Source organism: Macaca nemestrina, chromosome 7 (genome assembly GCF_043159975.1).
Source record: "Macaca nemestrina isolate mMacNem1 chromosome 7, mMacNem.hap1, whole genome shotgun sequence".
Lineage (NCBI taxonomy): Eukaryota > Metazoa > Chordata > Mammalia > Primates > Cercopithecidae > Macaca > Macaca nemestrina.
This window is the reverse complement of record NC_092131.1, coordinates 21,853,867-21,925,955: the sequence shown is the minus strand read 5'-3', so window position 1 is coordinate 21,925,955 and position 72,089 is coordinate 21,853,867. Positions and strand designations below refer to the sequence as shown.

At 36.5% G+C, this 72,089-nt stretch overlaps 1 long non-coding RNA gene across 1 annotated transcript; it reads left to right on the top strand.

Annotated features, from left to right (window-relative positions):
* The first annotated feature begins 30,114 nt into the window (after positions 1-30,114).
* Positions 30,115-59,396, top strand: LOC139364086 (uncharacterized). Its single transcript, XR_011625341.1, has 3 exons — positions 30,115-30,522; positions 34,837-34,888; positions 59,209-59,396. It is a non-coding gene; the product is annotated as an uncharacterized lncRNA (long non-coding RNA).
* Positions 59,397-72,089: the final 12,693 nt, after the last annotated feature.

Here is a 72,089-nt window from a genome sequence, read left to right as displayed (position 1 = left end):
TTACTCTAAAAGAAGATAAAAATTTTAATGACAGAGCTCATAATTTTCTCTTGGTGCTGGATTCATCCTTTATTCCTCAAAATGGAGTAACAGAACTTTAATTTTCATGCCTTTTCCAATCTAAAGACATGAGTGCTTTTTGTGTTTGATGTAATGAATTCATGACCTTGAGATGGAATATAAGATCTTGAAATTCTGTCTCTAGATCCTTAGTCTACTTTGTTAGAAGATGGTTACCCTGACTTTGCCTTTAAGTCTTAAAGAAGCATTTTGGCCATAGAAAACGGAGAGGTGTGGCTTGAGGCTCCCCAAAAGCAGAACACTAACCACGTTCTTGGGGACCTATCAGTTACTTTCCTTGTTTCTCTTGTCTAGCTTTACCATCAGACTCTCACATGATTGCTTAAAAGTCAGTTCTTGGCCAGGCGCGGTGGCTCACGCCTGTAATCCCAGCACTTTGGGAGGTCGAGGCGGGTGGATCACGAGGTCAGGAGATCGAAATCATCCTGGCTAACACGATGAACCCCGTCTCTTCTAAAAAAGAATATACAAAAAATTAGCCTGGCGTGGTGGCAGGTGCCTGTAGTCCCATCTGCTAAGGAGGTTGAGGCAGGAGAATGGTGTGAATCTGGGAGGCGCAGCTTGCATTGAGCCGAGATCCCGTCACTGTACTCCAGCCTGGGCAACAGAGCAAGACTCCTTCTCAAAAAAAAAAAAAAAAAAAAAAAAAAAGGTAGTTCTTAATTTCACCTTTTGCAGATTTGCCATCTCCTTGCTGTTCCTGAAGCGCGTTATTTTGACCAGGGACTTTTATCCACATATTGTACCTTAATGAATGTATTAGTTTCAGAGCTTTTGGGTAAAAATGGTAGAAAACACAATGATAGTGGTTTAAAATCACACAGGCTTGTTTATTTCATAGACCAAGATATCCAAAGGGAGCCACTCAATAGGCAGAATGGCTGCTTCAAGATGTTCTCATGGACTCTGCTTCTTTCTATTTTTCTGTCTCAATCTGGTAGCTTTTCCCCACATGGTTTCAAGATGGTGGTTGTGGTTCAGATAGGAAAAAAGGGAAATAATTCTCTCACAGGGAAGCATTACCTTTTTACTAAGAGAGATATATGGTCCCCAAAGGCAACATCAATTTGGTTGGATATGTGTGAAATGTCCAACACTAATTGGCTAGTGAAAAAAAGTTGGTGGTATCAGTCAAATTAGAAAACCAAAAGTGTCTGTCTTAATGACTTTCTTTCACTTCACCTCAAAACTCTGGATTGACTCTTCTCTTCTCATTGCTACTATCACAAATTCCTAATGAGTAGGAGACACGATATGAAACTATACTCATTTTCTATAGTCAAATTTTAAGTGGGTCCCAGAACCCCAGAATTTCAGGCTTAACAAGCACTTCGAAGGTCACCTGGAACAATCCTGTATTCAAGGCTGATTTTCATGAAAATGAATTTGCTCAGCCTGCTTTGGAAAATCTTCAGCAATTTTCATGAGCCGGAGGCTGGTTGAAGCTACCATCAGTAGAGGGTAATTTTGATTTGCTTTAGATGTCCCTAACGAAGCCACCCACCAAGCAAAGTGGCTCTCGGGTCAGCGTTCCCTCGATGGACTCCGATGGGAAGAGAAAGCGCACAGCAGAATACACAATAGCTTGCTTATCTGGAGTTCTTTTTCCCATGCAGCTGCTGCTGGCCTGGAATACTAACAGATAACTAGCATATTCTGAGGGTGAAATTAATGAATTGAAAAAGAAATTCTGTCAGGGAGATTGTCAAGTCCCTTTCCTAGAACATTAGCCATTCTCTGAAGGTAATGGAGGTGGTTAGGCTAAATTGTCAGTTCATTTTGTTGGATTAAAAATGAAAAAGAAAACGTTGAAAATAAAAACTGGGGGTTCTGACTGTGGCTTCCCCATACTATGACTGGACAAAGGAAGCTGTGTATATATTGGCAGGCTCAAATTAGCTCAGCTAGGTGGAGACATTTTAACATTTCATTTGCAGCCTAATTTTCTATATATAGGTAAAAGCTGCTAATCCGGTCTTTAGTAGTTAGAGAAATGAGAAAAAAACAGGGTCTTATATTTTTGAGTGTTCTATTCACAAATTGTTGAGAAAGTACATAAAGTGAATATTACCAAAAATTACAGGTTTTTGAAAACCAAAACAAAACAATACAATACCAAGTGATCTCTAAACTTATCCAGCATGTTGGTGAAGACAGATTACATCAAAATATGTGCAATGCCCTTTTCAAACTGCTGTGGAAATTGATATGGCTGAAAACAACTGTTTCTGTGCCCTTTTTGAGCCATCGTTCTGACATATTTTAGATAATGTGGAAAGCACAAACATTTTAAAAAATTCTTTTACACTAAGAAAGAATACATTTGTTCTATAGAAAGTCTACTTTAACGTGATTTATTTGATATGATTGTTGTCGTTTGGTTTCATTTTGTTTTTAAAAATATATTTTGTTTTTCTATTTCCCCTGAGAAATATCAAAAGACTTAGCAGGACTTTCTCAACAATTCACAAAAATTTGATTGATTACACAGAGATTTAATAAATCAACTAACTCATATATATATATACACACACACACACACACACACACCCCTATACACACACATATATATATACACACACACCTATTTTGCTTAATTCTGAATAAGAAATAATTTCACTTTGGGAGCTCATTATACTCCCAAATGTAATATATATGTGTGCATATATATATATATATATATATATTCCATTGACAGCTTAACTTTTTATAAGAAGCTACTGATAAAGTCTGTAATAGTCATGAAAGTGAGAATAAAATGAGTTAATTTAATTCTATTAATATAATATAGCCTCCTTTATAGAGTTACATCACTGGGGAGCCACCTTCAAAATTTTCTACTCTTACTTCCAACTTTATTCCGTTTTTAATTGATCAAAATGCATTGACTTTCCAGCCTAACCATAAATAGATTTGGTAGGTAGTTAGACAGACAGATAGACACCTTGACAGATAAAGGTGGATATAGTGGCTCTAAACATAGGCTCAAGATATTCTGTATCTGAAGCATAGGTTTTTGAAAATACTTCTTGCTTTCCAAACAGGTCTCCATTAGAGATCTTTCTAGAACTTTCCTCCCTAGAAACATCACTGGCTTTCTGAATTAAAATGACTACTTGAGCAAAAGACATACTATTCCTTTTTTTGAGTTTTTAATCATTTAAGATTTTTGAGGAAGTATTATTTTAGTGATACGTACTTTAACCAGGCTTACAGTACCTTAGTTACATCTTTTGATTTGATTTCTTTTTTATTTAGTGAAGTGAAATATTTACCTGAAGTAAGATTGCAAGAACCTTTATCAAATATAGACTAAGGACTAATAAACGATGCCTCATCATTTAGGATGGATATACCCCAGCCTAAAATCTGCCCATAATCCTTTTTGTTTCTATTATTGGTCTGATCCGATGCACTATTTCTATAATACTCTACAAATATTCTGTTTTCAAAGCACCCCCTTTGACACTAGCCAATGATCTGTACACTCATTTTCATCTTTAAATGAGAAAGCAGATTAATGAGAATTCAATTGATGGCCCAACTGGTGTTTTGTTGGGTGCCAGACCTGTTATCAAGGAAGACATCAACGCTACCCTGTCTCAAGGTTTGCATAGATTTTCTTATTGCCTAAGGCTTCCAGGGTTTCGTTTATTTGTTTTGTTTTGCTTTTTTTTTTTTTTAACCTTTCCTTTCATTTTATCTGTCCTTATGTCTTTCTTTTTGTTTGCAGAATAACTTCATAAAGCTTCTGGTTTATATTTTTATTTTTAGGCTACTATTTATTATCATTACAATTACAAATAATCCATAAAATCTAAATACAGTGATAATGTTTATGATTTTGCCTATCACTACTTACCAGGATACAGCTGTGTATATGTAGAAGTACAAAGATAGAACCAAACTGAGTTATGTACTTGAGCCATCAAACTTAGTTGTCTGTTAACAGAGGCACTTTGTTTCATTACGGAAAAACAGGGCTGAAGAGGGGGAGAAAAATTTCATTCATTCATTGATTCATTCATTCGTTCAAACAAGTAGGTATTAAAAATGTGCTATGTGATATACTACATTCTGCAATGTGGCTACAGAATTGAGTGCATACTGTCTTTCCTCAAAAAAGAATTAACAATATGTGAAAGAGGAGAGGGATAAGTGAGAGGGTGCTGAAGAGAAATTCTCCTACTTTACAATGTTAATTCATGGAATATTTTTACAAGTTCGGAATTGATGTAATGGTGGTGTCAGGAAGGAACATGGCCAGAAAAAGATGGTCTATTCAAATTGAGTATTGTGAGAAAAATGTAATGTGTGCATTACCTTTTGCGATGAGACACATAAAGAGTAAGGAAATCACAAAGGATATCACAATACTTGGACCCTACTTAGCCAGAGGGCTAGCAAGAGAAACACTGGGACCTGAAGAAACTGCATAGAAAAGCTACCAGACAGGAGCTGGGACCTTTGGTTGATAGAGCAGGGATGCAGGTAGCTAAGATGACCCTGTAGGGAGAGATGACAGGAGGGAATAACTGCATTCCTCTCTTTACACACTCCCATCACCTGCTGGTGCTCCACATTCATCAAATGAATCTTGAAACAGCGCAAGTCAGCCTTCAGAGACATAAAAAAGATTGAAGAGGGTGTGGAATGGATCAGCAAACCACTGCACAATGATCAAAAGCACAAACTAAAGCCAGACTGCCTGGGTTCAAGTAACAGCTTGGCCACTTACTGGCTATGATCTTAGGTAAGTCATTTGAGCTTCCATTCCCTTATCTTTATGATGGAGAATATTACTGGGACTTCTTAACTGATTTTCCTTTAATAAAATTTTTATTTTAGAACAGTTTTAGACTTACAGAAAAATTGGGATGGTGAAAACCGCCATTACTTTTGCACCAACCTAAATAGTACAGAGAATCCCACCTACCTCATATTGTTTCCCCTATAACTAACATCTTACATGACTGTGGTACATTTGTGTATTGGTAATGACCAAATGTTGCTACATTATTATTAACTTAAGTACATAATCAGATTTCTTTAGTTTTTAATTGAGGGTTTGTTTTTTGTCCTGTTCCTTTATCTTATTAGAACACACATTACATTTAGCTACCATGTTTCCTTACCTATCACCTCTCCACTGTGAAGATTTCTCAGTCTTTCCTTATTTCTCATTACCATCATAGCTTTACAAAACATTGTCAGGTACTGCTGAGAAATATAGGCCAGAATAGTCCTCAATTTTTTTCTTTTTAAAATCAAGACATAGCTATCGCAAGGACAGAAAACCAAACACCGCATGTTCTCACTCATAGGTGGGAATTGAACAATGAGAACACTTGGGCACAGGGTGGGGAACACCATACACTGGGGCCTGTCGGGGCCTGTCATGGGGTGGGGGGAGGGGGGATGGATAGCATTAGGAGATATACCTAATGTAAATGATGAGTTAGTGGGTGCAGCACACCAACATGGCACATGTATACATATGTAACAAGCCTGCACGTTGTGCACATGTACCCTAGAACTTAAAGTATAATTTAAAAAAATAAATAAATAAAATCAAGACATAATTAACATACTATAAAATTCACAATTTTAAAGAGTGAAATTCAAAAGATTTTAATGTGTTCACCAGGTTGTACATCTATTACCTGTATCCAATTCCAGAATGTTTTTATCATGCCAAAATGAAATTCCATACACATTCCTTCATTCATTAATTCCCTGGAAACCACTGATAGATTTTTCTCTCCCTACAGATTTATCTATTATGAGCAATTCATGAAAGTAGAGTTATACAATATGTGATTTTGTTTTTCTGGCTTCTAGCATGCATCTGCACTTCATTCTTCTTTTATGGCCAAATTATATTCAATTGTATAAATATATCAGATTTTATTTTTCCACTCATCAGTTGATGGACATTTGGATTTTGTTGATTTGGGGGCTATTACAAATAATGCTAAGAACATTTCAGTACAAATTTTTAAGTGAACATGTTTTCAGTCCCTTAGCTATGTGCCTTGGAGTAGAATTGCTGGAGTACATGTATCTCTACTTTTAACTTTTTGAGGAACTGCCTGTTGTCTTCTATAGAGCTGCTCCACTTAACATTTCCACCAGCAAGTTATAAGGGTCTCAATTTTTTCACATGCTTATCAACACTTGGCAACATTGTCTACCTTTTTAAACTTGGTCATTCTAGTAAGTATGAAGTAGTATTGTATTGTGGTTTTCCAAATAGCTGATGATGTTGAACAACTTTTATTGTTCACTGGCCATTTGTATATCTCTTTGGGACAAATAGCTATGCAAAATCTTTGGCCATTTTTATATTGGATTGATTTGTCCTTTTATTTTTGGTAAAAGTTCTTAATATATTCTGGACACTAGACCTTTATCAGATATATGATTTAAAAATATTTTCTTACATTCTGTGAGTTGTCTTTTTACTCCTTGATAGTGTCTTTTTAAGTACACAAAGTTTTAATTTTGCTGCAGTCCAATTTATCTGTTTTTTGGTTGCTTGTGCTAGGTGTCATATCTAAAAAACTGCCTAACGCAAGGTCACAAAGATTTACAACTATGTTGTTTTCTAAGAGTTTTCGAATTTTAGTGCCCACAGTTAGATCACTGATCCATTTTGAGTTAATTTTTGTATATGGTGTGAGGTTGGAGTTCAACTTTGTTCTTTTCCATGTGGATGTTCAGTTGGGCTGAACAGTGGATGTTCATTGTTCACCAAAAAAAAATTAATTGGAATTTTCCTCTTGATTAGACTAGAATTATTGGTTTAGAAAGCCACAGAGGAAAAGCTCCATTCTCAACACAACATACCATCACCAAGTTACCATAAATGAAGTCACCTTGATCATCTGAATATGGTATTATTTGTCAAGTTTCTCCACTGTTCATTTACTGATCCCACTACTCCACTTTCACCCCACTTTCCATGTTGTACTCTTAGATGGAGATGCATCATTTTACATAAGGATCAGGGAGTTATGCTCCATATATTTGAGAGCAAAGAAGCTATATAAGTTTTCTGGAATTTTTCTGCACATGAAATTTATCTATTCTCTTCATTTTTAAAATTCATTTTTTAAATTAATATGGATTCATGGATATTTATTTAATACTTTTGATAATAACATTATACTTCACTTAGGTAGTAACATCACGCTTTGCTTAGCTTCTTAAATTGTTGTACTTTTGGTGACTGTCTTGTCCCAGTGATTTCCTTTGATATATTCATATGAATGCCTTTTTGTTTGAGCACTTCTATACTTCCTGGCACTACAAGATGTTCCAGGATTATCTTGTATATTTCATGTCCCAGTTATAGAATCAGTCATTTCTTCAAGGAGCAGACATTTTGTTGAAAAATTTTATTAGAAAGCAAGATTTCATTCCTAAGTTGTTCAGTGCTACAGAGGAGTCATTGTTTCTAGGCTCTTTCTACTAACAAAATAAGGAAATATATGTGTGTGTACTAACTCCTGTAGGTATGTATATCTACAAATATTGTTATACATAAACTGCTGTATACACATTAATCATGAGTGCATACTATCTTCACCTCTAATCTATTACCACATGGTTCATTTTTGCCCTCTTTCTTTGCTTATCTGTAAGTTACCACTCCAACAGTGAGAAAACTGGCTTACCATCTGCTATTCTTTTACTTACGTGTTCAGTTATAATACACATATATAGTCATAATTATTAACTCCTACCCTTATGACAAAGAACTTCATTAACTAAAGAATAGTCTTATGCACAATTCCTTTTGCCTTTAATGTTACAGAATCCATTCATTTCCAGTCTTACTTAGATTAATACCTTAATCTCTCAATTTTTTCAGTGATATTATTTCATGCATTGTAGTACACTTAGATTTCTTTGTCACAATTTACATTCATTTCTTTTAAATTTTTCATTTTATTTTTAAAAAATCTCAACTTTTATTCTACATTTGGGGTACAAGTGCAAATTTGTTATATGGGTATACTGAATTCAGGTAGTGAGCATAGTACCCAATATATAGTTTTTAATCCCTGCTCCCTCCCTGTCTTTCTCCTCTAGTAGCCCATGGTGTCTATGGTTCCCATGTTTTACTCCATGTGTGCTCAATGTTTAGCTCCAACTTACAAGTGAAAACATGTCATATTTGGTTTCCTGTTCCTTTGTTAGTTTGCTTAGGATTATGGCCTCCAGCTCCATCCATGTTGCCACAAAGGACATGATTTCATTCTTTTCTATGACTGCATAGTATTTTATGGCATATAATTACCACATTATCTTTTTTCAATCCACCATTGATGAATAATTAGGTTTATTCTATGTTGTGTTAGTCAGGGTTTTCTAGAGGGACAGAATTAATGGAATATATATATATTCTTATATATGTATATTCCCATATATATGTATTCCTATATATACATATGTATATATTGGGGAGTTTATTAAGTATTAACTCACACAATCACAAGGACCACAGTAGACCATCTGTAGGCTGAGGAGAAAGGAGAGCCAGTCCAAGTTCCAAACTGAAGAACATGGAGTCCGACGTTCGAGAGCAGGAAGCATCCAGCATAAGAGAAAGACGTGGACTGGGAGGCTAGGCTGGTCTCTCTTTTCAAATTTTTCTGCCTGCTTATATTCTAGTCACCCTGGCAGTTGATTAGATTATGCCTACTCAGATTGAGGGTGGGTCTGTTTTTCCCAGCCCACTGACTCAAATGTGAATCTCCTTTGGCAACACTCTCCCAGACACACCCAGGATCGATTACTTTGTATCCTTCAATCCAGTCATGTTGACAGTATTAACCATCACAAGTCCACCCCTTGTCAACTTGAACCCATACACATCTCCTGAGATCATACATAATTTCAAATAAAGACAATAATAAAGTCATAACATAATACAACTATCCTTTGTACAACCGGAAATGCACCAATCTCCAACTCTATTACATAAAGTTATGTAAATACTATTACAAAAAGTTACATAAATGCTATTACATAAAGTTAACAATATGTAAATGCTGATGAGAAGTCAATAAACCTTATGTCACATGATAAAGGAGAAAGGAAATACAATGGAGATATTTTCTTAAGTGTATACATGCACGAACATATTTTTACAAAAAATGCAGCTGGTCACATGGTCGTAGCTGGTATTGCTGACTACCTTCTTCTACTACCCATTCTGTATTCCCTTTGCCTTCAGCAAGCATCTCAGCAAGTCATAGTATTTTTCTTGGTGGAGTAACCCAAACCTTCATTCCTGAAGGGTCTGGGTCTTCTGTAGTCCTGTCTGTATTGACTGTTGTAGTTTCCTATTAACATTAATCACAAGGCACAGTAATACCAAGAGACGTCCTAATGGATCTGCTGTATTCCATGCATACTCTTCCTTACCTCTACTGTGGAGTAGTAGACTGATTTCATTTTGATAGTCTGGGTCAATCACCCCAGCCAACACTGTAACTCCCTTCTTAGATCATTGACCTAAAGGTAGGAGGAGATCGAAGTTTCCAGGTGGCAATCTGAACTTCCAGTTTAATGGCATCATTGTTTTGTCTCCTGGTGTCATTGTTCCTCCTTCTGGAACTAAGATCTCTAGGACAGCAGAATGTAATGTCTTGGGAAGGGGAAGCAAAAGTTTTGCTAGTGGATCAATAGAGGTGATGGTGAGTGGTACCACTTCTACTTTCAACTCCTTGATTCCTGGCCCCTTCAATCCTGGTTATGGGAGAAATAGTACCATATATTGGATGCTGATTCAGAGCATTCATGTCCTTCTCTAGAGCTTTACCCTGGTCCTGCAAGTATTGTCACCTATTTGGCATTATTATTATGACTTCAAAAGACCATTCCACTGTTCCATCAATCCAGTTGCTTCAAGATGGTGGGGAACATGTAAGACCGGTGAATTCCATAAGCATGGGCCCACTGCTGCACTTCTTAGCTGTAAAGTGAGTGCCTTGGTCAGAGGCAATGCTGTGTGGAATATCATGACAGTGGATAAGGCATTCTGTGAGTCCACGGATGGCACTTAGCAGTGGCCATAGTCAGGTCAGCCTTGCTGAGCAGAAGTCCATGTTGGTGAGCCCCTATGTAACCTCCATCCCTCCAACCATGTCCACTTTGTTCATGGGCCCACTGGGTGATGACAGGGGTGGCTGGGGAAAGAGACTGAGTGGTATCCACAGAAAGGGTCATCATATCCATTTGAATATTAAAATCCTGCTCTGCTGAGGTCACCTATTGGTGAGCACTCATATAGGATACGTATATCTTCACAGCTTTTGATCACTCAGAGAGGCCCATCCACATACCTCTTCCCCAAATTTCTTTGTCACCAATTTTCCAATCATATTTCTTCTAAGTCCCTGACCATCCAGTCAAACCATTGTCTACAGGCCATGAATCTGTGCATAATTGCACATCTGGCCATTTCTTATTCCATGCAAAAGTAAACAACCAGGGGCACTGCCTAAAGTTATCCCCACTGGGAAGATTTCCCTTCACTGCTGTCCTTCAGGGATGTCCTAGAAAATGGCTGTAGTGCTGCAGCTGTCCATTTTCAGGTGGTACCTGCATATAGTGCAAAACCAACTGTGAACCAGGCCCTTGTCTTCTCTTCCTCTGTCAACTGATGATAGGGAACTCCCTATGAGGCCGTTGATTCAGGTTGGGGTAGAGAAGGCAAGGTGGCAGAAATGGAGATCACGGGCATCTCATGTTATTTACTTGTGCCTTCAGGACCTTCTCAAGCCTGATCACATATACACCACTTCCATTTGATGATGGAATGTTGCTGTGCATGACCCACTTTATGGCTAGATGGGTCAAGAAGCACCCAGTTTATGATAGGCAGTTCCGGTCACATGGTGACTTGATGACCCATAGTCAAACATTCAGTTTCCACCAAAGCCCAGTAACAGGCCAAGAGCTTCTGTCTCTCAAAAGGAGGGTAGTTATCTGCATAAGATGGCAGGGCCTTGCTCCAAAATCCCAGAGACCTCCACTGTGATTTACCTATGGGGGTCTGCCAAAGGCTTCAAACAGCATCACTATCTGCCCCTAAACCTCAAGTATCATTGGATCTGCTGTGTCATATGACCCAAGTAGCAGAGCATCTTGTATAGCAGCCTGGACCTGCTGCAGAACATTCTCCTGTTCTGGACCTCACTCAAAACTGGCAGGCTTTTGGGTCAGTCAATAAATGGGCTGGAGTAATACACCCAAGTGAGGAATGTGTTACCTCCAAAATTCAAATAGGCCCACTAGGTATTGTGCCTCCTTCTTGGTTGTAGGAGGGGCCAAAATGCAGCAACTTCTCATTCACCTTAGAAGGAATATCTCTACAGGTCTCACACGACAGGACGCCTAGAAATTTTACTGAGGTAGAAGGTCCCTGAAATTTGGTCGAATATTTTTCCCATCCTCTGGCACACAAATGTCTCACCAATAAGTCCAGTGTGTTTGCTACTTGTTGCTCACTAGATACAATCAGCATAATGTCATCAATGTAATGGACCAGTTTGATATCTTGTGGAAGCAAAATGTGATCAAGTTCTTTCTGAATAACATCATGACACAAAGCCAGAGAGTAGATATACCCCTGAGGTAGGGCAGTAAAGGTATATTACTGGTCTTGCCAGCTGAAAGCAAATTGCTTCTGGTGGGCCTTATGGACAAGAATGGAGAAAAAAATCATTTTCCAAGTCAATGGCTGCATACAGGGTACCAGATGTGTTAATTTGCTCAAGCAATGAAACCACATCTGGTACAGAAGGTGAAATTGAAGTCACCACTTGGTTAAGCTTACAAAAATCCACAAATTGACTGTCATTCTCCAAGATCTATCTGTCTTCTGCACAGGCCAAAAAAGAGTTGAAAGGGGATGTGGTGGAAATCACCACCCCTGCGTCTTTTTTTTTTTTTTTTTTTTTTTGGAGAGAGAGTCTCGCTCTGTTGCCTAGGCTGGAGTGCAATGGCCGGATCTCAGGTCACTGCAAGCTCAGCCTCCCAGGTTCATGCCATTCTCCTACCTCAACTTCCCAAGTAGCTGGGACTACAGGCACCCGCCACCTCGCCCGGCTAGTTTGTTGTATTTTTTTTTTTTAGTAGAGATGGGGTTTCACCGTGTTAGCCAGGATGATCTCGATCTCCTAACCTCGTGATCTGCCCATCTTGGCCTCCCAAAGTGCTGGGATTACAGGCTTGAGCCACCGCACCCAGCCCACCCCTGCATCTTTTACGTCTTTGATGGTGGCGCTAATCTCTGCAATCCCTCCAGAGATGCGATATTTCTTTTGATTTACTATTTTTCTAGGTAGAGGCAGCTGTAATGGCTTCCATTTGGCCTTTTCCTATCCTAATAGCCTTCATCCTACCAGTCAGGGAGCCAATGTGAGGGTTCCTCCAGCTGCTAAGTGTATCTATGCCAATTATGCATTGTGGCATTGGGGAAATGACCACAGAATGAGTCCAGGGACCCGCTGGACCCACTGTAAATTGGACCTGAGCTAAAACTCTATTAATTACCTGACCTCCATGAGCCCCTGCTTTAACTGGAGGATCACAATGATATTTTGGGTTTCCTGGAATCAACGTCAGCTCAGGCCAGTGTTCAGTAGTCCCCAAAATGTCTGATCATTTCCCTTTTCCCAATGCAGTTATGCTGGTGAAAGACCAGATGTCTCTTTGGGGAAGGATGGGAGAAAGATTCACTGCATAAATTCTAAGTAATGTAGTGGGGTTCTTTCTCAAGGGGACCCAGCCTCATCTTCATTTAAGGATTTAAGGGGTTCTGGGTCATAAACTGGCTCAAGACACCATTGATTGAGGGGACATGGTTCTCTGTTTTTATAATCCAAATTAGTCTTTTTCCATTTGACCTAGAAGTTTTCTGCTTGTATAAATTAAGCAAAAATGCAGTAGGCTTCCTATTAATTTCACTTCTAGGAGCACCATTATTAATTAGCCAGTGCCAGAGCTCTACACAAATCAGACTATTCTGATTGCCACTTGGCTCTGCTGTCCATTACAGCAGCTATGCCCACCTTGCCTTTGATGATTGAGTGCCAACATTGGTCCCTGCCACCTTGGGATCCAATTATTCCCATTGTATTTAAATTTCATAGTTGAGTGACTGTGGTTCCCATTGTTGGATCTGACATACAGAGAAGGGCAATTATAGGTCACTTCAAAGATGCAGGTGCTGCCCTCACAAATCTTATTTCCCAAGGCATTGGTCAAGGGTATGTCTTCTGGACCCCGCCAACTGGGATGAGTAGGTCTAAAGTGAATAATCCACAGCACAATCCCAATCTTCCTAAGCCTTTGGATCCGTCCTCTACATTAAACCAAAGGAGATCAGGCATTTCCAGCTCACTCACAGTAGGCCATCTTTTAATCCATATTTTAGCTAAACAAGCAAATAAACTATTAGAACCCTTTTTAACTCCCCTAGCTAAAACATTAAAGGAAGAATCCCTACTTAGTGGGCACAGATCAATAAATTCAGCCTGATCTAATTCTATGTTCCTTCAACCATTATCCCACACCCTTAATGTCCATTCCCATGCCTGTTCTCAAGATTTCTGTTTATATAAATTAGAAAACTCAAGCAATTCCTTTTGGGTGTAGAACACCTCCTCATGGGTCACTCTCAACCTCACCTCTGGAGGCTTGCCTGGACTTTAGTCTAGTTATAGGTCTAGAAGGAAACAGGGGTGTTGGCGGTGACTCCTGAGGAGAATCAACATTATCTTGGCTGGAAACTGCCTCAAGGGAGGCTATCACTGTTGCCTCAGGCAGCACAGGGTTTATCTCCTCAGGCAAAGGTGGAAAGGCTGATGGCAGTATGGGTCAGTGAGGGGATATTGTCTCTACTGGGGGTGGGGAAGCTGTTTCCTCTGGCCGAAAAGGTTCATCAGAGTTTACAAACTCAGTGTTGTCGGCTTCGTTAGGGTCCTCCCACACATTCCTATTCCAAGTTACAGAGCCCCATTCTTTTTTAATCAAAGCGTTCTCTTTAACATTGGACACCTGGTGAGGCTGTGCATGCATCTTTCAGCCTACATGATAAGGGTTTGTGTTTGTTTTTCCACAATTTCAGCTCTTTCTGTACAGGAGATAAGATTCTTACTCAGGGCAGTCTTAGCAGATTTGAGGCTCAGTATCTGCTTCTGAGGCTGGGAGACAGAATCCCTGAGTTCATGATTTTCTTTCATCACTTTGTCCACTGAACTTAGGAGCAACCAACCAGCTTCATTATGTTCTTTGGTTCTCCACATATGGTCAAATGTATTATGTGTAGTGTCACTAAACTGCTTGCCTCTCACAAGGAGTTAATATTTAATAAACTCCCCTTTATATATATATTAATATATATATTTATATATATATAAAGGGGAGTTTATATATATATTTATATATATATATATAAAGGGGAGTTTATTAAATATTAACTCACACAATCACAAAGTTTCACAATAGGCTGTCTGCAGGCTGAAGAGTAAGAAGTGCCAGTCTGAGTTCCAGAACTGAAGAACTTGGAGTCAGATGTTCCAAGGCAGGAAGTATCCAGCACAAGAGAAAGATGTAGGTTGGGAGGCTGGGCCAGTCTCTCTTTTCCATTTTTCTGCCTGCTTGTATTCTAGCCACACTTGCAGCTGATTAAGTTGTGCCCACCCAGATTAAGGGTGGGTCGTCTTTCCCAGCCCACTAACTCAAATGTTAATCTCCTTAGGGATCACCCTCACAGACACACCCAGGATCAATATTTTGTATCCTTCAATCCAAACAAATTGACACTCAGTATTAACCATCACATATGTATTTGCTATTGTGAGTAGTGCAGTAATGTGCATACAATTGTATGTGTTTTTTCTAGTATAATGACCTACATTCCTTTCATTATATACCCCATAATTGTGAGGGATTAAGTGGCTAATTTGGCTGGACTTCCTGGGTCAATATGTACTTCCCTAAGGGTGCTATCCCCTAAGCCAAAATAAGTCATAGCTGAAAGCTAAGGGATTGAACCTTCAACCAATCAAAGGGGACTTTCCCCTAAACCAAAATGAGTCATAGCTGAAAGCTAACGGATTGAAACTTCAACCAATCATATAGGGAGTTTAAGCTCTAGCTGCAGCCTGATGTTTTTAACCAGTCAGGACTGCCAACCCACAAGCGGGTTGAAAATAATCTAATTCTATAGGACAGAAAAAGGAAAAGGTGAGGGCTCATAAGGCGATGCAAGCGTCAGACACCCAAGCCAGAAATGGAAACCCTTCGGGGTCCTTTTCCACCACGTGGAAGCTTTACTTTCACTTTCGCTTTACTTTCACTTTAACCAATCCTGCCCCCGCACACTCTTTAGGTTCGCCCATTTCTCTAATGGAGCTGTAACACTGGCTGCTAAGGTCCACAACTTCCTTCCCTGAAGCCTCTGAGACAGGAGCCCTTCAATTGAGAAAAACCGTGGATGGGAAGAAGACTTCTTGTCTCAATGGGATTGCTGAGTTGAATGGCACCTCTGTTTTAAGTTCTCTGAAGTCTCCAAACTTCTTTCCATAGTGGCTGAACTAATTTTCATTCTCACCAACAGTGTGTAAGTGCTCTCTTTTCTCTAGCCTCGCTAGCATCTGTTGTTTTTTAAGTGTATAGTAACAGCCATTGCAACTGGTGTAAAATGGTATAGCATTGTAGTTTTGATTTGCATTTCCCTGATGATTAATGATGGCAAGCATTCTTTCATGATTGTTGGCCGCTTGTATGGCTTCTTTTAAAAAGTGTCTGTGCATGTCCTTTGCCCATTTTTTAATTTATTCTGTTTTTTTGCTTGTTGGTTTAAGTTCCTTATAGTTTCTGGATATTAGACATCTGTGGTATGCACAGTTTGCAAACATTTTCTCACATTCTGTAGGTTGTCTGTTTACTCTATTGGTAGTTTCTTTTGCTGTGCAGCAGCTCTTTAATTAGGTCCCACTGCCAATTTTTGTTTTTGTTGCAGTTGCTTTTGGGGACTTAGCCAAATTTTCTTTGCCAAGGCCAGTGTTGAGAAGGATATTTCCATGGATTTTTATAGTTTGAGAGCCTACATTTGAATCTGTAATTCATCCTCAGTTAATTTTTGTATCTGGTGAAAGGTAGGGATCCAGTTTCAAACTTCTGCATATGGCTAACCAGTTATCCCAGCACCATTTATTGAATAGAGTGTCCTTTCCTTGTTGCTTGTTTTTGTTGGCCTTGTTGAAGATTAGATGGTTGTGTAGTCACCGTTTACCTTGTATCTGGGATCTCTTAACCTCCTAAATAATTTTAAAAAATTTGCATACAATATGGTTAAGTTTTTGTCCTCTCGACTTTTATGGGTTTTGATAAATGCATAGTATCATCTATCCACCATTGCAGTATCATACAGAATAGTTTCACCACTCTAGGAAACCCCTTATGCTTCACCTACTCAAATCTGTGTCTATGAACCTCTAGAAACCACTGATATCTTTACTTTTTTTTTTTTTTTCATTTTTAGAGACATGGTCTTGCTTTGTTTCCCAGTCTGGAGTGCAGTGGCACCATATATATGGCTCACTGCCACCTTTACTTCCTGGGCTCAAAGGATCCTCCTGCCTCAGCCTCCCAAGTAGCTGGGACTACAGGTGTGAATCACCATGCCCAGCTAATTTTTAAATTTTTTTTTTTTTTGTAGAGCCAGGGTCTTTCCATCTTGCCCAGGATGCTTTCATATGGTATCTTTACCTTCTCTATAAGTTTACTTTATCCAGAATATAATATAATCATGGAGTATGCAGCAGTCCTTTCATGCTGGCTTCTTTCATTTAGCAATACACAATTAAGAATCACCTATGTCCTTGTACAGCTTCATAGCTCATTCTTATCTCTGAATAATCTGTCATTGTATGGATATACCAGAGTTTATTCATTTCTCTATTGAAGGACATCTTGATAACTTTCAGTTTTTGGTGACAATTTTATAAAATTCTATAAACATTAATGTGAAAGTTTTCTGTGGTTAAAAGTTCTCAAATCATCTGGGTAAATATCTAAGAACCCAGTTGCTGGATTACAAGGTAAAAATATGTTTAGCTTTGTTAGAAACTGCTAAGTTATCCATTAGAGTGGTTGTACCATTCTGCATTTTCTCCAGTAATGAATGAGAGTTCCTATTGCTCCTGATCCTAACAGTATTTAGTTTTAGCATATTTTGGTTTTAGCCCTCTTAATACAGGTACAGTGTTATCTCATTATTATTTTAATTTTTATATACCTAATGACAACTAATGGTGAGCATCTTTGCATGTATTTACTTGCCATGTATATGGTAGTATCTGTTCAGAACTTTTGCTTACTTTTTAATTTAGTTGTATTTTATTCTTGAGTTTTAAGCATCCCTTTGTATATTTTGGATGTAATATTTTTATTTTTTCCATTTTTTTTAGCAGATATGTGTTTCACAAATATTTTTTTCCCATTCTATGGCTTGTCCTTTAACTCTCTTAATATTTCTCAAAGAGCAGACATTTGTAATTCTAATAAAGTGTTACTCTTTTTTTTTTTTTTCATATATTGTGCTTTTGGTGATGTACTTAAAAACTCATCAACAAATCTAAGATTCCATAGATTTTCTCTTATGTTTCTTTATCTTTTAGATGTTTTATAGATTTTCATTTTAAAATTAGGTACTTAATCAATTTCAACTTAATTTTTGTGAAAGCTGTAGCATATGTGCTGGGCTCTTTTTGTTTTAATTTGAGTATCCAATTGTTTCAGCACTATTTGTTTAAAATGTCAACATTTACTTCATTGACTTGACTTTGAATCTTTTGGAATAATGGAAACTGCCATTGCAAAATTGTGACTGACACAGTGAAAGGTATTTGACCTAACCAACTCCATTTTCTTCTAACCTCCAAGCTGTCCTTGTTCATTTCCGGATGTAGGCTGAATTAACTTTGGGAAGAACTTAGTTTATAATTTAGAACAAAGACAATAACAGCCCTTTCCCCAAACAAACCTCCTTCTTGCCTGGGAACTAGACTGCCTTTGTAGGACTAACAAATTAGCCACAAGATTAAAAATTATGGGCTGGGCATGGTGGCTCATATCTGTAATCCCAGCACTTTGGGAGGCCAAGGCAGGTGGATCACGAGGTCAGGAGATCGATACCATCCTGGTTAACACAGTGAAACCCTGTCTCTACTAAAAATACCAAAAAAAAAAAAAAAAAAAAAAAAAATTATCCAGGCCTGGTGGTGGGCACCTGTAATCCCAGCTACTTGGGAGGCTGAGGCAGGAGAATAGCGTGAACCCAGGAGGCAGAGCTTGCAGTGAGCCAAGATTGCGCCACTGCACTCCAGAGTGAGCCTCTGTCTCAAAAAAAAAAAAAAAAAAAAAAGATTAGAAATTATGGTTTAGGAGGCTACAAGAGATGGATCAACTGGCACCACCCAGATCGATTAACTGGTTCATCTGATCTTGTGGCCCCAGCCAGGAACTGACTTGGCCCAGTGGGACAACTTCAGTTCCCTATGATTTTATCTCCTTCCTAAACAATCAGCACTCCTGGTTCACTGGCTTCCCCACACCCACCAAGTTGTCCTTAAAACCTCTGATCCCTGAATGCTCAGGGAGACTGACTTGAGTAGTAACAAAGCTCTGGTCTCCTGCACAGCTGGCTCTGCGTGAATTACTTTTTCTCTATTGTAATTCCCCTGTCTTGATAAATTGGCCCTGTCTAGGCAGTGGGCAAGATTAACCCATCGGGAAGTTATAAATTCATTTGAATACATGTTTGGGCCTACTTATAGCCTCTCTGTTTTGTTCCATTGATCTATGTGTTTTTTTGGTGGGGTGGGGTCAATGTTATGTTGTCTTAATCTTTGTAGCTTTATATTAAGTCTTAAAATAAAATAAGATAGTGTGAATCCTCAACATTATTCCTCTGTTCCTGCAGGATTGTGTTGGTTATTCTGGAACTTCTGCTTTTTAATTCTTCCTGTAGAGGCAAAGGGAAAGCTTCTCTTCTGCCCTCTGAGGATTTGCTGCTGAAAAAACCTGACAACAGATAGATTAACAAAAGAAAGGCATATAAATGTATTAATGTGCAGAAGCATGGGAGCCATGGAAAATATGAGTCTCAAAGAAAGGCCAGATGGCTGCAGCTTAAATAACACTCTCTTCATAGGGGAGAGGGAGATGGGAGTGCAGGCAATTTAGAGTATAGGCAATGATGTTTAGAGAAATGAATGGGCCTAAAAAAACAGACATAGTTCTTTTGAGATCTGGGTGAGGTGGTGGCAAGTTATGAGAAGGTGATGGGCAGATGTTCACCAACAACCAAATTTGTCTTATTATGCAGATAAAGTATCCCTGGTAATCTCTTAGAGCTTCCCTCAGAAGACTAGATGAAAAGTTTCTCTGAGCATGGTGATGACTTCAGATCTAGTCTCTTCCCCAGTGGTTAATCTTTCCTGGCTTACTGTTGAAATTTCTAGGAAGTGTGTTTTAAGACAATTTCATGACTTTTGGAGGAACTTTTTTTAATCAGATAAGGGAACTTGAGAGAAAGGTTTTCCTGAGGCTTCAGTAAAGGAAGGGGTAAGGGAGGCTAGAGATTAAAGAGAGGTCATGGTCCTGAGGCTTATTTCGGAGGCCTTTCAACTTTTTTTTTTAATTCAAAGCACATAGCATGCCAAAATGCCATATTTTGGGTTGTCATTTTATGATCCTCAACAAAATTTTGTTTATTTTTTTATTTTATTTTATTTTATTTTATTTTATTTTATTTTATTTTATTTTTTGAGACGGAGTCTCGCTCTTTCACCCAGGCTGGAGTACAGTGGCCCGATCTCAGCTCACTGCAAGCTCCGTCTCCCAGGTTTATGCCATTCTCCTGCCTCAGCCTCCCAAGTAGCTGGGACTACAGGCGCCCGCCACCTCCCCCGGCTAGTTTTTTCGTATTTTTAGTAGAGACGGGGTTTCACCGTGTTAGCCAGGATGGTCTCGATCTCCTGACCTCGTGATCCGCCTGTCTCGGCCTCCCAAACGGCTGGGATTACAGGCTTGAGCCACCGCGCCCGGCCTCCAACAAAATTTTAGAATCAGCTTGTCGATGTCTCCAAAATAGTGTGCTAGGATTTTTTTGAGATTGAATTAAATCACTTGAGAGAGTTTGAAAGAATTGTCATCTTAAGAATATTTAATCTTGGCTACTCACAGTGGCTCACGCCTGTAATCACAGCACTTTGGGAGGCAGAGGTGGGCAGATCATGAAGTCAGAAGTTCAAGACCAGCCTGATGAACGTGGTGAAACCCCGTCTTTACTAAAAATACAAAAATTAGCTGGGCGTGGTGGAAGGTGCCTGTAATCCCAGCTACTCGGGAGGCTGAGGCAGGAGAATCGCTTGAACGTGGGAAGTGGAGGTTGCAGTGAGCCGAGATCATGCCACTGTACTGCAGCCTGGGCAACAGAGTGAGCCTCTGTCTCAGAAAAACAAACAAAAAAGAATATTGAATATTTCAATTTGTAAATATGGGGCGTATCTCCATATATTTACACAAATCTTTGATTTCTTTTATCATTGTTTTGTGTTTTTTGGTCTATAGATCCTAAATATATATGTATGGTTATATTTGTATGTAAATAGTTCATGGTTTCAATTTGGGGGATGCTATTGTAAATGTCTTTTTTTAAAAAAATATAAATCCCAGTTGTTCTTTACTTCTATGTAAACATGGAATTGACTTTTGTATAATCTTGCATCTTGTGAACTTCTATAGTTGCCTATTAATTCTCACTGCAAGCTATGCCTCTGGGTTCAAACCATTCTCATGCCTCAGCTTCAGGAGTAGCTGGGAGTAAAGGCATGTGCCACCATCGCTGGATAACTTTTGTATTTTTATTTTTGTTTTTTTTTGAGACGGAGTCTTGCTCTGTCACCCAGGCTGGAGTGCAGTGGTGCCATCTCTGCTCACTGCAAGCTCCACCTCCTGGGTTCGCGCCATTCTCCTGCCTCAGCCTCCCGAGTAGCTGGGACTACAGGTGCCTGTCATCACGCCCGGGGTTTTTGTGTGTGTATGTGTTTTTTAGTAGAGACGGGGTTTCACCGTGTTAACCAGGATGGTCTTGATCTCCTGACCTCGTGATCCGCCCACATAGGCCTCCCAAAATGCTGGGATTACAGGCCTGAGCCACTGTGCCTGGCCAATTTTTTTTTTTTTTTTTTTCCCCGAGACGGAGTCTTGCTCAGTCGCCCAGGCTGGAGTGCAGTGGTGCAATCTCGGCTCACTGTAAGCTCCGCCTCCTGGGTTCACGACATTCTGCTACCTCAGCCTCCCAAGTAGCTGGGACTACAGGCGCCCGCTGCCACGCCCGGCTAATGTTTTGCATTTTTAATAGAGATGGGGTTTCACCGTGTTAACCAGGATGGTCTTGATCTCCTGACCTCGTGATCCGCCTGCCTCAGCCTCCCAAAGTGCTGGGATTACAGGCGAGAGCCACCACACCCGGCCTAACTTTTGTATTTTTAATAGAGATGGGATTTCACCGTGTTGGCCAGTTTGGTCTCGAACTCCTGACCTCAGGTGATCCACCTGCCTTGGCCCCCCAAATTGCTGGGATGACAAGTGTGAGCCACCACACCCAACCACTTGCCTATTTATTCTAAGTTGCTGCTGTTTATAGATTCTTTGATTTTCCACATAGAAAATCATGTCATCTGTGTATTAAGACAGTTTTATTTCTGTTTTTCCAATTGTATACCTTTTATTTATTTTTCTTACCCTTTTGTATCAATTAGTATTTCCAACACAAAACTGAAAAGTAATGATGACAGAATATATCCTTGTCTGTTCCTGATCTTAAGGAAAAGTTTTCCAGACACCCACCACAAAGTATGATGCTAGTGATAGGAGGAGGTTTGTAATTTTAAAAAATCAGTTTAAGGAAGGTCCTGTCTATTCCTACTTTGATGTGTGTTTTCATGATGAATGGGCATGAATTCTGTCACATAATTTTTTAGTTTCAGTTGATAAAAGCACATAATTTTTCTGAGTCAATTATATTAGTTGATTTTTTTTTTTGAATGTGAATTAACCTTGCAAACTAGAAATAAACTTTCTTGGTTGTAGCGTATTATTGTTTTTGTAAGTTCTCTTCAATTTATTATTATTTAGTTGAGAAATTTTGCATCTGTTCTTAAAGGATATTGGTCAGTACTTTTCTCTTAATGTCTTTATCTGCTTCTGGTAGTAGAGAAATACTGATATTATGTAATAAATTAGGAAGTGGCTCTTTTGCTTCTGTTGTGGAGAAATGGCATTTTTTATTTCCTAAATGATTGGTAGAATTCATTAACTGAAACCATCTGTTCCTCATGCTTTGTTTTTAAAAAGTTATGAATTTTTATTCAATTTCTTTAATAAATATAGGACAATTCTCATTTTCCTTTGTGTAAATTTTGATAGTTTGTCTTTCAGGAGGTTTAGCTATTTAAACTTTGTTATCAAATATGTTAGCATAACATTGTTCATTATAATAATTTTTTGTTCTTTTGATGTTCATGGCTTCAGTAGTAATGACTCTTTTATTTCTGATATTGATAATATGTGTCTTCTCTTTTTTATCTTGGTTAGCCTGGCTATAGTTTTATCAACTTTACTGAACTTTGCAAAGAGCAATCTTTTGTTTGTTTGATTTTGTCTATTATTTTTCTGCTTTTTAATAATTTAACTTCTGCTCTAATCTTCATTATTTGTTTTATTTTGCTTGCTTTAGGCAAAAGTTTCCCTTATTTCTATGGTTTCTTAAAGTAGAAATCTTATTGATTGTAGATATTTCCTTTATTCCAAGATATGAATTTAATACAATGAATTTTGAAGCACGATTTCACTGCATTCTTCAAAAGTTTAATAATTGCTTTTTAATTTTCTTATATTTTAAACTATGTAGATGTTCTCTTGAGACTTTTTCTTTGACCCATATGGCATTTAGAAGTATATTATATAATTTTCAAATACTTGGAAATTTCTCACCTAAATTTTTGTTATTGACTTGTAGTTTTAACTGCACCTGTTATCTGAGATCAAACTTCATATTAATCTTATTTTTAATAAGTATTTTTGATTCTTTTTTCCATTCCTTATGATATTGCTATCATTCATTTCTTTTATTCATATGCTTGAATCACCAAATAAATTGTTACTCTTATTACTTTAAACAAATAGTTATCTTTTTTGTCATTTAAGATTGAGTAAAACAAAAGATTTTATTTTATCTTTACTTATTTATTCCTATGTTTTTGTAGATACACATTTCTGAGGTATCATTTCCTTCAGTTTGAAGAACATCTTTTAACATTTCATGAAGGAAGATCTGCTGCCAATAAAATTCTTTCTTTCTTCTTCACTCTTCAAGGATAATTTTGCTGATTATAGAATTTTAGTTTGGTAGTTAGTTTCTTTAAATATTTTAAAATTTCACTTTACCCTCTTCTTGCTTGTGTGATTGTTAATAGCCTGCTTTTATCCTTAAAATTGTTCCTCTATGAGTAAGTTTTTTATTTTTGTTTTTAGATCTGGCTACTTTCAAGTTGTTCTTCCTATCTTTAGTTTTCTGCAGTTTGAATTTTATATGCTTTGGAGTTGTGTGTGTGTGTGTGTGTGTGTGTGTGTGTGTGTGTGTGCATTTATTTATTAATTTTTCCTGCTTTTTGTTTTTGGAATTTCCTGGATTTGTGGCTTAGTGTCTGTCATTAATTTTGGAGAGTTCTTGGTAATTATTACTTCAAATCTAATTCCTTCATTCTCTGTCTTTTCCTTCAAATAATATGCATACAATGCCTGTTAAAATTATACTGCAATTATTTATTTTTAGTTTGTTTTTGGTTTTTGTTTTATTACAACTTTTGAATGTTCTGTGTTTTTCTGTACTACTTTTCTCTTTGCATGTATTTTAGGAATTCTCTAACAGCCTATTTTCAATCTAACTGATTCTTTTCTCAGTTATGTGGAGTCTACTAATGTGCAATAAAAATCACCTCTTCTTTTTCCTGTTGAGTATTTTCCTACTTCCTGTATTTCCTTTTGATTCTATGCAATTTTGATATTCTCAGCTTTGGCTCACAGAAACATCAGTTGTCTTTCTATGGGAACAGAAACTTGAATGAGAGTCCCATTAAGTCAATCAAGTAGACAATTTCAAATTTCTAGATTTTTGAAATTATGACATTTGACATTCAATCAGTCAAATTGTTTTTCTAAATCTATTATTTGGTGCATCTAAGTATGTTTTCATACCTGAGTTAGTGGAAAGTAGAATTTGATTGCATATTTAGTGCTAAGACATGTGTAGAACAACAACATATGCTAAAGCTTAAATTTTATACTCAGGAGACAGCCATTTGTATCAGGATCAAGTATATAATGAGAATCACACACATTTAAGTGTAGGAAATCAGAGCACCCATATCTTTGATTCATTCTCAAGACCAAGTCAACTGGATCTAACATGAATATCAGGTGATAAAATAAAAGTGTGGCCACATGTGAGCTAAAGACATTCTTATGAGTAGACATTGCTGTTATTCTGCTGTTAAAGCTAAGAATCCCTGCCTTGATGGTTCATCTTTTTATAGGTTAAAATATAGTGTAAAGTACATCTTCGTATAGACTAAAGTACGTTGTAAACACTAGTATCTGGTGATTGCTAAAGAATTGGCAAAGCCTACTTCAAGCCTTTCTTGAAGAGTGCCAATCATAAAGAAAAACAATATAGATACATAAACCATGTGAGCAATTCTAAATACTAATGTCCCATGTTACAATATGTAACATTTTAAACAAGTGCTGTACTTCAATATGATTCATTATACTCACCAAATGCTCTTGAGAAATATATGTAAACAATTTCGTCCATCATCCCTCCACAATTCTCCTCTCAGCTCAGAGTGCATGTTTAACAATCAAAGTTTCTCAAAGCATTTCCTTGTGAAAAGGTTCGCATCGGCATGACACATTGGGGAAACTGCAATAGCAACTTTCAACTGCAGCATTTCACTTCAACACACACTACTAACTATCTCTCTTTGCTAGGATTTTGAACTAAGAAAAAAGAAAGGTGTTCAAATACCAAACCTCTAAAATATTTTTGTTTTCTTTGAAATAACAGGAAGAAAACACTTCCTTGCAACCACGTGAAACAATAATAAGGCAGATGTGATCATTACAGGGTAAAATTCTTTGTAAAAACTGTCACTGGACACTCAGACTAGGTGTCCTCATGCAGTGGCTTGAGAGATCAGAGATGCCATTGTTTTTAAAGCAACAGTGAAACTTTGGGTCTGTCAAACCCCATTCTTTTCTCAAAAATTCAACTGCATAATAAGATAGCACTGCCTCTATACATCCATTTAATTTCTGCCAAAAGTATCACAAGCAATTTGCTCTCTAATGAAAATCATGAAAGGGCCATGTCTCATTTCGCAGGCAATTTTTAGTAAAAACCACAAGGGACTGGGATACTGGCAACTTATTTTCAGCTGGTAGGATTAGTTTGTTGAAAAAAAAAAATGTAGAATGCTGAGATTGGAGAGTGGACAGAACTAACAGAGCCCTGGAGAGGAAGGCATTGTGCTCAATTATTGTTTGTGGAATGAATGAGTGAATGAATGACCAAACTATGAAAATCCCCAAAAGGATGTTTGCTACAATGTTTAAATTAAATCCTCAGGTTGATTTTTTTTTAAAATATAACCATATAACCATGAGGGAGATATCAATGAGGTCACAGCTTGTAAGATATAATTCTCATTTTATAGTGTCAAATGAGATGGCACCAATGGGAAAATCATTCTGTCATTCAATGAATATATATTAAGTCCACACTGGGTTCCAGGAAATGTACTAGGTTTGTGAGGCACATTTAATAACACTACATATATTGCCCTTCCTTCAGAGAGTGTCAGTATACTGGAAGAGGTAGGCATAATCAAATAATCTCTTAAAAATACCATTAGAACTAGTGATTAGTACTTTGGAAGAACAGTATAGGAAACTGTGGGACTGAGAGTAGGTGTGGGGTCTCTCATCTGATTGGGGAAGTGGGGAAAAATGCCATCCTTGAATACATGTGCTGGAGCTAATATATGAAGTTTGAAAAAGCGTTAACTATAACAGGGAGTAGGAAGCTTTATTAGTCCACTTTCATGCTGCTGATAAAGACATACCCTAAACTGCGAAGAAAAAGAGGTCTAATGGACTTACAGTTCCACATGGCTGGGGAGGACTCACGGTCATGGTGGAAGGCAAAGTGGAACAAGTCATGTCTTACATGGATGGCAGGAGGCAAAAAGAGAGCTTGTGCAGGGAAACTCCCATTTTTAAAACCATCAGATCTCATGAGATTCATTCACTATCATGAGAACAGTGCAGGAAAGACCTGCCACCATAATTCAATCACCTCCCACTGAGTTCCTCTCATGACAAGTGGGAGTTGCAATTGAAGATGAGATTTGTGTGGGGAAAGAGCCAAACCATATTGGAAGGAAAAAGAAGATTCCCAAGTCCTGAAGTAAGAGTCATTATGACTTAGAACAAGTACTTTGTTAAGCTGTGTATAGACTGAACATGCCAAATGGAACCAAGTACAGATGCCCAAGAATGAGGCAGGCCCAGCATGCCCAGGCTCTGCCTCATTGTCTGAAACAGTGAGACAACCTCAGGCAGACCAGAGGCCAAATCATAGTCCTGCCCCACACAAGGGAGCCAATGCTGAGAACTAAGCCAGGTACAACTGTGGCCTCCTACACAGAGGATTTTCAAAGTTTCACTTTTAATCCTTACCCATCTTCAGAGCTTAAGTGTGAGCACATTGATAACTCTTCCATTTTATTTTATTTTATTTTATTTTTTGATTGAAGTCCCTCTTTTCTCATAGATTTGTTCCATTTTCTCTATTAAATATCCTGAGAATGGCTCAGTGAGATGTCCTCCCACCTGGTCTGATGGAACACACGTCAAATATGCAGATCCAGTCATGCCATTTCTCTGACTGAGCTTTTATAATTTTCTATGACTTGAGGCAACTCCAGCTTCCTGGTTGGGCATTTGAGCTCCCAAAAATTTGACCTCAGCCTATCTCTTCAGCCTTATGTCTGCAACTTTCTCTATGCAATGTGTAATCACGTAACAAAAAATTGCTTTGGTTTTCATAAAAACATAATTTCCTTCCCTCATTTGGTGTGCAAATTACATTCTTCTTGATTAAGTTAGCTTCCTTACTCACCTTCCTTGTCTGCTTCATTTCATTTACTTTTCAGATTCAGCTATCTTGTATCTCCTCCAGAATGCTTCCCCAGTGGCTAAGTAAGCAGATGTAGATTATGGATTAGAAACATGGGCTTTGGATTGAGGCAAATATGATAGTGAATCCTGCATCTTCCACTTACTATGAAAAAATATTTACCTCAGAGATCATTATAATTTGTTTCTACTAGAATAAGGACAATTACACCTATATTCTTCAGTGAGAACTCAAGGAGTAACACATTACAAAGCACTTAGCAAGGAACCTGGATATAAAGAGTATTTCGTAGTTGGTACTAACAATTATCGCTATTGTTGTTCATCATTGTTGCTGTATAGATGACTATTCTATGGCTCTGATGGAACATCTATCATGACATTAAGCACAGTAGGTTGACAATATATTTTTGCACACCCATGTTTTACTTCAATCATGTGTCAGGGTCACACACCCTGACACATAACAGACTGAAATGCAGACATAGATGATGTCTGTTCAGTCTTTGCTGTTCTCTAAACAGCAAATAAACTTTTTCTCCCCCAACTTGATATCCATACTCAGAAAAAGCTCATAACTTCCCAACTCATTAGTTGTGTAGATGTTAGAATTTCTCCATTAGTGTCAAGGAAATAAAGCCAAATTGAAAGCAATTAGCCAATTGTATTTAGGTGTTGTTTTTTCCTTTTGGCTCATTTTAAATACAGACAGACTAAATTACCTCTACAGCTTGTCTTTGAAGTGTTGTATTGTTTTTCTTTTTTTCTTTTTTAAATGCACAGGTTGTAGTTAGGTTATAAATAGAAAAATTATGTCTTTTCAATTTTTAAAATAGGCTGAATTCAATAAAATTATAATGTGTGTTTATGAATCCTGGAACAGACAATAAATGCTTTTAGGACAAATTCTTTGGCTAGTATAACATGTTAAAAAATAGCTTTAGGTACTAAAAACCTTAAGCCTTTTCAACCTTTCCACAAGTCATCATTAAGCATTGATTCTGTGACATAAGAAACTTAAGAAAACTAAAAGTCATACGTTGACAAAGTATTAAGCCATAGAAGTAAAAAATGTAGACTCAGAGACTGAAATTAAAGCCTTTGATATTTTCTTAGCAAAATTTTCAATATACACTAATGTATAGATTGTAAGAATGTAAGTGCCAAATTATAACTGATACAAAAATATAAGCTTTCTATTTTCTTTGTTAGTTTTATCAGAAATATTTAATTCAACCCATTTTGGGGTGGTATGTGGGAGGGGTTGTTTGGGCTGGGTAGCTCTCTTCCTGGGAGTAGAATACATATCTCTCTTCCTCACCAGTAAATATCAACTGCACAGTTATTTAGTCATCATTGCCCTTTATGAGAGAGAAAACCTTTTTAAATATTTTTCTGTCACTCATCATCTGAACTGTGGTTTTAATGGATTTTTATTCAGGTTGCTGATTGGTTTTCTAGTGCTATTATGACAGAAACGAGAAGAATGCATTTGTGTGTGTGTGTGTGTGTGTGTGTGTGTGTGTGTGTGTGTATGTGTGTCAGGAAGCAAACGACTTTTAGCTGGAAGAAGTGGAGTCCGAGGAAGATATCTAAAGGAAAAGCACATGAATATCAGGATTCTTCTAGCAGAAAGATGGTCTCAGACAAAGGACACTTTATAAAATAACTTGGCAATAAAGACAAAAATGTGCTACAAAACCATTGTTTTCCTGATGAACAGCTCTGTGGAATAAATCTTCTAAGGCATTCACTGTCGATCTCTCATTTGTCAAAACACTGTGCCAACCTCCTCCACAGTCCCCTTTAGCCTATCTCCTAGCCAATAGGCCAATGCCATGAGAATTTGCTCTGTGACCCAGTTTCTCTGAGTGAGGCTCATCTATAGTTTATTCTTGAGAAACTGTAAGATCAAAATGACCTCTGAGCACTCAGTGGGGTAGAAGAGAGGAGATTCTGTGTCATATCTGACTGTGTATGACCCAGCACCTACAACTGAGACAGTGGGGATTGGACACTCCTGATGCATACTTGGTTAGTTACAGATGATTGTATTAGTCTGTTCTCACGTTGCTATAAAGAAATATCTGAGACTAGTCATTTATTTAAAAAAAGGGGTTTAACTGGCTTATGGTTTTGCAGGCTGTCCAGGAAGCATAGCAGCTTCTGATATTGGGGAGGCCTCAGGAAATTTATAATTGGGGGGATGGAAAAGGGGGAGCCAGCACTTCACATGGCTGGAGCAACAGGAAGAGAGAGAGGAATAAGGTGCTATACACTTTTAAACAACCAGATCTTGTGAGAACTCACTATGACAAAACACCACTAGGAGGTTGGTGCTAAACCACTAGAAACTGCCTCCTCCCTGATCCAATCACCTTCCACTGGGGCCCCACCTCCAGCATTGGGGATTAATTTCAACATGAGATTTAGGTGGGGACACAGATCCAAACCATATCAAACATCATCATGAAAATTCATGTATTTTGTACCTCTATTTACAAATAATTTAGCAATAGTCCATGTAAAGCACAAGAAATATGTGTTATATGAGAGATATTCTACAGTTTTTCTTACATGATATGAGCATCAGGTGGATTATAAATGAAAAAAATTAATTTTTCAGTAATTTTAAGAAACTGAAGTGCTCACACGTAAGATGTGAGAGAATGATCTACATACTTAAAGTTGAGCAGATTAATGTATTTCACATGCCAGCTGATCGTCTCAGGTAAAAATAGATCCCGTTATATTAGAGACAAATATTTCAAAGAAAATCTTTTGACAATAAAGTACAACTTTCTACTTTCTGACCTAAATCTTCACCTTTCAGTCCTGGAGAGTATTTATTGTAATCTTTTTTTTCAGGGTGATGCACTAAACTACCCATTTCTCTCCCTTAGGAATTTTCCTCTTTTTTCAAACTTGAGAAGCAAAAGTGCCATAACAATGGTGAAACGATTCAGAGGAAGAATGTCAGCTTTTGACAAGTCAACTTTTATCTCACTTGAAGTGACTGGAAGAAATCAGCAGATGAAAGGAAAATTGATGATTGATGAGGCCTTCGGCACAAAAAGTCACATCTAGGTATGCTGCCCTTTATGGTCACTCACTTTTTCTCTACTCTGCACACTACTCCAACTCAAAGCTCATAAAACATCCCTCTGATAATTAGTCTTGCATAGCCTGTTAATTCGCAAATGATTGTAACTATGGCTCTCTCTTTTTTTCTCTCTTTTTTAAATTGGCTCTCTTGGACTGGCTGTGTGGTACTGAAACTCTTCAGGGTAGTGATAAGTAACTGGAAAATTCATTTATAAAGAAAAATTAATTCCTTCTCCCATTCATTGGGCTACAGTTTGACTGAATTGAACTAATCAATGATTGATTTTAATAGAATATAGGGAACAATCTTACCTTAATAGTTTTTTTTTTTTTCAATTTTAAAACTTTTCTTTTTTACCAAGAGTCCCCAGTTTTAATGCTCTAGTTAACACTGGTTTATGTAACCCGTTTGCAAGTCATGTTAAATGTTGAATGTAAACTTTGCTAAAAATTATCCTTGCGTGTGTTCAAGATAGCAGACTGAGCACAGAGTTTTACTGCCTCTTATTCCCAAACTCCCTTTGAGATTGCAGAAAGTTATGAAAGAAATAAGAACTACAAAAAAATAAGAAATCAGTGGACCAGAATGTATGACAAAATCTGGAAAATTCCAAGCAGGTGGGCTGATATTAATTTAGAAATTTACAATCCAAAACACCGGCAGTAAGTGCAGTATTTACCGAGGGAGCCCTCAAGGCACTGAAATCTGAGCTAATTGCACAAAGGACAGACTTGGGACACAGGACAATTATGAGTGTAATTAATTAAAGAATTCTATCAGGAATAAGTGGGACAGTTAGAATTTCACCCTTCTGTTACTGTCTCTCCTATCTTCTATTATGTAACATGGCAGTGTTTTAGTCCCCAAATAAAAATATATTAACTCTTCTCTATAGAAAGGAGATGGATCCATAAAGATAGACTCAACAAATTTCCAAAGAATTACATTATTCAGAGTATGATCTCTAACCACAAAGGGATTAAGTTGGAATTTATTTATTTATTTTTTTAAAAAGATAACCTCCAAATCCAAAACTCCATAGAAATTAGGCAGGATACCTCTAATTATTCCAGGGTCAAAGAAGAACTCACAGTTCAAACTGAAAATATTTTAAAATGAAAGATAAAGATAAAAAAAATTTTAAAATGTGGAATATAGCTAAAGCAAATTTTTGAAAGAAATTTATAGGCTTAATTATACATATTGAAAAACTGTCAAGGCTAAACATCAGTGGTTGAAATATTCATTCCAAAATTCTGGAAGAAGTAAGGTCAAATGAAACCAAAGAATGTACAGCAAGACAAGTACCAAAAAGAAAAAAAAATCAATGCAATTTAAGATAACTATGCTATGTATAAAAACAAAGCTAAAAGTTAGATCATTGAACATGCCAATAAAATAAATAAACCACTAGGAAAAATAATCAAGAAAATAATAAAATCATGAATTAGAAATATTAGGCATGAAAAAGGCTAATGAATAATTATGATGTCAAATGATGAAAGGAATATGTGTGTGTGTGTGTATATATATATATATATATATATATATATATAGCATGACCAACTTCATAACAGCAAATTTTATAATTTGGATGTAATAGAAAACTTTACTGAATCATACAAGACTGAGGGAGATTCAATAGAAAATTTGATTACTTCAGTATTTGTTTAAAAATTGAATGCCTAATTTGAAGTCTTCCACAATAAAACCTCAGGACGAGATGGCATTTCCAAAGAACAACACGAATTTTTTTTTTTTTTTTTTTTATACATTAAGCTCTAGGATACATGTGCACAGCATGCAGGTTTGTTACATATGTAGACATGTGCCACGTTGGTGTGTTGCACCCATTAACTCGTCATTTACATTAAGTATAACTCCTACTGCTATCCCTTCCCCTCCCCTCTTCCCACAATAGGCCCCGGTGTGTGACGTTCCCCTTCCTGTGTCCAAGTGATCTCATTAGGACAACACGAATCTCACCTAAACTCATTCTTGAGTAGAAAAAAGGGAGTAATTTCTGGCTCTATTTTATATAGCTAACATAATTTTGATTCCAAATATTGACATGTTCTTTTCAAGGAAAAAAAGATATATTATTGACAGATATTTTGTAAGATCTAAAATGCTTAAATGTAGCTACCTGTTAAAAATATAAATAATAATGATTAATATTATTTACCACATTAGCATTATTATTATTATTAAAATTTACCACATTAACAGAAAAAAGAAACATAAGTTGATAATTTTAATAAATATTCAAAAGGTGAAGTCATTTGACAATATCTAACACATATTCATGATTTTTTTGAAAACATTAGAAAATTATGAATATAAATTTTCATCCATCTGAAAAAGAATAGCTTCCAAAATTGCAGCATATATTATGCGCAAAAGTGAACTATTGACAATTTTCCCCAGAAATTGGAGAAAACAAATGAGTGTCCATTATTGGCACTTCTAGTCCATGTTTCTGTAAGCCAAGAAAAAGGAAGAAACAAACATTTTAGAAGAAAAATCATAGCTGCCAATGTTTATAGATGATATTATGCAGATTGATAACTCAAAGGAGTCTGTAAACTATTAAAAATAGATTTAGCAAATTTGTTGAATACAAATAGGTATTTTAAAAGTCAAATATAGCTCTATATACTAACACCAAATACTTAGATAATAAAATTAATGAGTAAACATAAAAAACATTTAATATCTAGTAATAAATTTAACCCTAGTTTTGAAAGAACCCCACCTCACTATCACACATGTATATAAAAATCTATTGTTTAGAGAAATTAAAGAATCTCAGTAAAGAGAGGGATGTACAATTTTCATTGATTCAAGTCTCAATATTGTAAGAATGTTAATTGTTTCTAAAGTAAACCTGAATTAAATAAATTCTCAATAAAGAATTCCATCAGTGTGTTTTACAGAAATTGACAAGATTAATTTTAAATTTAAGAAATGCAATTAACCAAAAATGGCCAGGGCAATCTTAAAGAAGAATGAAATTGAAAGACCTATACTAACAGATCTCAAAAACTCTTACAAAACTATGGTTATTAAAACAGTGTGTTATTGGCAACAAATGGATAAACTGACCTATAAAAGCAACTGGAGAGTACCAAACAAATTCACACATATTTCCTGAATACAACAAAGTCTGCATTAGTACAATATGTTGTACTGAATTATTAAAAATTGTACAATATATGGTGCTGTGTCAATTGGATAGTCATTTTAAAAAAAATGATTCTGAACATTTACTTCAACCATAGCAAAACCAGTTTCAAATGAATTGTTTGTCTAAACATGAAAGATAATATAATAAAACCTTTAGAGGAAAATTTAGAAAACATCTTTGTGGCCTTGGAATAGGCAAAACATTTCTTGACCAGAAACAGAAAACAATAATCATAAATGGTAAAATTAATAAATTGGGTTACACTAAAATTAAGAACTATTGTTCATCAAAAGATACTATTGAAAGTGAAAATCAAGACTCAGAGTGAGAGGAGATATTTGTAATATATATAGCTAATATCGAACTCCAATGCAAAAATCTATCTATCTATCTATCTATCTATCTATCTATCTATCTATCTATCTTAAAAGAATCCTTCCATATCAGAAAAGAAAAAAGACTTCACACAGCAGGATAGCCAAATGGCGAGTCAACATATAAAAGGTGTTCAACTTCATTAGCTGTCAGAGAAATGTGATTCCATATTCAACTACCAGATATCTACAATGTGAAAGACAATAAAATACCCAGTGTTGGCCAGAATATGAAGCAAATTGCAGCTCTCATAATTGTCAATGAGAGTAAAATCACTTTGGAAAGCTATTTAGTAGTATCTACTGAAGTGGAATAATTTCACATTCTATGATCTCACAATTCCAGTTCTTAGTATATACCAAGAAATGTTACATACGTTCATGAAAAAGAAAAAACTAGAATGCTCTTAACAAAACTATTGTTAATAGTCCCAGCTGGAGTCTATTCACATGCCCACTGAGAGAAGACTAGATACTTAAAATCACAACAGAATACTATTCAGTAATGAGAATGAAAGATCGAGAATGACCCAGAAGGATAATAAGGATATCCACAAGACGGATAAATCTTACAAAGCTAACATAGAACAAAAAAAGTGAGACATAAAAGAAGACATACTACAAGCTAAATAAAATAAGGTTTTATTTAGGATGTTAGGATAGTCAATACCCTTTATGGGACAGGAAGCCTGTAACATTGATGTGTTTGTTAGAATTTTTCTTTACCCCCATAGGTGACACAGAAGACTGAAGAGGTATACAGAAGGAGAAATGTTTCTCCCCCAGGTGGGTTAATTCTCGGGTAAAATCTTCTCCACAGTGGGGCAGACTCAGCAACAAACCATTAACACAAATTAGCCAGGAAATGCAGGACTATGTGGCTGAGGTTTTATTCTGGTTATGCCTTTATGATAAATGTGGCTATAAAAATCTGTACTTTCTAATATGGTTGTTTCTTTAGGACAGTATCTGAATATATACTTACTATATATTGCTAGGATGAAAGTTTCTGGGTTAAATTATACAATATTTAAGACTCTTAGTGACTATTGTTTTAAAGACTGGGACTAAGACATACAATACTATCTGTCCCCATCACCTCCTGATCAAGTCAACTTTCCCATTAAGGGAGGAGACTTGTGTAATTCACCACCCAAGCACCTTTTAATAGCTACTTCTCTTTAATATCCATCTTTGCCTCCTCTCTAACTGCTAAATTTGCTTTTTCTTTACTATTGGGCTCTTGTAGTCCCATCTTTAACCAACTTAGACATACTTTCTGTAATGAGACTTTCAATAAATGGAATTACCCTTTAGAAATCTAGATAAATACTCATCGTAGTTCAGTGTCTGTAACTTTCACATGTGTTTTAAACCAAACTCCTTTATTAAGATTGTCCAAATGAGTTATTTCCCCTTAAAATGAAAATTTAAAAAATCACATCCAACTGATTCTACCTTTCCCAACTGACATGAAATGAAGCACACAAATAAAAGACCAAAAGAGAGTCAGGTCCACGTCTTAGTTCTGCTAAGCCAGCAGCATCCCTGTTCATGGGTCTGTGATGCTTGACTTTACTTATCATCAATTAGCCAGCTCTTGTTGGTTCCTGTATTTACCATGAAAAGAGTACTGACAGATATTAAGAGCTGATTAAGAAAGTGAAGTGAGTGAGGGAGCAGAAGGTTGGAAGCTTGAAATAGTTACCAAGACAAGGATGAGGGCAGCAGGAAGGACTGGGAAAAGAGAGCCGGGTGGTAAAGATATGGTGAAAGATGGATCCAGGTGAATCATAGGAAGAGATACAGAAGCTCATGGCTTATTCCTGAGGGTGCGCAAATCCAAGGGAGTTTAAACACCCAAAATTCTTAAATTACAAAAGTCTGACTGAACATTTGAACCTCTCTATTGATCCAGACCCTACTCAAGGAGAGCACAAAACTTCATTTTGTCATTTGGGATTTTAAGTTTTCAGTCTCTAAAAATGGCTGGACCAGAGGATAGCTAAAGTCTATGTATGGTCTTCATATTGGTAGATAATTTGTTTTAAAACTCCAGTGAGCACCCAGGCTACTTTTCATGCTTTTTTTGGGGAGTCTTCATCTTGATACTTCTACAGTGTCTGGCATTCTTTAGGTAATTGTGGCTGATTTGCTTTAATTCTTTTCCGCATGCAAGTGGAAAGAAAAAACAATTGGAGGAAAGACCTTAGACAAATACTTGGTTTTTGTTTCCTCCATTTTGTGAAGTCTTCCACATTCTGCATGGAACATGACAGCAGTCCATGCAGGGACAATATGCCTTTCATACAGACAGGACTGAAAGAATTCCCAGCAGAGGTTCAGAACTCGACTCCAAGCTGTTGTTGTTAAGCACTGAACCAATGGAGGCCCTTACTCCTGGCAACAATTGGGCCTTTTTCCCAAGATACTGCCCCCATTTTTCTTTTCAACCACAAACTAGGACTGTGGTTCAAAATAGAAAAACACCTTTTAAAAATAAACTGAAGCCATTGAGAGGGTTTCATTATACTGTAGAATCTCGAGACCCTTTGATACAAAGACAGGTTTCAATACAGCATAATTGGAAATATTTTCTAGGGGTAGAAACCACACCAATTCTTATGTTATTTTACTCAAGGGGTCTCTGAACATTTTTGATGACAATATTTGTTCTATTTTATTTTGTAACACTTTCATTTGCTAATATTACAGAGAAACTAATCAGAAATAGGGAGAATATTTAATTGCTCATTTTATTAGTTACCTTGGGCTGTCATCACAAAATGTCACAGACTGGATGGCTTAGACCACAGAAATTTTTTTTCTCACAGTTCTGGAGGTTGGAAATACATGATCAATATGCTGCCAGAGTTGGTTTCTGATGAGGCCCCTTTCTGTGACTTGCAAAGGGCTGCCTTTACATGTGGCCGTCCCCCTGTGCTGCACACTAGGTAAAAGCTCAGGGGTCTCTTCCCTTTCTTATAAGGACATTAGTTCTATAGGATTAAGGCCCCATCCTTATGACCTCAGGTAACCTTAATTGCCTCCTTAAAAGCCCTGTCTCCAAAGCCAGTCTCACTGGGGAGGAGAACTTCAAATATGAATTCGAGAAGGATATAATTAAGTCCATAACATGGATATTTAATTAAATATTTTTAAAAGCAGCAATGGAGCAAAAATGGATTATTTACATATGGTTTTTTTACATGTTTGGCTTTAACATAGAAAATTTTAGATTCAAATTTACTATCTTTTGATAAAATTCTAACTTTGTAAGGCTATGTTCAATAAGGTATACTGCATTTAACATTAACTAAGCAACACATAATTATTAAAGAAACTTGTCTCCAACAGTTCTCTTATAATATCGAAGTTGAATAGAAGTAATTCTTATGTTATCCTGAGTTGACAAATTGTATTAGTCTGTTCTCACACTCTTATAAAGATACTACCAGAGACTGGGCAATTTATAAAGACAAGAGGTTTAATTGACTCACAGTTCTGCATGGCTGGGGAGGCCTCAGGAAACTTACAGTCATTGTGGAAGGTGAAGGAGAAGCAAATACCTTCTTCACAAGGTGGCAGGAAAGAGAAAGAGCAGGGGAAACTGCCACTTACAAAACCATCAGATCTCATGAGAACTCACTCACTATCAGGAGAACAACATTAGGGTAACTGCTCCCATAATCTAATCACCTCCTACCAGGTCGCTTCTGTGATGCATGAGGATTACAATTGGAGATGAGATTTGGGAGGGGACACAGAGTCAAACCATATCACAAGTATTAAGCAGTAAGAAAATATTTTGCTATTCATTTCCTTGAGGCTAGTGAGAGGTGATGATGGATAACTTGACACTGAGAAATAAAATTTAAAAATTAAACCTTGTGTGTACATGTACACACACGTGTGTGTGTGTGTGTGTATGTGTGTGGCCATTTAGTGTAGGGGCCAAAAATACCTGTAAAATCCTTAAAAAATTATTTAATATTAATTATCCTTTTGGGAAATTAGGTAAAAATTAAATTATGATTTAGAACAGGGGTCTACAACCCCTGGGCCAGAGACCAATACCAGTGTGCAGCCTGTTAGGAACCGGGCTGCATAGCAGGTGGTGTGTGGTGGGCAAGCCAGCAAAGTTTCATCTGTATTTTCAGCCACTCCACATCGCTTGCATTACTGCTTGAGCTCTTCCTCCTGTCAGATCAGTGGCAGCATTAGATTTTCATAAGAGCACAACCCCTATTGTGAACTGCGCATGCAAGGGAAATAGGTTGCACCCTCCTTATGAGAAGCTAATGCCTGATCCTCTGTCCCTGTCTTCCATCACCTCCAGATAAGACTATCTAGTTTCAGGAAAACAAACTCAGGGCTCCCACTGATTCTATATTATGGTGAGTTATGTAATTATTTCATTATATATTACAATGTAATCATAATATAAATAAAGTGCACAATAAAAGTATTGCACTTGAATCATTCTAAAACCATCCCCCACCAGCAACCAGTCCCTAGGAAAATTGTACTCCACAAAACCAGTCCCTGGTGCTGAAAAGGTTGGAGGCCGCTGATTTACAGCCTTCAGTTCAGGCAGCTGGAAATATGTGAAATATATTTAAATAAAAAAATAATCCCAACAGAAATTGAAATATGTAAAGATATCATTCAACTATCTGAAAAGCATGAAATGCAAAAAAACAAAACAAAACAAAACAAAACAAAAATTCATTCTCCAGTAACGCTAAAGAAACAAGTATTTTATATCAAACTAAATTGATGAAACCACTACTGCTTTCGAAGTAGTGTTTCTTTCAAACTGTGGATTGATACCGTTGACTACCAAAAACATTCCCTAAGTCTTAATTGTGTTATTATCATAAACAGAAAACCGCATAGCCAATGTTTCAATATTTGATGTTTTTATATTTTTGATGCAGATATTGTAGCATCTGTTAGATATTTCTTAAGTAATTTCTGTTTATATCTGGTGTAATTTCCTCTAGATAAATTAACTACGTAATTTATAGTACTTTAGAGGTGATCTAAATTAAAGTCATTTTATTTCTCTCTGTCAATGCTCAGTGGAAACTACACTTAATGGTTCAAACTTCATTTCTGTCTTCTAACCAAAGTGTGCTTGTCTTTTTGCTCTGAAAACTTCAAGATGATTTAAATTCCTGAATAACATGTAGGAAATGTTTTAGGTGGTAACACTGATTATATGGTTAGGAAGTATGAGTTGGAAGTACTAGTAAATGGGGAAAATGGTTTCATAGCTGCAATATTGTTGCTGTACTTTCTCCAGTGAAATGATTTCTGTTGTGCTTAACTATTCAATTATTTTGAGTGATTTGCAATATTCAAGATAAAATGAAGTCGTTACCACCATGAAATTCCAGCCTGGAAATTGAAAGAAAAATCTCTTGCATTTATAGAACTGGAATGCGGGTGACATTTAAGGCCCTTCAGTTGAGAAAATTGTTTTGGTCGGCAAAGCTGGGCTCAGTTTAGAGTAAATACAATTTGGAATAAATAAATCTCTTTCATAAGCAGGCTCAGATGGTTGGTTCTAGCACCAAAGTCACTACGGAGATTTTCATGCCTGCAGAAATAATGCTCTGTTAAATTTATATCATGTTTGCATTTTGTAAGCCATTAACTTGGCTCTAGGAGGCACTGTTGCAGATAGATGTCAATTTAATGAGGCAATTAACTCAGGACCTTGTTCCTGTGATGCTTTTGGCACAGACGCCTATACAACTGCAGGAAAAGTTACAATTTTGGTTGTTCCACAAAAACATTATGTAGAATAAAAGAATGTTGCTGCTGCTGTCTTTTTATTATTTGGACACTTTTATTTCATGTATACTTTTATCTTTTCTCTCCCCCATCATTCTAACGTAGAGTTTAATTGTATCACATTAACTTTCAAATAGCTTGTAATTTTACAGATTGAGAAGGTAACATATGATGCCACAGTTCTCATGGTTTTGTCCACATTCAATTCACCATCTAGAATCACAGATCTTTTTTTTTTCTTTTTTTGAGATGGAGTATCACTCTTGTTGCCCAAGCTGGAGTGCAATGGCACGATCTTAGCTATCTGCAAACTCCGCCTCCCAGGTTCAAGCAATTCTCCTGCTTCAGCCTCCCAGAGTAGCTGGGATTACAGGTGCCCGCCGCTAAGCCCAGCTAATTTTTGTATTTTTAGTTTCGCCATGTTGGCAAGGCTGGTCTTGAACTCCTGACCTCAGGTGATCCGCCCGCCTCAGCCTCCCAAAGTGCTGGGATTACAAGTGTGAGCCACCATGCCTGGCCTAGAATCACAGATCTTTTGGCAAATGTATGACCAAGGATCCTCTGCCTCCCAATATTTTAATCTTCAAAATGGGGAAGGGCTCAGGTGGAAGAATGGTGTGCAGCAGTACTTTTTCAAACATAACCCCACGGGCATTGTCTGAATTCCATACTTTTCCTGCCCTATGCACAGTGTCTCTAATAGCTTTCCTGTCTTTTTTTTCCCCCCCATCACATCAGCTTGGTTATAAACACCAGTTCAGCATGGATGACTCCCTAAATTTGATCTTTATTTACTTGCTAACTGTCCACTTCAATAGGATCTCATCTGCATCAGGCCAGGGATTTTTGTCTATTTTGCTTTTTGCTATAGTTATCAAATATAGAATAGTGCCTGGCAAATAGTAAGCACTCAGTAAATAGTATGTGAATTGAAAAGACAAGGAGAAACATCTAAGAGGACTACCTTTCACCAAAAGATCATTTTCATCAAAAATCATCTCACAGTTCCTTACAGATTCCTCTCTTTTCTGTTCTAAAGTAAGCCCCTCTTCACATATTTCATGAAAATGTACACCCACCTCACCCACAGAAAGTGTCTGTGGAAGTCAAACAGTCCAGGGTTTAAATCTTAACTCAGTTGTCTACTTAGCTACGTGGATTCGTAAGTCACATAACATCTATGAACCTGAACCTCAGTTTTGTAATCAGTCATAAATATTATTGACTCGCAGATATGGTATAAGATTTAGAGATAGCCAAGATTGCATCTGTGAGAGGCTCAAAAGGAAAAGGTAGTTATTGCTATTCCTTTTATTATTACTGGAAAGTATTTTAATGTTCTTAATAAGAACAAGATTTAACTGATTTTTATTAATTACCTACTTATTTGAAGGTGTTTTTTGTTAGGCTCTGTCATAGTGATGTTTACTTTTTTCTCTTGAAAGAAACTAGGGTAGAGGCAAATCATCGTAATCCAGTTTGATTTGTGGGGGCGCTGGTTTCCCTCCCCTCTTTGGATATAACACTTCAGGGTCTCCACGGAAACTGGTAGTGTTTACTAGGATTCCTCCTCCATGTTGAGTCCTGATTTCCAGGTTTTGTCTCCTTGAACCCTTAACAATTTTGGGAACTGCTTCCTTAGCTTCTCAGTATCGAGATCCCACACTCATGGGTTAGCAAATGCCCCAAAGAGAAAAGCTACACTGGTTGTTGAGGAAACACCTGAGCTTTGCTTTTCTTCAAAACTTGTATCTCTTAAGTTCAGGCTGACTTGATTTTTCTGCAATGCCTTCGGTCAAATTTTGTAAAAAATATTTTCCCTTACTCTTCTTGTTTGTCTCATTGTGGGAGTTAGTCTGTAATAGTTTATCTGCCAATATCATAAGAAAAATCTGTAATATTAATATTTAGAAATGATATATTATTATTATTCACAAGTGTTTTCCTCAAAATCATCACTATTTTGAAGCAATAATTCCATATCACCTTTAATGTTTGTAATTTGGTAAATTTCACAAAACATGCTCTGAGACCACACATTATGCAGCTGAATTTCTAAGTAATGATGCTTACTCATTGTAATCAGTGTGTTTGAAGCCCCTCTATTGTCTTACTATCATTGAACTTCAATTCACATTTGCATTTAAATATCTCATATTTCACACAAGCCGATTTAAAAAATGGGGCAGTATATTACATACAAGTGAATCAAGGACAATTTGGGATAATATTGACCAGATTGCCTGTGATGCTGGCTGCAAAGAAAAAGAAGAACCAGCTCTCCTTTGAGATTTGGGGTGAAATGCATCTGTGTGCAGACAACTTTCAGTGCAGATTTGCCTGTAGTACTTTATTTACTTAACATGGCTGGCTGGCTGGCTGTGAGGGCCTCAATGTCAGGCTACATTAGCATGCGCGTACATGTAAAATTAATCAAGAGACCCAGCAACTGGCAGCATAGTCCCTCTAGAGCCTGGGGTTAAACATCTGTCTGGAGTGATGTTTCCTGAAAAGCTTTATATAATGGCCACAGGAGCTCCGAGTAGGCACTTAGTGTGGAAGGAAGGGCAAGACAGATACTTGAGGGGAAGTGCTAGGTTTCAGTGGACTGACAGCCTCGCCATTTTACCCAAAGGTTACAACCTTAGACTCCAAAAGCTTTTAAGGCGTCTTGCTTCTGTATTGCTTGACTGCCTTTAGCATTAAGCACTTATGACCAGGAGACTCTCAGCATATGTCTTTTTCAGCGTTTCTCTAATGGAGATGAAAGTGTCTGAATCTTTAAGAAATATTTACCCCGTAGATCACAACATTAACTTTGTGATAGTGGGCTGAACTATTTTTTTTTTTCATGTTTTTTTTCACTGTAAAATAGAACCAGTAGGGTTTAGATCTATTTTGAGGTGGCTTAAAACATCAGAAAGTTTTATTCCTAGTATTTGACAAAGTTTGTGATGTGTTAGCAGGAAGCACGGTACAATTGAAAGAACATGAGTTTTGGTTGAATTCTGGGCTCTGCTACGAATTAGCTGTGTGACCGAATCTGTCTGCTTGTTCATTGAATCACACCGTGCCATCTCCTTAGGGACATTATCTGTAAATCTAGATGGGCTCATATGGATTGTGTTCTATTTGGAAGGCGCTCTGTAAGCATTGTCACCCTGGAATTAGACTCAAGAGATCACTCTTATTTGGTTGGTTGTTACCATAAGTAATATTTTTAAAGAAATTGAGTTCTGTATAGATGGTCTAGAAATATACAAATTATTAATAGTGGGGTAAAACAAAACTTGAACAGTGGCAAAAATAACTCCTTCCACTTGAAGGCTGCTGAAGAAATGTAGCAAAATTACAATAAATCCACCTTAAGGCAATTTATTTAGAATGGAGATATGCACGGGAGAGGTTCCCCGGGGTGCAAGTGAACAGATGTATCACCAAGTATCAGTCATTAGAAAGTGAGTTGGCTGTCATGGAGTTGCATCTCGGGGTTTCTTGTTCAATGTCTTTGCACTGAATGTCTGAAGGTGCTCTATTAGTGAAGGAAGAAAAAAAGTGATTAGGATTTATATGTGTTTCCTTAAATTAGTCTGATTTTAAATAACAGGCATTTTTTTGTTGGTTTTTAAACTTAAAATGAACTCAATTTATACAGTATGTGAGATCGACTGTCTTTCTCTGGGAAATGAATGGACTTGTAGTCATAAGCTTTGAATTTTAACAATATTCTGCTCCTATCACCTGTGACCTTGGGCATGTTAATTAAACTTCCGGAATATCATCTGACTCATCTAAAATGAGAGTTAAAAAAAGAGATTAACTTCTCAAACTAGCTTCTTGCTCAGAGAGTAGATGAAACACAGTGCAATATTTAGATTATTTGCTGTCTTGATGCTGAAACAGCTAATTGGAATTTGGGGAGACAGTCACAGTTGGGTACAATTGTTGATCTCAAGAATAAAAGTGGACAGTATAGTTGTTTGTAGAGTAATGACCCCACTGCAAATGTCCAATTCCTAATCCCCAGAATCTGTCAATATGCTACCTTACTTTTGTTTTTGTTGAGGTAATCGCATCAGGGTTCTGAGATGGGGAGATTATCTTGGATTATCCAAGTAAGCTCAATGTCATCATTTGGGTCCTTAAAAGTGGAAGAGGGAGCCAGAAGAAATCAGAGTGATGCAAAATGAAAAGAAATCAGTCTGCCCTGGCTAGCTTGATTATAGACAGAAAAAGGAGACCTTGAGCTAAGGAATGTCAGTGGCCTCTAGAAACTTGAAAATGCAAGGACATAGATCTCCCCTGTAACCTACAAAAAGGAATACAGCACAGCTGACATCTTAATTTTAGTCCAGTGAAGCCATGTCATGCTTTTAACCTACAAAACCATAAAATAATAAAGCTGTGTTGTTTTAAGGCATTGAGTTTATGGCAATTTGTTACAGCAAAAACTGAAAACTAATACAGGGCCTAACGTGGTGACTAGCACGCAGAAGCGTCTCTATAATTGAAGGAAGGTTTAGATGTGTTAGGTAAATGAATAAATGAATGAGTCAGTATGATAAACAACCATATGGAGCTTTTTGAGGAAAATGACTAAATGGACCAAGGGCTTTTCACTTTCATACTTCTTATGCATCCTTTACATTTACAATTAAGATTCTCTTCTTTGGGAAGAGTACCTCACCCTTAAGAGCCCACCTCTCGGCCTATCAGCACATATGCATGTTTGCCATTGCAGACGTGCTGTGATGCAAATACTAGATTACGAAGCCATCTTCCTAGAATGGAAGTTGTTGGAGAGAAAGATTTTGTCATCTTCATTTTTCTCTCCCGGTGCTCAGCCCAGAGTCCAGCCCAAGTCATAATGTAATAGATAATGAGTGAAAGAATGAATGGAATGAAGGATGGAAACCAGGAAATGAATGAGGGTTTCATTTGTTCAGGTTTGATCGAATATTTTTGAAAATTGGAGCATATCTGAGTATAGTAAAGTGCTAGGAAGTTTTGAAGAGTGCCAAATCCTCAGTGCCTCATTCTCCAAGTCTGAAGTATTTGATAAAGCTACTTCTTCCTTGTTTGAACATGTTTGTATTAGTTGTAGTATGCTAAATTCTGTAAAAATTAATGCTAACATCTGTGTAGCTTCACATAACAAAAAATTGTTTCTGGTTCACAAATGTTTTCAAGTGTTGTGAGTGGTATTGGTGGTGGGATAGGAATCTAGCTTCTCCCAGACAATCACATTCATAGGCAGTAGCTGAAAGAGGCTATCTCTTCAATATGTTACTTCTCTGCTTTTCCTGGCCATCTATGAATAGTCAAAAATCAGCAAATATAATGAGAGCATTCACACATGCTTTAAACTAAACTGGACCAGAAAAAGATACTACATCCACTCACATTTCATTGTAGATGCCAAGATCATGCCCCACCAAAGTTCAAGGGGTTGGGAAATGTATTTTAGCTTTATGCAAAGGAGAAAAATCAGGTTTTGTGAACATTTTGCCAATTTCTTACGTAGGCTTCCTCCAAAACCACTTTACTTTTCTGTCCACGTGTAGGAAACAGTAATTTCATCTGCAGGGTAGAAAACCTAATGTCCAATGTAATGTCCAATGTACTCAAAATCCAGGCTCTCCAGGATTTGAAAATGATGTCCTGCCATTGTTCTGATTAGAGTTCCCTATTATCTGGCATTTAATTAAACTATATCTAATCTATCAATCTAGCTAGCCAGCTACGTCTAAAAAAAGTAAAAATAAAAATAAATAACTAGCTGTATCGAGTAGTACTCTTGGCTGCATGGAATTTATCTCCAATTATCAATAATGCAAGTGTCTTACAAAAGCATCTATGGTGCTTACTTCTTTTTCGTCTACACATTCTGTAGGCATGAGGTCATCATTGTGTTAGACCAGCATGACACGATGATATTTACTGTGATGATCAAGATCTCTGTGGCTCAGCATGGTACAAATTGGGAAAATTGATCTCAGAGACACAGCAGACAATATCTGTCTTACAGGACATGAAAATTAAAGAACACAAAAGCCCGCTTGTCATGTTTTCTCTTTATTGAAATGAGATAGAAAAAAAGTCTTTTTGCAAGTATGAATACAGGTATCAAGTATTTTATCTCCTTTATGACAACATCCAAGATCGTGACTGCAAGTGACTGCAATTAGAATTACTACTTCGTTAAGTTTATGGGAGTCTGTTGCCATTTTACAAAATCTTGTTTATTGGCCTAATTGGACGATTGATTGATAGATTAGATATAGCTTAATGAAAGATTAAATGTATATATTCATGCAGATAAAGATATACGCAGGTACTATATTTGTTGCAGTAAATAAACTTACAAATAAAGCATAATTTCTTATTTCAAGGAGTGAGAGCTTAGAAAGAGATAAACAGTATTTATATTCAGGATAATATTAGAGATGTATTTTTTATATTAAATCTAAAAAGCAGCCAGCAATTCAGCAGTGTTGACAGGCACAGTCAGCAAGGGATAATATCTAGACATCAACAAAAAGTTTTGAAACTTTGAAAACAAAGATATTATCTTATAAGCTGCCAGAAAGCAAGAAGTGATGAATTGTGAAGATAAATAATTTTGAATTTCAATACCAAGCCCCTGTTGAAAGAAGAATGCGGGAGAAGTTGAATAAAGATAATTGAATTTATGTCAATATAACTTGGTCAAAATGATTTTTACTTTAAAGGCAGAAAGTGAATGAATTTGAAATTTAGAGACCAAAATAATTTGTCAATTGGTAATCTCTATTGCAAAGTTTAAAGCAAAAGATTTAGAACTTAAAGAGCAATATAAGTTTAGGGAATATAGTTGGGTTAAATGTTAACATAGGTTTAGATTTGTTAAGCAAAATACAGTAATAAAAATAAGGCAATATAGCATGACATGTAAAATATTTTTTCAAGTCATTTGTAACCAAGATAAAATAGCAAAATTTATATAAGGATTATGAAGCAGTATTAAGCTAGTTCCCAAATTTTCTTCAGCAAAATTAAAAGATTTACTCAGAAAAAAGTAATTGAAGAAATAAAACGAAACGAATTATCAAAAGTTACTTAAAAAGTATTTGCTAAAATACTTGAGAACATGAGGATGCTTTATAGTATATTTTAAGAACTGTAAAGCAAAAAAATTTGAGAAATTAAAAAAATTACTGCAAATTTATGTAACAATTTCTGTGTATATGTATGTTCCATCAGCTTCTGAACTTATGTAATTATTCCAATTGGAAAGAAATAAATAATCTGATCTCATTAAATACCAAATACATTTATAAAAAAATAAGAATAGTAAAAGTTAAATTTCCAAAACTGTTGAGGATTATACACACACACACATATGCACATATATATATAAGTGTATACATGCATATCCATATATACACACTGTATGTGTGTATGTGTGTGTATATATGGATATGCATGCATACATTTTTATATATGTGCAAGTGTGTGTGTATAATCCTCAACAGTTTTGGAAATTTACCTTTACACATACACATGTCTGTATGTGTGTATGTGTGTATATATGGATAGGCATGTATGCACTTATATACGGATACATATATATGCATATATGTGTGTATGTATGAATATGTAAGGTTAAATGTAAGTATGCATATATAAGGGTAAATGTACCTTATAGAAACGTAAGTGGTGACAGACTAGATTTTGTAAACAAAATTCAGATAACTTTGTTTATAAGAGGAAGACACAAATATACTAGAAACAAAATAATACAAGATTTACAAGGTTTGTATGGATAACAGAAATGCATGCATTCCTAACTGTGGAATCAGATAATACATATATAATCAAAAAATTAATTTAAAGAATGTAAAATTGTTCTAAAGAATATATAATATATGGTAAGAACTAACAAAAACACTAACAAGAAATGTATATATCTCAAGCAATATAACATTGAAATAACTTGAGGAAATTGTTAGTAAAGCAAGTAGAATTACTTCTAGATACAATTGCAATTCCAAATTCTAATTTCTAATTAATTTATTTACCTAGATTGTTACAACAATATATCAAGAAAAATGTAATAGAGAAAGTGAGTCTGGACTCCAACAATGTATTGACCAGTTAACTCATAATAACATTATGTTAAGGAAGGAGAGATGTGGCTGGATATAATAAAATAAATTGGGTTTGTAAGTGATTGAACAACTGAAACCAAGGGTCTTTGATTAAGGAATTGATATGCAAATTAAGGGAAGTTTCAAGAGACATTCCCAAACACTTTTTTCCTGCCTTCCTCTATGCAACATTTCAAATAATAATGTGGAAGATTGCATGCTTATGAAATTTGAAAATGATAGAATCAGACTCCCAAAGCCATTATTTGAACATATATTTATTTATCTATTCAACATTGTTTAATGATTACTATTTGATGGAATCACTAAAGTAGATGAGTGTAAACCTATCAAGATGAAGTTTAGTAAAATTCTCAATATGCTATTTCACTTAAGAACATAAGTTCAAATATATAACTATAGAACTTGTGAAAATGACTTGGAATCCTATCTGAAAGAAATGTTAAATGTTGTAAGTGGCAATAAACTCAATGTCAACCAACTGTGTCTATATATATCAAGAAACCTAATGTGAGCATACGTTGCACAGATCACGATGAGGAAAAACTCATTTTCTGGGCAAATGAAGTCTAAGAATAATCAAGAAACATAGTGAAATGCTGTAAAAATTTGCTAAAATAATTTTTAAGAAACAGATTTCAATGGATCCCCTGTAATGGCTACAGATACTTAAAGTATAGTTTTTGGATTCTATAAGCAGTTTCAAATACATGTGTGTGTATACATGTATATATAAATTGTTAGAAAAACCACCAAAATGCCCTGAAAAAGGAGATTGAAATGTCATTTATGAATTTTGATGAAGTTTAAACAGAATTCAATACATTATTACTCTGAGTGATAAAGTAGTTTTAATGAAGAAAGGCAAGACATATTTAATTCATACACATTTCTTGCTTTACAATCAAGTAAAGTAAATGTTTTAATATGACATTACTAATATTACTATTATGTAAGTCTATAAATTTATAGGTTGAACTCTATCAACCTGGCTGTAAGAAATTCAGTCACATTGTGGGTGAATCTCCCCTGTAGAGTTGGTGAAGGAGGAAAGGGGTGTAAGTTGTTTAAAAAACATTTAGAGAAGTGTTTTCTGGGTTGCAGTCATTCCTCATTATGTCTCATAGGCTCACTGCCTAAACATTCATATTTCCTTTAAGGTCTGTGGTTTCATTGCTTCCTTGCCAAGTTTGTGTGAGGATTTTGCAATGGTTTCCAAGTCTCAATTTTAATGATCTGGCCACTACTTTCTTCCCTATCAAATTGCCTGTCACTCTTAAACACTATGTATTGGAGCAGGGAATGAGTCTCCACCATTTAATAAACTTCCTCTGAATTTATTTCTTTTACTTACCTTGAGAAAATTTAGACAAGACCTCTGTCCCTAAATCTACCACTTTCTACCCTTAAAGTCCTCTATTCTTGGACAATTTGGCACCATCGTTTCTATAAGCCTGTATTTCAAAAAGAGAAAAGTATCATGTGGCATTTTACTTCCTGGTGCTTGGAAGTTTTTCCTTCTGGATCTGTCACTCTTCAGCTTTTATCAGTAGCCACCCCTATCTCCAAGTTTTTAGAGAAGATACTCAAAGACTTGACTTGGTAGCCTTCTTAGACTAGTAGTGAATAAACTATCAATATCAAAGTGGTCTTTAATAAAACAATAAGGGCTTAATATACAATGTAGACATGTGATGATAACCTTCAAGAAATTATTAACCTAATGTGCCATACAAGAGGTACACATTTCATAGACATTATGCTATCCATTTGACTATCATTTAGTAATATTTTACGCCATTATATGGTAAAATATTATAAGAACCCATGCTATTTCTAAAGATGTATAAAACAAAAATATACATTAATATAATAAGTCACTATCCATCATTCTAGATAATACACAAGAACCTGTCCTTCCTCAAAACAAGATATTGATTAGCATACAGACTGCCATTCTTTTTATTTAATGTTGCAATGGAAATTCAAGCAATATCTCCAGTGGAAAAAAGTATAAGAAATGCGGCAATAGGAAACAAAGGAATGAAAATAGTACATCTTACAGATGAGGACTCTACAGAGGAATATTAGGAAAATTTAGAAAACATTAATAGAGAAAAAATATACAATTAGCTAAATGGCATTCCTTGGCTTGTGGCTGAATCACTCCAATAGTCTGTCTTTGTGGTCACACTGCCTTTTCTCCTTCTAACTTGGTAGTAAAATCTCCCTTTGCAGCCCTCTTATAAGGACAAATGTGATTGCATGGATTGCCCACCTGAGAATCCAGGGTAATCTCATCTCAAAATTCTAAATTTTTTCTTTTAATTTTTATTTTTTATTATATTTACGTTCTAGGGTACATGTGCACAATGTGCAGGTTTGATACATAGGTATACATGTACCATGTTGGTTTGCTGCACCCATCAACTCATCATTTACATTAGGTATTTCTCCTAATGCTATTCCTCCCACAGGCCCCAACCCTGCAAAAAGGCCCCAGTGTGTGATGTTCCCTGCCCTATGTCCAGGTGATCTCATTGTTCAGTTCCCACCTATGAGTTAGAACATGTGGTGTTTGGTTTTCTGTCCTTGTAATAGTTTGCTGAGAATGATGGTTTCCAGAATCATCTATGTCCCTGCAAAGAACATTAACTCATCCTTTTTTATGGCTGCATAGTATTCCATGGTGTATATGTGCCACATTTTCTTTATCCAGTCAATCATTAATGGACATTTGGGTTGGATCCAAGTCTTTGCTATTGTGAATAGTGCTGCAATAAACATACATGTGCATGTGACTTTATAGTAGCCTGATTTATAATCCTTTGGGTATATACCCGGGAATGGGATTGCTGAATCAAATGGTAATTCTAGTTCTAGAGCCTTGAGGAATCACCACACTATCTTCCACATTGGTTGAACCAATTTACACTCTCACCTACAGTGTAAAAGCATTCCTATTTCTCCACATCCTCTCCAGCATCTGCTGTTTCCTGACTCTTTAATGATTGACATTCTAACTGGTGTGAGATGGTATCTCATCGTGGTTTTGATTTGCATTTCTGTGATGACCAGTGATGATGAGCATTTTTTTGTGTGTCCGTTGACTGCATAGATGTGTTCTTTTGAGAAGTGTCTGTTCATATCCTTTGCCCACTGTTTGATGGGGCTGTTTGATTTTTTTCTTGTAAATTTGTTTGAGTTATTTTTAGATTCTGGACATAAGCCTTTTGTCAGATGGGTAGATTGCAAAAATTTTCTGCCATTGTGTAGGTTGCCTGTTCACTCTGATGGTAGCTTCTTTTGCTATGCAGAAGCTCTTTAGTTTAATTAGATCCCATTTGTCAATTTTGGCTTTTGTTGCCATTGCTTTTGGTGTTTCAGTCTTGACGCCCTTGCCAGTGCCTATGTCCTGAATGGTATTGCCTAGGTTTTCTTCTAGGGTTTTTATGATTTTAGATCTAACATTTAAGTCTTTAATCCATCTTGAATTAATTTTTGTATAAGGCTTAAGGAAGGGATCCAGTTTCAGCTTTCTGCATATGGCTAGCCAGTTTTCCCAGCACCGTTTATTAAATAGGGAATCCTTTCCCCATTTCTTGTTTTTGTCAGTTTTGCCAAAAATCAGATGGTTGTAGATGTGTGGCATTATTTCTGAGCCCTTTGTTCTGTTCCATTGGTCTATATATCTGTTTTGGTACCAGTACCATGCTGTTTTGGTTACTGTAGCCTTGTAGTATAGTTTAAAGTCAGATAGCATGATGCCTGCAGCTTTGTTCTTTTTGCTTAGGATTGTCTTGGCAATGAAGGTTCTTTTTTGGTTCCACATGAACTTTAAAGTAGTTTTTTTCCAATTCTGTGAAGAAAGTCATTGGTAGCTTGATGCGGTTGGGATTGAATCTGTAAATTACCTTGGGCAGTATGGACATTTCACAATATTGATTCTTCCTATCCATGAGCATGGAATGTTCTTCCATTCGTTTCTGTTCTCTTTTATTTCGTTGAGCAGTGGTTTGTAGTTCTCCTTGAAGAGGTCCTTCATCCCTTGTAAATTGGATTCTTAGGTATTTCGTTCTCTTTGTAGCAATTGTGAATGGGAGTTCACTCATGATTTGGCTTTCTGTTTGTCTGTTATTGGTGTATAGGAATGCTTGTGATTTTTTGCACATTGATTTTGTATCCTGAGACTTTGCTGAAGTTGTTTATCAGCTTAAGGAGATTTTGGGCTGAGATGACGGGGTTTTCTAAATGTAAAATCATGTCACCTGCAAACAGGGACAATTTGCCTTCCTCTTTTCCTAATTGAATACCCTTTATTTCTTTCTCCTGCCTGATTGCCCTGGACAGAACTTCCAATGCTATGTTGAATAGGAGTGGTGAGAGACGGCATCCTTGTTTTGTGTCAGTTTTCAAAGGGAATGCTTCCAGCTTTTGCTCATTCAGTATGATATTGGCTGTGGGTGTGTCATCATAGCTCTTATTATTCTGAGATACGTTCCATCAATACCTAGTTTATTGAGAGGTTTTAGCATGAAGGGCTGTTGAATTTTGTTGAAGGCCTTTTCTGCATCTATTAAGATAATCATGTGGTTTTTGTCTTTGGTTCTCTTTATGTGATGGATTACATTTATTAATTTGCTTATATTGAACCATCCTAGCATCCCAGGGATGAAGTCAACTTGATCTTGGTAGATAAACGTTTTTGATGTGCTGCTGGATTCGGTTTGCCAGTGTTTTATTGAGGATTTTCACATCAATGTTCATCAGGGATACTGGTCTAAAATTCTCTTTTTTTGTTGTGTCTCTGCCGGGCTTTGGTATCAGGATGATGCTGGCCTCATAAAACGAGTTAGGGAGGATTCCCTCTTTTTCTATCGATTGGAATAGTTTCAGAAGGAATGGTACCAGCACCTCTTTGTACCTCTGGTAGAATTTGGCTGTGAATCTGACTGGCCTGGATTTTTTTTGGTTGATAGGCTATCAATTATGGCCTCAATTTCAGAGCCTGTTATTGGTCTATTCAGGGATTCAACTTCTTCCTGGTTTCGTCTTGCAAGGGTGTATGTGTCCAGGAATTTATCCATGTCTTCTAGATTTTCTAGTTTATTTGTGTAGAGGTGTTTATACTATTCTCTAATGGTAGTTTGTATTTCTGTGGGATCGGTAGTGATATCCCCTTTATCATTTTTTATTGTGTCTATTTGAGTCTTCTCTCTTTTCTTCTTTATTAGTCTTGCTAGCAGTCCATCAATTTTGTTGATCTTTTCAAAAACCCAGTTCCTGGATTCATTGATTTTTTTTTGAAGGGTTTTTTTCTGTCTCTATCTCCTTCAGTTCTGCTCTGATCTTAGTTATTTCTTGCCTTCTGCTAGATTTTGAATTTGTTCACTCTTGCTTCTCTAGTTCTTTTAATTGTGATGTTAGGGTGTCAGTTTTAGATCTTTTCTGCTTTCTCTTGTGGGCATTCAGTGCTATAAATTTCCCTCTACACACTGCTTTAAATGTGTCCCACAGATTCTGCTGTGTTGTGTCTTTGTTCTCATTGGTTTCAAAGTACATCTTTATTTCTGCCTTCACTTCATTATTTACCCAGTAGTCATTCAGGAGCAGGTTGTTCTGTTTCCATGTAGTTGTGTGGTTTTAAGTGAGTTTATTGATCCTGAGTTCTAATTTGATTGCACTCTGGTCTGAGAGACAGTTTGTTGTGATTTCTGTTCTTTTACATTTGTTGAGGAGTGCTTTACTTCCAACTATGTGATCAATTTTGGAATAAGTGTGATGTGGTGCTGAGAAGAATATATATTCTGTTGATTTGGGGTGGAGAGTTCTGTAGATATCTATTAGGTCTGCTTGGTGCAGAGGTGATTTCATGTCCTGAATATCCTTGTTAATCTTCTGTTTTATTGATCTGTCTAATGAGGATAGTAGGGTGTTAAAGTCCCCCATTGTTATTGTGTGGGAGTCTAAGTCTCTTTGTAGGTCTCTAAGGACTTGCTTTATGAATCTTTATGAATACAGGTGCTCCTGTATTGGGTGCATATATATTTAGGATAGTAAGCTCTTGTTGAATTGATCCTTTTACCATTATGTAATGGCCTTCCTTGTCTCTTTTGATCTTTGTTGGTTTAAAGTCTGTTTTATCAGATACTAGGATTGCAACCCCTACTTTTTTTTTTTTTTTTTTTTTTTTTTTTTTTTTTTTTTTTTTTGCTTTCCATTTGCTTGGTAGATCTTCTTCCATCCATTTATTTTGAGCCTATGTGTGTCTCTGCACATGAGATGGGTCTCCTGAATACAGAACACTGATGGATCTTGAGTCTTTATCCAGTTTTCCAATCTGTGTCTTTTAATCGGGGCATTTAGCCCATTTACATTTAAGGTTAATATTGTTATGTGCCAATTTGATCCTGTCATTATGATGTTAGCTGGCTATTTTGCCCATTAGTTGATGTAGTTTCTTCCTAGCATTGATGGTCTTTACAATTTGGCATGTTTTTGCAATGACTCTTACTGGTTATTCCTTTCCATCTTTAGTGCTTCCTTCAGGAGCTCTTGTAAGACAGGCCTGGTGGTGACAAAATGTCTCAGCACTTGCTTCTCTGTAAAAGATTTTATTTCACCTTCACTTATGAAGCTTAGTGTGCCTGGATATGAAATTCTCGGTTGAAAATCCTTTCCTTTAAGAATGTTGAATATTGGTCTCCACTCTCTTCTGGCTTCTAGAGTTTCTGCCAAGAGATCCGCTGTTAGTCTGATATGCTTCCCTTTGTGGGTAACCTGATCTTTCTCACTGACTGCCCTTAACATTTTTTCCTTCATGTCTACCTTGATGAATCTGATTATTATGTGACTTGGGTTGCTCTTCTCAAGGAGTATCTTGGTGCTATTCTCTGTATTTCTTGAATTTGAAATACTGCCTTGCTAGCTTAGAGAAGTTCTCCTGGATAATATCCTGCAGAGTGGTTTCCAGCTTGGTTCCATTCTGCCTGTCACTTTCAGGTACACCAATCAAACATAGATTTGGTCTTTTCACATAGTCCCATATTTCTTGTAGGCTTTGTTCATGTCTTTTAACTCTTTTCTCTCTAAAGTTCTCTTCTCACTTCATTCCATTAACTTGATGTTCAACGACTGATACCCTTTCTTCCACTTGATTGAATCAGCTACTGAAGATTGTGCATGTGCCATGTAGTTCTTGTGCCATGGTTTTCAGCTCCATCAGGTCATTTAACATCTTCTCTACACTGTTTATTCTAGTTAGGCATTTTTCTAATCTTATTTCAAGGTTTTTAGCTTCTTTGCAATGGGTTCGAACATCCTTCTTTAGCTTGGAGAAGTTTGTTATTGCCAACCTTCTGAACCCTACTTCTGTCAACTTATCAAAGTCATTCTCCATCCAGCTTTTTTCCATTGCTGGTGAGGAGCTGAAATCCTTTGGAAGAGAAGGGGCATTCTGGTTTTTAGAATTTTCAGCTTTTCTGCTCTGGTTTCTCCCCATCTTTTTGATTTTATCTACCTTTGTTCTTTGATGATGGTGACCTACAGATGGGGTTTTGGTGTGGATGTCCTTTTTGTTGATGTTGATGCTATTCCTTTCTGTTTGTTAATTTTCCTTCTATCAGTCAGGTCTCTCAGCTGCAGCTGTGTTGGAGTTTTCTGGAGGTCCACTCCAGACCCTGTTTACCTGGGTATTGCCAGTGCAGGCTGCAGAACAGCAAATATTGCAGAATAGCAAATATTGCTGCCTGATCCTTCCTCTTGAAGCTTCATCTCAGAGGTGCACTTGGCTTTATGATATGTCAGTTGGCCCCTACTGGGAGGTGTCTCCCAGTTAGGCCACACTGGGGTCAGGGACTCACTTCTGTAGGTCAGTTTGACACTGACCGTTCTCAGTGCTCAAACACCATGCTGGGAGAACCACTGCTCTCTTCAGAGCTGTCAGACAGGCATGTTTAAGTCTGCCAAAGTTTCTGCTGCCTTTTGTTCAACTATGCCCTGCCCCCAGGGGTAGAGTCTACAGAGGCAGGCAGGCTCTGTAGACTCTGGACTCCACCCAGTTCGAGTTTCCCAGCTGCTTTATTTACATACTCAAACCTCAGCAATGGCAGACACACCTCCCCCAGCCAGGCTGTAGCCTTGCAGTTCAATCTCGGACTGCTGCCCTAGTAGTGAGCAAGGCTCCATGGGTGTGGGACCTGCTGAGCCAGGTGCAGGATATAATCTCCTAATGTGCCTTTTGCTAAGACCACTGGAAAAGTGCAGTAATTAGGTGGCAGTGTCCCAATTTTCACGGTACAGTCTGTCATGGCTTTCATTGGCTAGGAAAGGGAAATCCCCAACCCCTTTTGCTTCCCGGGTGAGGCAATATCATGCCCTACTTTGGCTTGCCCTCTGTGGGCTGCATCCACTGTCCAACTAGTCCCAATGAGATGAACCAGGTACCTCAGTTGGAAATGCAGAAATCACCCATCTTCTGCGTTGATCACACTGAGAGCTGCAGACCGGAGATATTTCTTTTCAGCCATCTTGGAACAGACCTCCAAAATTATAAATTTAATCATACCTGTAATGTCCTTTTTGTTGTTTTTGTTCTTACTAAAGGTAACATTCAGTGACTCCAGGGATTACAATGTGAAGAGTTTTCAGGGGCTATTAATCAGCCTACCAAAATATTCATCTACCAAAAGAGCAGAATTGCCAAGCTTAAGTATTAATTCAATTAGAAATGCATAATTCATTTGTGAAATTCCTTGGTTGGCAGTTAGAAAAATAGAGAAAGAATAAATAATTAATAGATCTATTCTGGTTTATTTTTTGAGTAAGTGACTGATAATTAATGTCTTCATGGAATATTTTATAGAACTTGACAAATTGTTAGAAAAATTAAATTAGAAACATATTAATTTAATCTGTAATGAACATATTTTAAAATTAATGATGATAAACTTACCATGCAAGCTTTTCAAATCTGTTAACATTTTTAATGATCAAAATCTTTTGGCGTAATAGTAAAAGCAGTACAAAGTGACCAGTGGAAAGAAAATTAAAATAATTGACAACATGAATCCTAACTATGATCAAAAAGGAATACAGAAAATAGTGAAACATTTTCTTATGGGCTTTAATTCTGAGTTTAAAGATTAATTAATTTATCCTGTTCTTCATTCCATATGTTGAAATAAGCTGCAAGGAATACACCTAAATGGAATCAATTTGTAAAACTAAGGATGACAACAGAATGTAATGTTCTTTTCACATCTTAAGAAGATTAATCAATAATGACTGTCATGATAACACTAAAAGTATAATGTATGGGTGTATAGTATGTCATTCATAAAGTTTCACAGTAAAATTGTGCCAGGGAGAATTTTGGATGCAAGTAATAGAAAACCTTGCCTAGAATGTCTTAAGCAATTACAACAGTTAATTACCTTAAATAAAAGGAAGCCTGGAGGTTGGCAATACAGGTTTAGTACAGCTCAATATTTTTACTAAGAGCATTCCTCTACTCCAGTGTCTGCAACTTCTTGCTTTTTTGATCACAGGCATATTGAAATATGGTTTCCAGATGGCTGCAACACCTCCAGACATCATGACTCCATTCAAAGCCAATAATCACAGGAGATGATAAAAATGGGTTTTTCCTCAAGTTATTATTTTTCCTTTTTGTTTTTTCCAGCAAATGAAAGAAATAATTCCCTGAATATTTTTTAGGAAACTTTATCATAGGCTCAATGGCAAGAAATAAGTGATATGGCCACAGCTAGCTGCAAAAGTCTGGCAAAGAAAGATGAGGTCTATACGCTTAGATAGTCATTATTAATCCTTGGGGTTGAGCACATAATTCTTCTAAACACAATCAGCGTGTGTTAGCCAGGAAAAAATGAGTAGAATGGCCATTGGTCAAGAACTAAAATGTGTGTGGCAGAAATCTATTACATTAATGCAGTACACAGGGGATATTATATGATGATAGAATAATACATCAAAATGTGGATACAAACTATATAATGCTAAAATGCACTTACTAAATAAATGAAGGTAAACTAAAATGGTGATCAACATTCGTTCATTTATGCATTCATTTGACAGTTAATTACTGTTTACTATATGTGAGGTATTATGCTAAATCCTCAGTGTATATTGTACTAGCCAATGAAATGGTCTCTGTCCTACAGAAGCTGAAATTGAATGGTTGCCCTAGTAAAAATGGAATAAACTCTTGGAAATCTAGAGTACTTTTATGTCTCTGGTGGCATTTAAAACAGTCTTAGTTTCCTTGGAGATCAGTCCTTAAACTTAATGGCATCTGTAAACTTGAAGGTCAATTCCATGAACATATTTCAATTTTTCAAAATTGTATATGATCATTTAATAAACAATTAGAAGCAACCAAGTATCTAATAGCAAGCACATGGCTTATTCAACCACACTTTTCAATGCATTAAAATTCAATAAGGGTATTAAATGGTATGATTTTGGACTATAAGCTTATACAGAAATTTGTATGTGAAATAACAACATGAAAAGAAGATAAAAACAATGTATTGAAACTGACTCCAATCTTCCTTACCTATCACAGGTCTGAGTACTTTTTTTTACTACTTATAGCATGTCTCCTCTTATGGACCATTATCAATACCTAATCTGGAAAATTTCCCCTGCTCCTTGTCATATACTCAAAATTAATTGATATTTTTTCTCTTAACACTAATAAGTTTTTAATTACTTCCTATCTTATCTGTTTTCACAGGGTATCAGATTAGGTATGCTTATCTCTCTGGTTTTTCAATACCTCTTTAAAGGACGAAACAATAGGCCATTTATGTTTATATTTCTGGAACCAGCACTTTTGTGTCCTCAATATCCCCAAATATGACTATCACAAGGAAGGTGCCCACAAAATGTTTGCTGAATGTATCTAGTTAAATACTCAGTAAATATTGGCTGAGTGAATGAATGGAACTTCATAGAATTGTAATCATATTGATGACCTGCATTAAATTTCAAGTTGTTCAACACAATTTAATATTCATGACATGCATTTTTCAGGTAAAATGTAACACCTTGACTATCATACATTAGGATGTTCTTGAAATGTGAAATATAAATAAATATATATACAACTCTGAATATCTCTTTTCGTGGCAGCTCTCCTTGACTGACTTTTCTGAATCCCCTGCTGCATCTACTGAACTCAGTATCACACTTAACTTAGCTTTGTTTGATTCAACCTGCCACACAGTTCACCAGCCTGGATCTTGTTGATGAAGCTCATTATCCATAAATCACTACCTGCATTGTCTAATTTAAGATCCAAGGTAACTGCATACTTGTGTTTTGTTGTTGTTTCTTTTTAGGGGGTGGAATTTACATTGAAAGCAGAACAGAGAGTACCATGACTGTACACTAAATAGAATAAGAGAACAGAGTATCATTACCTTTTATTCTCTTATTCTTTTCCCCTCAACAGATTACCCACAAAGTGCTGTTCACTGATTTTGTCTCCTTACCTACATTACAAAAAAATATGTGTTTTATTTAAATATGCCACCGGCAAATCATCTGAGCATTCCACTTGAATTAATGCCAGGTTTACACACAAAAAAGAATAATGAATGGATGGTTCAAATAAAGAAGGTGTGCACACGTGTTTTCCTAGGGTCTCTGAAATTAACCTAAAATATCCTGGATCTCTGTTTCAAAGTGTTAATTAAGTGCCAGGGCATTTCTATTTTTTTCTTCTCTTTGTGGAGGTTTTGATGTTTTCTCCAATGAGGACAACTATCTAGATTGCTTTAAGGGAATGTTCTTAAAAGCTGCTGGTAAAGATAGACAAATCTAGAAAGCCTTGATGTTGCATAAACAATATTATTTTCTTTACTTGCATTTCTACACATTCCCATGAAAAATTAAATTTTGGCTTCTTTTGAGGCCAAAGGTGAGTGTGTGCGGAATGAGGAGTATTTACATGAAAGGACACAATGCAAAGATGAAAATAATTCTATCCCCTTTCCCTTAGACAAATGGTTTGGGTTTAACTGCCCTTGTTTTTGTTGGACCTGAACAGAAAAGAGAAGTATGTTAATCTTCTTTTTCAAAACATACAGACTTATGGAAATGGAAGTGAACAGCTGTTCAACTGTCAAGTCACCAGCTAAATTCAAGTCTGAGAAAAGAAGACAATCTGTTTAAATGAAACTGTGTGTGAATGAAGGCCAGGGTTTTTGGCACTTGTGTTTGGAAAAAAAAAAAAGAAAAAATATAAAACAATTGTTACTAAAATAAATAATCTTTTTCTAGGATGACCTTTGTTTGTTTAAACTGTTGGAAAATCAATATTTAAAATGAAATCTAGAAACTGAAGTGTGCCCTCTGCAGGGTCACCAGAGTGATGGGAAAATTGAACACAATCAACTCATGAACTCCCCAAGGTCAGAGGTTTGGTCTAATTCAATAACTAATATCTAGAAGGTATTCTAGAAAAATTCATGTTGACAGAGTGAGCAAAAGGAACAAAGAAACCCAGGAGTCACATTTCATGCCTGTATTAGTCTGTTCTCACACTGTTAATAAAGACATACCTGAGACTAGGTAATTTATAAAGGAAAGAGGTGTAATTAATTCACAGTTCCACATGTCTGGGGAGGCGTCACTATCGTGGCAGAAGGTGAAAAGGATGCAAGAAATGTCTTACATGGCAGCAGGCAAGAGGGCGTGTACAGGAGAACTGCCCTTTATAAAACCATCATATCTCATGAAACTTATTCACTATCACAAGAACAGCATGGGAAAACTCCCTCCCATGAGTCAATTACCTCCCACTAGGTCCCTCCCATGACACATGGGGATTATGGGAGCTACAATTCAAGATGAGATTTGGGTGCAGACATAGCCAAACCATATAATTTCCTCTGATTTTCAAAGGTCTTACATAATTTAGTTCTACTTTAGAAAAATTAATCCAATGATAGTTGACAGTATGTACAGTTGTGTAAAAGATCGGCAGTTCTTTGCATACTCTTAACAGTTCAGAAAAATAAGATATAAGCTATTGGTTAAGAGAGAGAATAGCCTGTCTCATTATGACAAAAAATAATAGGTTGATTACTTTTTTCATATATGATAAAAATCCTATTTCGTATGTATTTCAATTTAAAAGACATGAGAAGATAGTATGATTTTTCCCCCAAAGTTGACTGTTTGGCTATTAGGTTGCAAATCTCATAATGCAATGACCTGGGTGGAAACATAGTAATTTAAATATTGGACATTAGATTTGTAGGTGCAGAAAATCAATTATGTCAATATACAAAAATTTTATTATACTATTACAATGATTCACACTAAAAATACTTGGCGGGGATTGATATATAAATATACACGGCAATGTATTAATTTATAATGGTGGTGATTTCTCTAACCACCTTCACCCTGGCTACTTATCATATAGCCATAGTTGGAAACCACTGGGGAAGGTCACTCCAGCTGACAGAGGCAAACTGTCAAGTCCCTACACTCTGACATCACCCTGCTCAAAAGGGTTCTCCATCCACCATTGCTCTCTTTTCTGTTTATATCAGTCAATGACTCATATATAAGAAAACATGATGTTCTATCATCTACTGTACTGTTCTTCTCAATGTTCTGGACTTCTTTTTTTTTGGACTCAGCTCTCTACCATATCCTCATCTTCAAAACTTTCCCACAGTATTTTCTAGAACTATCCATGTAGAATAATCAACAAAACTCTATCTTCAACTTCTACATTCCCTGCCATAAGTGAAACTTAACTCATCTGAAGATATCACCTGCACTGCTTCCCTCTTAATGCTAACTGCTTATTTCCACACACACACACACACACACACACACACACACACACACACACACCCCTGGATAGTAAGGTGGTATTTCTGAACTCCCAAAACTGCAGTGGCACTTCTAGCAATAAGAGACCCATTCTCTTGTAAAACTAACAGAAAACACATGCACATACTGTATTGACTTGTTTTCAAATTGCTGTAAAGAAATACTTGAGATTGGGTAATTTATATATATAAAAAAAGAGAGGTTTCATTGGCTCATAGTTCTGTAGTCTGTATAGGAAGCACAGCAGCTTTTGCTTCTGGGGAGGCCACGGGAAACTTACAATCATGGTGGAAGGCGAAGCGGAAGCAGGCACATCTTATATGGCTGGAGCAGGAGCAAGGTGGTAGAGGAAGACCTACATACATATAAACAACCAGATCTCTTGAGAACTCGTTCACCATACAGTACCAAGAAGGGATGGTGCTAAACCATTCATGAGAACTCTGCCTCCATGATCCAGTCCCCATGTCCAACAATTTGACTTAAGATTTGGTGGTACACGAATCCAACCCACCTACACACACACACACACACACTCTTACACTAAACACATTTGAGATTCATTTGAGATTCATGATATTTCACTATACAATTCCAGCTGCTTTCTTATTGCTATCATCTAACTTCTGGTAATTGGTTCACTAACATATCTTCACCCAAATTCTGTCATTGCTATCCTTCATGACACATGAATCCTCCATGCTTAACATACTCGTCTCTGAAATATCTGTCCTCTGCCCCATCATATATCTGTATCTCTCACACTATGAATTTTGTTATAAATGCAGATTATCTCTATTACAGAATTGCTAATTCAGTTATTACACTCTCTGAACACAACTTGCTTTCCTACCTATGATCATTTCTGTACTTCAGTGAGAGTCCCAGTTCATGGCATTTCCAAATTTGTAGGGTTCTTTAGGCGTCTCATTTTTGTTATCAACTTTACTGTCTAATCATAAATCTTGTTCAGAATTTCTTATTGACAATTTCTTTTCATTATTATATTAAAAGTGTCAATTCTTCCCCACATATTTTCAAACTTGAACTCAGCCTCCCAGCTCCCAGCCAAAGAACAATCTTATCTCTTCACAGAGAAAATATGATATCGCCTTCAATTTCTGCTTCCACCTATTCAAACCTATCTACACTTACCTCTATTTTGTCCTGCTTCCTTCTGCTTGGGCATAGGTACTTGGGGACTGTTTCCTCTCACATTCAAAGAAATCTTTTCTTATGTGAGTTCTCCATTATCTCCTATCTATTCACGAATATTCTTACATTAAGATCCTAATTGTTCCAAGGAAAATGTTTCTGCTTTTTTAGCTTTATGGATTTTCTACCTTGATTCATTTTCATGTAAATAGAAAGTGTGAGATAAACTTTTACCTACCTTGTTGAATATTGAGTAAACTAAAATGCTTAAAAAGCCTTTTTTCATACCGAAGAACTAAACTTTTCTCTGTACTTGGACACTTTGATAAATCATAATTGAGAGTTTACAGATGGGAAGCTTACTTGCAAATGTTCTAAAGATGAATGCTTCCTTTTGTATGACATTTTGATATAAATTAAGATCCATGTGTTTCAATATAGCTGAAAAAAATTGTGTTAAAACAATACTTCCTCTGCTGAATATATGTGAAACTATCCCTTTGATTAGTGATTCTGTCTCCACTTCCACAGCAAAAAATAACCCTCAAATTTCTGTAATTCTTTCCTACTTCCTCTGCTTCTGCTATGAATGTTTTCGTATGACACTGGAAAAAGTTTTAATAGCTCACTATATATATTCACATACATACATATGGGTGTATACCTATATCTACATATATGTGCATATCATCTGTACATATTTATACATACACATTTATATCACAATGACAGTTGGTATAGCATTATATGGCTCCCCTTCCACCTGTTATTTTAGGAGCAGCTGTAGTTCTTAAATAAGCCTTTATTCTATTGGTGTCCCCAGGGGTTGTCCCCATTTGTGCCCAGAAACTCATTCCTTACCCGTAATGTAGCATCTGCTGCTATATTTGTTTTTTATTTTTCCTGTGAGGAGATGCTACAGAAACTACAGAGCCAGGAAATCAACTGTTATGACTGACTGTCAATTAAAATCAGTGCCTGCCTCTGAGCTATTGATGATTCTAAAAAGTACAGCATCTACTACCATTACTTCCTTATGTATAAGATAGGCTATTGATCCTACTGCCATGTGCAGTAGTGCTGATTCTCACAAGTTTTGCTGCTGTTTCCCAACTCTGCACATGCCACAGTAATTATCAGCATTTACCTTAATATATGTTGGGTTGTCCCTTGAAATGATAATTCTCATCTTCCCATTTATTATCTACTAAAAATCCAGGCCAACAGATAGCCCTTCTTGGCAGATGGAGATTCGAAGGACCTACCATGCACAAAGCAAATCATTGAACTTTGGAGTAAGAAAGATCAATGGGAGTATATCCTGATCTCCAGAGTTTTATTACACAACATGGGAAAGAGATGTGTGAACAACTATGTGGCCATGGCTCTCATGGAAAAATGTGGAAAGTGTTCTGAAAGCACAAAGGAAGAGATAACTTATTCTGTCTGAGCATTACAGTTTGTCACAGAAGAGAAAGTCTTTCACTAGGGTTTTCGATGGTGGAATAAATTCACTCAAGAGAGAAAAAAAAAAAGGAAAGAAATCCCAAGCATAGAATTGTATGAGCAAAAGGAGTAAGCACAAATATCTATTCTAATTCTGGGAATCACAGAATACTCTCATGGCATTAGAGCAGAGGTTAAAAATCTCAAATGTCTTTATGGGTCAGGAGGTACTAAAGTCAAATCATCTAGATGTTGGGATGTAGAAAGAGATTTTAGTCACATGCCACATGATAACATTTTGATCAATAATAGAGGATGTATATGATGGTGGTAATACCATGTTCTTACTGTATTTTTCTATGCTTAGATATGTTTAGATACACAAATACCATTGTTTTCTAATTGCCTACAGTGTTCAGTACTGCAATATGTTGTAGAGGTTTATAACTTAGGAAATATAGGCTATACTGTGGAGTGTAGGCATGTGGTAAGCTATATACCACCTAGGTTTGGGTAAGTATCCTCTATGAGGTTTGCACAATACCCAGTGATACATTTCTCAGAATATATCTCCATATTTAAATGACACCAGATTGTATTCATAAAGTACATTTGTAAAGAGCTATGCACTTCCATCTGTGAAAGAAGCAACCAGTGTTCAACTCCATATAATTGTTGCCATGTTGGAATAATAGATGGGCAAAGACAGATTTTTTTTAATTTAAAAAGTATATATATTTAATATTAAATATTAAATCTCAACTGTATAGTTTTATAATATTGGTACTAATTATATATTTAATTTTTTGAATCTCTGAGGGCTGCCACTCTTTAAGCAAAATAAACAAGTTTTTGAGCATCATCTCTTTTTTGGGTCATCATTTTGCAAGATGGAGATTGTAAGTGTTGGATGAGATGTCATATGAGATAGTCATACTAAGTTTGTTTCTTCTAGGTCTGAAGTAATAGGCCAATCAGGAACCATTGTTTTGCCTTACTCTAAAATGTTCCACCACTGTTATAGACAATTATTCTCTATTCTTTTTTTTTCAAGATTCTTCTTGACTTTGTCTCCTTCTATCTCTTAATCTTGGATTTATCTCTTGGATAACATTTTTCTTGGGTCCATTTGTTCTTGGTCTCTTGGAGACACTCTCTTTGTCTCATTGGCCAACATTTATTCTTTCTGCCGTTTCCTCTGGGTTCAAACTACATCAAGATGACTTGTGTTTCATAATCATTCCCTCAGAAATCAAGTTCTATATTATTGTTCAAGATCTTTGTCAGAGAATGTGGCTTTCACATGGAAGAGGGGATGTATAAACAAATTTGTTCCAGGTTCAAAGGGGCTTTGCTTAATATTCTAAGGAAGTAGGAATATATAGATCTAAAAATAGAACATTGTCAAGGATCTACAAGCAAGGAAGTAGCAACATTCACTTTGAGTTTACCTAGCAGTAGTACAGCAATATATCATGAATGAAAAATATCTAACTCTCAAGGAAATTGTTTTTCAGCAACTTCAACCTTTATCATTCAAACCTTTTTTGTGAAGGCCTGCGCCACTTGTCTCCATCATATTATTTATCACTAAGTAATAGCAGTATCTCTCTTCTCCCTCTCTCTCTCTCTGTCTCTCTCTTGCTCTTGCTATCGATTTACCTACCTATCATCAATCAATCATCTATCTATCCTTATTTAATTCCATGTGCTAGCAATGTATTTTAATTCTTTCAAATTTAAAAAATTTAATAACGTGTGATTGTGACACAGAATAGAATCTGTGTGTTCACAATATGAACATCCTGGTAAATGTCCTATGTTCACATAAAAAGAATCCATGTTCGGCCAGGTGCAGTGGCTGATGCCTATAATCCCAGCACTTTAGGAGGCCGAGGCGGGTGGATTACTAGGTCAGGAGTTCCAGCCTGGCTAACATGGTGAAACTCTGTCTCTACTAAAAATAGAAAAATTAGCCAGGTGTAGTGGTGGGCTCCTGTAATCCCAGCTACTCAGGAGGCTGAGGCAGGTGAATTGCTTGAACCCAGGAGGTGGAATTTGCAGTGAGTGGAGATTGCACCACCGCACTCTAGCCTGGATGACAGAGCAAGACTCTGTCTCAAAAAAAAATAAAATAAAATAAAATAAAATAAATAAAAAATAAAATAAAATAAATTTAAAAAGCATGTTCTGCTGTGTTTGAGTGGAGTATTCCATAAATATCAATTAGACCAAGTTGGTTGATGTATGTTTAGGTCATCTCTGTACTTACTGATTTAATGTTCTATCAGTTGGTGAGTTTTGAAGCTTCCAAATATAATTGCAGATTTTTCGACTACACTCTCAGTTCCATCCATTATTGTTTCATATATTTTGAAGGTATACTATTGGATCCATACAAGTATTTAGGATTATTATTTCTTGCTGATAAATTATGCCCTTAATAAAATTTGTAATATTCTTTATCTTCACTGATAATAACCCTTGTTCTGATGGCTACATTTTCTATTATTAATATAGCAACATAACCTTTCTTTTGGTGTTTAAATAGTATTATTTTCCCATCATTTTGCTTTTAATCTCTCTTTATGTTTAAAATTAGTCTCTGCTAGATAGTATATAATCAAATCTCATATTTTTAAATCCAATTCAGCAATGTTTGACTTGTAATTGAGTGTTTGGGCCGATTGTACTTAATGTAATTATTGACATGGTTGGATTTTAATCTATTATTTTGCTACTTATTTTTTTTTTCTATTCCCTTTCCTTCTTTTCTATTTACTTTTAGATTAATTGAATCTCATGTTTTTTGTTGTTGTTGTTTTTGTTTTTGTTTTGAGACAGAGTTTCACTCTGATGCCTATGCTGGCATGCAGTGGTGCGATCTTGGCTCACTGCAACCTCCACCTCCCGGGTTCAAGCAATTCTCCTGTATCAGCCTCCCAAGTAGCTGGGACTACAGGCACCTGCCACCACACCCAACTAATTTTTGTATTTTTAGTAGAGACGGGGTTTCACCATGTTGGCCAGGATGGTTTTGATCTCCTGACCTCATGATCAGCCCAGCTCGGCCTCCCAAAGTGCTAGGATTACAAACATGAGTCACCAAGTCCAGCTTCATGTTTGTTTTTTATACTTACAATTAGATTATGGCTCTTAAAAGTATTTATAACTATTTGAAAATTATTACACTTTTAAATTGTTTTTGAATTGCAGACCCTAGAGTTTACAATATGTGTTTTTAATTTATCACAGGCTAACTTCAGATAATTTTATGCTACCTTTTAAACAGGAAGAATCTTACACAACATACATTCAATTCTTCCCTACCATTGTTTGTACTACTGTTGAAATAATTTTACTGTTACATATGTAATACTTCCACAATATATTTTTGTTATTTTTGAGTTAAATAATTTGTTATCTTTAGAGTTTTTAATAAGAAAATATATTTTACTTTATTTTTATTTTGAACATCCATGGATTGTTTATTTCTATGTGTTGATTGAGTTTCTGTTTTGGTATCACAGTCTTCCTGCCTGAAGAACTTTCCTTAAGATTGCTTTTTTTTTAAAGTTTATTTTAATTTTTATTTTAGGTTTAGGGATCCATGTATGGGGTTCTTATAGAAGTAAACTATGTGCTGTGAGGGTATAGTGTGTGGATTATTTAGTGTCTCAGGTAGTAACTACAGTACGCAATAGATTTTTTTTTATCCTCTCCTTCCTCCCATTCCCCACCTACAACTAGGCCCCAGTGTCTGTTGTTCCCCTGTTTGTGCCCATGTGTTCTCATTGTTTGACTCTCACTTATAAGTGAAAACAAACAGTATTTGGTCTTCTGTTCCTGCAATCCTTTGCTTAGGATAATGACTCCAGCTCCATTCATGTTGCTGCAAAGAACATGACTTCATTCTTTTTTGTGAGCATTTCTTATAACCCAAGTTTGCTGGAAATGAATGATTTTGACTTTTACTGAAAAAGTTTTTATTTTCCCTTCATTTTGGGAATATTTTTGTTGGGTATAAGACTCTGGGTTGACAGATAGTTTTTCAAAATTATGTATAAACCACAGCTATCTATTACTCTATTGTCTTCTGATTTCCAGAATTTTTGGATCTTTTCTATGTCCTTCTCTTCTGTGTGTAATGTATCCTTTCTTTCTTTTTTTTTTGACTGGATGCCTTTAATATCTTTTGTTTTTCTACTACTTTCAGCAGTTTGTCTATGATGAATTTCTATCCTCCCTCCTCCTCCCACCTTGCTTGTGGTTCTCTGAGATTTTTAGTCAGCAATTTGATGTATTTTATTATACTGGGAAATTCTGGGCCAAATATCAAATATTCTGTTAGAGATAGAAGTGGTCAGGTCGGAGAGAGAGAGAGATTGAGATTTTAAGGAATTGGCTTAGGCTCTTTGGCAGGAATTTCCAGAGGGTGTCAACGTTGCAGTTTTAAGTTCAAAGGCTGTCTGTGTACACATTACTTGTCTTTTTAAGGAACATTAGTCTTTTCTCTTCAGGCTTTCAACTGATTGGTTGAGGCCCACTCATATTATGGAGAATGGTCTGCCTTACTCAAAATCTAGTGATTTAAATGTTAATCACACCAAAACAATTTTCTTCAAAGCAACATCTAGACCGATATTTGACCCAACAATTGGACACTACAGTCTAGCCATGTTGACACATAAGACTGGCCATTACAGGCGGAAGTTAATCTAGTGAGTAGTTGAACTGGATTAAGGTTCAGTTATTTCTACAGTTACTTTCCATGGACTTCATCTTAAATTCTCCAAATGTTGCATTAGTGCTTAGAATGGAGGCAGGGTGCTGGAGGAATTCTTCTTATAATTATGCCTCCACTGTCTTCTTTCAGCTATGCCAGAATATGTGAACTGCATAAAGGGTTCTTTTATGGTACTCTTGCTTCTCCGTCACCATTAGACTGTTCTTGCTTAGTGCTCTGTGCGAGGATAATTTGTGGGGCAGGGAGAGTTCTCTGTTGTTCTACTACATCTTTAATCTTAGTGAGGCATTGTGTATCTTACCCTTAGGAGTAGGTTTCACCATTTCTATCTGGTAGAAGCCGGTTTCTGCTTTGTATATACAGTCTCTCTAGAATGCTGTCTTCTTGTCCATCTTCCAGTTACAGGAGATGACTACTTGTTATTAGCATGTAATCTTAGGCTCAAGGCATTTGCTATAATTTTCCCAGTATTTGATTTTTTTCTTTTATTCTTCCCTCAACAGCAATGTCTCTTTACCTGTGCCTTGTGATCAAGAGGGTTTGCTGAACCTTCCTCTGCAGCTTAAGACATTTGCTTCATCGGAGAAAAGGGTTTGGAGAAATGCATCGTGTCTTTTGCCCATATCCTTTGAATTACTAACCAACTTTGTAGTCCCAATCAGCAGCAAGTGTGGGCTGCTTGGTTTCCCGCCCTGCCGTCATTCTTTCTCCTTAGCACCTGGTAGAGGCTGTGGAAAAGAGGTTGTAAATGACTGCAGATTCCTTTTAGTTTCAAGTGCTCCCAGAAATTTTGGATTTCCATGTTATCCTACTTTGACTTGGAAGCTGATGTTTTATCTCATCAATTTACATGATTTTATGCAGCTAGATTGGTGTCTTCTCCTAACATGCTCTGCTAGGGGAGACCACCCTTTGTTTCTTGCTTTCTAGGAGAGATTGTCCAATTTTTGTAGATTTTTGTTGCCTTGAGAACCCACCTTCTAAAAAGTAAAAGTTATGATTTCAAAGTTTACTTGGATTTTTACTGCTGTTAGAACAGGGACAATATTCTTTGAAGCATCTACATCTTAGACAGAAGTAGCATGTTTAAATTTACTTGTTATTCCCCATATCACCAAATAAGATGTGGACAATCTTATTGAATATGTTTGTTGCTTAATTATTCCACTTTGCACCACATAATGCGGACTGAAGTCACGAGGCTAATTAAATGCTAAAAATATTTATTGATCGATTCAGTGTTAAGGATCATTTCACCATCTATGTATAAGACTCCCCTCCCCAAACTGAATCATATTATATCTAGAAGCTGTATTATGAAATTTAAAATAAAATAGGCATTGGTTTCCTGTTTGCAATTGGTTCTGGCCATCTAATTAGTTGTATTTGTTTTACAGAAACTTACAGTTTAATGACCATTACCTTGATAGCTCATTTCTTATGGTGCAGTTTCATTATACCTCTGTGGTTTCCCCAGACTTTCCTCAGGTTTATGATCCAAACATCCTTTCTCTCCATAGCTCTTTAGTCCAGAATAAAATTTTCATTATTTGCAGTGAGAGAGAGGCTAAGCAGCAACTGAAGCTTGTATTGTTGATTATGTTTTGAATGTTATTACCATTAGGAGTACTAAGCATTGATTAAATGCCCATTGTGCAGTAAACTAAGTAAGATAGCAAAACCTGGTATCCCTGCATGGGAAGCTTACATCCTTTAAGAACATGATAGACATTTCCTCTTAAAAAATATCCAGTAGTACTTAAATTTGCTTTGTAACGCTAAAAACCTTAGACTTGGTGGAAAGTTGGTTGTCAGCTGATTCAAAGTCCTCAGGTGGGTCTGAGTTCCTGTACAACATCCCTTTGCTAGAATGGTTTCTGTGCTTTTCCACGAAGCAAGATCCATTATTAGATAGCTCTAAATGCTTTCTTCTCCTGAGATAAAGCCTGAGATAAGTTATGGGTGAATTTATCTTAGACAGAGGGTATCGTCAAGATAACCCCTGAATATTAGGGTCATTATTTTGAGCGCAAGACAGGAATTATTTTCACCCACCTCTTCTTGGGCAGAGGGGAAATGCCAGGTCATAACATTAGGTCAATAGGATGGTTGGGAGGCATTTTAGCTGGGCAAGGCATAAGGAAAATCCACAAGACATCTTTTTGGCTGTCATTCTATAGTCAGTTGGTGTTTATTTCTTGGTTAGGATGGTAGGGAAGACAAAACTGAGAATGATAAAGGTAATCATGTGTTTCTTGTGTGTAAACTCCTAACTCATCACTGAGTTTTGATATAGAGTGTTAAACTGAACACATTTTATTTAGAGGACATATCAGGGTGTGCATCCATTATTTATAGAGAGTAATGTACTCTTAGTAGAATGTGAATTCCTAAGTGGTAACTATTTGTGTATTGCATTAGTTTTTTGGGGGCTGTGTGATACTATGAACTATATATTTGGTCTTCATCCCATTTCCTAGCTTATGTTTTCAAAGAGTGCCTTTTGTATGCTATTAAGATGGCTGGTAGCTGGGGGGCCCCTAGATGGCCTCAGGTTCAGGGCTGGTTGCCAGGTGAACCAACCTTGTGATTATGAGATTGGAACTTCCCTAACCCTACCCCACTGACCTCCATTGAGGAGATAAGGGCTGAAGGTTGAGTTGCCAGTGATTTAATCAATCATGCCTATGTAAGGAAGCACCCATCAAATTCCAAAAGGTTGAGTTCTGGGGGCGTCTATCTAGCTGACCATGTTGAGGTTCCTGGAATGTGGCGCACCTGGAGAAGGCATGGAAACTCTGCCTGCTTCTCC